The sequence below is a fragment of the Cibotium barometz genome, chromosome 10, assembly GCF_041138505.1.
Source record: "Cibotium barometz isolate CiBa-2024 chromosome 10, ASM4113850v1, whole genome shotgun sequence".
Classification (NCBI taxonomy): Eukaryota; Viridiplantae; Streptophyta; class Polypodiopsida; order Cyatheales; family Cibotiaceae; genus Cibotium; species Cibotium barometz.
In genome coordinates this window covers 27352250-27424338 of record NC_141055.1, presented here as the reverse complement: position 1 = coordinate 27424338, position 72089 = coordinate 27352250, and the positions used below count along the sequence as shown (strand labels likewise).

General features: G+C 40.9%; 2 protein-coding genes across 3 annotated transcripts; both read right to left on the bottom strand.

Annotated features, from left to right (window-relative positions):
* Window positions 1–16217: 16217 nt before the first annotated feature.
* LOC147634734 (pentatricopeptide repeat-containing protein At3g09040, mitochondrial-like) lies at window positions 16218–19250 on the bottom strand. Its single transcript, XM_086803287.1, has one exon. It carries the CDS (start codon window positions 19248–19250, stop codon window positions 16218–16220), a length of 3033 nt encoding a protein of 1010 aa, XP_086659413.1.
* Window positions 19251–39487: 20237 nt separating this feature from the next.
* LOC147634733 (uncharacterized) lies at window positions 39488–57783 on the bottom strand. 2 transcript variants are annotated; one of them, XM_086803904.1, is made up of 4 exons: window positions 57584–57783; window positions 40900–41005; window positions 40253–40369; window positions 39488–40138 (listed from the first exon to the last, which is right to left on the bottom strand). In XM_086803904.1, the coding sequence occupies exons 1-4, from the start codon at window positions 57725–57727 to the stop codon at window positions 40101–40103; spliced, it is 405 nt and encodes a 134-aa protein (XP_086660030.1). In that variant the 5' UTR covers window positions 57728–57783; the 3' UTR covers window positions 39488–40100. The 2 variants fall into 2 exon arrangements, with proteins under 2 accessions (XP_086660030.1, XP_086660029.1); XM_086803903.1 differs by having other exon boundaries at window positions 40221–40369; window positions 57584–57781.
* Between the last annotated feature and the right edge of the window lie 14306 nt (window positions 57784–72089).

Sequence of the window (72089 nt, the reverse complement as noted above, 5' to 3'; positions counted from 1 at the left end):
CACTTAGAGGTGGAGTCCGAGGAGCATTATGTATGCTCATGCACAATATATTATGAGATCAAGGGGAGATACCTTTGCCTCTTCAGAGAGGGTTTTAGCCCCCTCAACAACATGGGTGATTGACTACCTCGATAAAAGATGCTTGGGTTTGTTTCTCATGGAGTTACAGAGACACAAAGAGAGTCTACTCTACAAGCACAGACTACAAGCACAGACCCTAGGACCTAGCTTAGCTTAGACTAGGATCATCACATATGTTGCATCTCATGGTTATACTCCATACAGCTTTAGATCCACCTCCTCATATTTTGCAGTTCTAACAATAGCTCCCTTGTATAAGTTGTTTTATCTTTTCATTTTCCATGATGCTTATATTTCATGGACACATTGTATTTATAACTTTTGTCTCATAAGCCCATTGGGCATCTCACACTCATTAATACATCTCTCTCTCTCTCTCTCTCTCTCTCTCTCTCTCTCTCTCTCTCTCCCCCCCCCTTTACTTTTTTCAAAAAAAGTATTTCTATTGCTGCAAAACCTCAAGCACGCTGTAAGATTCCTCCCTCTAGCTTTTGAGGTTTGCAGGTGTAAGAACCTCCTCTTTTGATCTTATAATTATTCCCCTCTCTGAAATAAAAGAGAGATCCTGTTTTGGCCTAGAGAGAGAAAATGTCTAGAGGGAGGTAATTTAAAATTGAGATATTTTTGGATATAAAAATCCTCCTAGTGCTTAAAATGATTTCCCCTGAAACAAAAATTCAAAAAGAACTTTCCAATGTGCAATTGGAATTAATTGAAAATAGGTAAAAAGGACCTTATCCTCCTGAGGGTCCAGATTTTTTGAAAATTTTGGATTAAGTTTCCTATGGACCAATAAGATTAATCCAAATGTAGGGAGGAGATAAATTGAAGAATAAAAAGAAAATCCCCCAAAAATGAGTAAATACTCACATAAGATGAAGAGTTGACTAGACAAGGTTATTAGTTAAAAAAGAAGAGATATTTAGAGGAAATGATGCATTTTTGACACCTCACTGTGGGGAATCTCCCTCATGAAGGAGGTGCCTATTTCACATGTGTGGCAGAGTTTTAAACTCTCAAATAATGAGATATTTCATCTCACCTGTCTCCTAATTCAAGTCTAGTTCCAAAAAGTAAGCTAAATTGACCTAAAAATGGTCAAAAAGTGACCAAACTGATCTGGAAAATTCTAGAATTAGTTTGCTTGGTTAGAGGCTCACTTTTTCCTATAAATAGAAGCCTCCTCCTTTGTAAAAGCTTAATGATGTTTATGCACTATTACTCTACTTCTGCTGCTTCTGTGTCCTGAGCCATTTAACATTGAATTTCTTGATAATTCAATTGTTTTTTGGCCTAATCCTCTCCAAGTGAATTTGGTGGCCACTCTTGCTGCAAAACAAGAGTAGAACCCTCAATCCCTCAAGCCAAAGGAAAGCTTACAAGCTCTATGTAAGCTTATCTATGGTTTTCTCAAATTTTATGCTTTGTAAATATTGATGCTATGCCTTGATGGAAAGGCCAGCCCCTTCTCTTCTTTACAATTCAGCCCTTCTCAATACTAGAAAGCTTAATTAAAAGATTGATTAAACTCTTTTCATTGTTTACTCTCTTGATTTTTGAAAAATGGAGTAGATTAGAGATCTTAGAATTCAAATTGGATTAATTCAAATCATAAATTGAATGTAAAAAATTGAAAAATGGTCAGCCATACAAAGGAGGTTATGGTGGCGAAATTTTCTTAAATTTTGTGGAAATAAGTTTTATCTTTATGTTATTCAAAAAGAGTAATCCCCTGCGTTTGTGTATTCTAAAAGTGTTATTTTCATTTTATGCATAGAAAGATGTATAAAGGAATTTATTTTTATTTCAAAAGAGTTATTCTCATTAATTTTAATTTTATGCATAAAAAGATGCATAAAGAAAATTATTTTTGTTTCAAAAGAGTTATTCTCATTAATTTTGATTTTATGCATAGAAAGATGCATAAAGGAATTTATTTTTATTTCAAAAGAGTTATTCTCATTAATTTTGATTTTAGGCATAGAAAGATGCATAATGGAATTTATTTTTGTTTCAAAAGAGTTATTCTCATTAATTTTGATTTTATGCATAAAAAGATGCATAAAGGAATTTATTTTTGTTTCAAAAGAGTTATTCTCATTAATTTTGATTTTATGCATAGAAAGATGCATAAAGAAATTTATTTTTGTTTCAAAAGAGTTATTCTCATTAAAATTGAATTTATGCATAGAAAGATGCATAAAGGAATTTATTTTTGTTTCAAAAGAGTTATTCTCATTAAAATTAAATTTATGTGTAGGAAGGATGCAAAAAAGATTTATTTTTATTTCAAAAGTGTTATTCTCATTAAAATTGAATTTATGCATAGAAAGATGCATAAAGGATTTAATATTATTTCAAAAGTGTTATTTTCCTAAAATTTGAATTATGCATAAATAGATGTGTAGAGAATCTTTGTATCAAAAATTAGATTTCTCTTAAATTCTATGTTTAAATTCTATGAATTAGATAGATGTGAATGAATGGATGGATGGATATGATGTGAATTAGATAGATGAAAATGAATGGATGCATGGATGTGATGTGAATAGAAGTGATGAGAATATGAGGTGAATAGATGTGATGAGATAAGATGTGAATCAGATAGATGATTGGATAGATGTGATTGAATAGAAGTGATGAGAATATGAGGTGAATAGATGTCATGAGATAAGATGTGAATCTGATAGATGATTGGATAAATGTGATGTGAATAGAGATGATGAGAATGTGAGGTGAATAGATGTGATGAGATAAGATGTGAATCAGATAGATGATGATTGGATGGATGGATGTGATGTGAATTAGATAGATGTGAATGGATGGATGGATGTGATGTGAATAGAGGTGATGAGATGTGAGGTGAATAGATGTGAGATGTGATGTGAAACAGATAGATGGGAATGAATGAATGGATGGAAGTGATGTGAATAGAGGTGATGAGATGTGAGATGTGATGTGAATTAGATAGATGGGAATGATTGAATGGATGGATGTGATGTGAATAGAGATGATGAGGATGTGAGGTGAGTAGATGTGATGAGATAAGATGTGAATTAGATAGATGATGATTGGATGAATAGATGTGATGTGAATTAGATAAATGCGAATTGATGGATAGATGTGATGTGAATAGAGGTGAATAGATGTGATGAGATAAGATGTGAATAGAGGTGAATAGATGTGATGAGATAAGATGTGAATCAGATAGATGATGAATGAATAGATGAGATGTGATGTCATGTGAATCAGAATGTAAATGAATGATATGGGATGTGAGTGAATGTATGTGAATGTGTATGTGAGGAATGGATGTGAATGAGTATGTGAAAGAATGGATAAGGATGTGTATGAGAAGAATGGATGTGAATGTGTATGTAAAGAATAGATATAGATGTGTATGTGAAAGAATGTGATGTGATGTAAAGAGATGAGATGTGACATGAATATATGTGGATGTGAAGTGATAGATATGAATGTATGGATAGATGCGAGTAGTCGTACGTGTGGATGGATGTGGATGAATGACATGAGATGTGTATGAATGAGATATGATGTGGATAGAAGTGATGTGATTTAATGGTGATGAGAATGAATGTGATGGATATGAATGAAAGTGAATGTGATGGATATGAATGAATGTGATGTGATGGGATGACAATCGGGATATATGTGAATGAATGAGATGTGAGGTGAAATGAATGAGATGTGGTGCGAGTGAATGTGATGTGGTCTGAATGGATGAGATGTGTGATGTGGTCTGAATGGATGAAATGTGAATGAATGTGATGTGATGAGATGTGAATATGGGTAGATGCGAGTGGATGAGATATCTGATGAGGATAAATTGAGGAAAGATGTAATGAGATGAAAATGATGTGATTGGATGAGAATAGGAATACTTATGAAATGGTTGTTGAATTAATTAATGTGGGTTGATGTGGAGCAATGTGGAAAGACGAGAGTTCGTTATAGAAACTGTATTTTTGAACTGTTTTTAAATGATTGTTTTATGTCAAGAATGCTGGAGAAGCATTTTGACCGTCTTGTGAATGAGGTCGTGGAGACCTAATCTGATAAAGTTGCAACAGCTGAACGGAGAGTCATTGGAGGACGTCTCGCGTAACAAGGTCGGCCGAGGTCTTGACCAGTCTCGGTTCGATTAAAATGGTGAGCTTCTGGTACGGTGGATGAGGGACCAAGGAAGTGGCCTATGAGTGAAGCACTAGGTCACCTGCGAAGGATCCTAGAGGGTCCTGACCATACGATGCTCGGGCTCTAGGTCGCCGACGATACCCACACGTGCATCGTGGAAGATATTGGAACAAGGAGTAAGAGTTGTTTTCTGAATTCGGGCATGGATCTCGTTGATTGACCTTGCTGGTCCTCAACGAATGAGTCCATGGCTCTTTTATATGGATCCATTGGTTGATCTTGCTGATCTTCAACAGAGATTCCATTTTGATATGTGAATATATTGCCGGTTACTATGAGCTAAGAACTATCAAAAAGGCCCCTGAGTGGACAGGTGGTGAGCGTTCTAGTTGCCAATGATGCCATAGGTACACCGACGATGAAGGAATGATTAGAAATAAAGATTCAACGAGAGATTTTGAGGATTATGATCAGTGACACAATTGGTTTCATTAAAAGATTATTTTTTTTAAAGATAGTTGATTCTGTGAAAAAGGCAATTTCATATTGGGTGTGTAAGTGGTGTGACTAGTTTTAAGTTTGCATGAATATCCGGCTAGGGGGTCTGGGAACTCTTTTCCTCCCTGGTACCTGGGACAAAACCTAACCAAATTCTTAATTGGATCCCTTCACTACAGTGGTGGGTGGTTGGCTAACCCACGGGACTGGATGGGGTTAGGCTGGACTGATGGATCCCTAAATTGAGACACAACTCTGTTATGGTACGATAGATGAAGTAAATCCGGGACAAAAATTGTTCTATGGAAAAGAATCAACAGCTGTGCCTCTCAATGAGGAAAGAAGCGTTGGTCTCTATGATCCAAGTGTAATCTTTTTCCTGATCTGACTATGGGACTTACGGGTTCAGTCAGATCAGTTCAATTAGTTAAGGCTTTTGACTACGTTAGAGAAAAATTTATCCTGGAGAAATCGCCCATGCTTTTCAAGCAAGGGAAGTTTTTCTGGATTCGATTTTGGAAGAACCGATGGATTAGTCTCTTGTCCGGATATCCGTGGGCGAGGCCTCGAGTGTGGGACCTTGCCCTGTGGAAGAAGTGCTGCTTCCACTGCTAGCACCCCCGATTTCATTGCGCGGTGGGGGACAGGGATCTTACAGCTGGTATCAGAGCGAATTGGCTGATGAGGTTCAACCAAGAAGCCAAAAATGTCAAAAAAAATTTATGAAGAAGCAGTAAAAGATTGTAATTGCGTGATAAAATTCATACAAATTGTTATTCATACAGAAATTTGTAAATTAGTAATTGGGTCTTCAAATGGAAGTACCGCAATTGCATGGAATCCCTGACTTGCTTGAGGCCTAGACATGATGGTATTTACCTTATAATTCCAAGGACCGTGACTACCCGTATATACCGAGGGTATAGCTGCAGCTCTTTACTAGCAGTATCTACCGAGGGTATAACTGCAGCTCTTTATTGGCAATATATACGAGTAAATCTAAGACTTGAAATTATAAGCATAAATGCTATCTAGATGATGAATTCGATTGTGGTTGATATTATGATTTTTAAATTCTGGTTGAGAACTCATGAGTTGATTTGGATTCTGATTGAAAAAAATAATGATTCCTGAATTTTGATTGAAATGTAATAAGCTGAGCAAAACCACAATGAGGATGAATGGGACGAGTCTCTGTGTTGATATTCATGTAGCTGGAATGACGTTAATAACTTCAACAAATCACTATGAGATTAGTGGATTGTGCTGACAGATTGCTGCTGTTAACACTTGACCCAGTGGATCAAGTTAAGGGATGTCAAATTAAAAATTTGTATAATTGAAAATTCCCATGGAGGACTGTTCAGATAGAAAGTTCGGTCTAATGGACCATTATTGTGATGATAATGATTTGAATGTTATGATCTGAGTGAATTGTTATGATCTAATGATAAGTTCTATATAAGGGATCTTTATCCCAAGATTCTGTTGGGTTCACCAGACTATAAGGAACCCCAGAATCAATTGGATCTTAAGGAAAAGAGTTATTCTCTAATTTTGCGAGATGAGGACATCTCGCGTTTTTTAAGTGGGATAGGATGTAAGATTTCTCCCTCCAGCTTTTGAGGTGTGCAGGTGTAAGAATCTCCCCTTTTGATCTTATAATTATTCCCCTCTCGAAAATAAAAGAAAGATCCTGTTTTACCCTGTTTTGGCCTAGAGAGAGAGAGAGAGAGAGAGAGAGAGAGAGAGAGAAAATGTCTAGAGGGAGGTAATTCAAAATTAAGATATTTTTGGATATAAAAATTCTCCTAGTGTTTAAAATGATTTCCCCTGAAACAAAAATTCAAAAAGAACTTTCCAATGTGCAATTGGAATTAATTGAAAATATTACTTATTGTGAATTTTTAAATCTATGGTTTTCTCAAATTTTATGCTTTGTAAATGTTGAATTAAAATCTGATGCTATGCCTTGATGGAAAGTCCACCCCCCTTCTCTTCTTTACAATTCAGCCCTTCTCAATCCTAGAAAGTTTAATTAAAAGATTGATTAAACTCTTTTCATTTACTCTCTTAATTTTTGGAAAATGGAGTAGATTAGAGATCTTAGAATTCAAATTGGATTAATTCAAATCATAAATTGAATGTAAAAAATTAAAAAATGGTCAGCCATACAAAGGAGGTTATGGCGAAATTTGCTTAAATTTTGTGGAAATAAATTTTATCTTTATGTTATTCAAAAAGAGTAATCCCCTCCGTTTGTGTATTCTAAAAGTGTTATTTTCATTTTATGCATAGAAAGATGTATAAAGGAATTTATTTTTATTCCAAAAGAGTTGTTCTCATTAATTTTGATTTTATGCATAGAAAGATGCATAAAGGAAATTATTTTTGTTTCAAAAGAGTTATTCTCATTAATTTTGATTTCATGCATAGAAAGATGCATAAAGGAATTTATTTTTGTTTCTCATTACTTTTGATTTTATGCATAGAAAGATGCATAAAGGAATTTATTTTTGTTTCAAAAGAGTTATTCTTATTACTTTTGATTTTATGCATAGAAAGATGCATAAAGGAATTTATTTTTTTTTCAAAAGGGTTATTCTCATTAATTTTGATTTTATGCATAGAAGGATGCATAAAGGAATTTATTTTTGTTTCAAAAGAGTTATTCTCATTAATTTTGATTTTATGCATAGAAGGATGCATAAAGGAATTTATTTTTGTTTCAAAAGATTTATTCTCATTAAAATTGAATTTATGCATAGAAAGATGCATAAAAGATTTATTTTTATTTCAAAAGTGTTATTCTCATTAAAATTGAATTTATGCATAGGAAGGATGCATAAAAGATTTATTTTTATTTTAAAAGTGTTATTCCTATTAAAATTAAATTTATGCATAGGAAGATGCATAAAAGATTTATTTTTATTTCAAAAGTGTTATTCTCATTAAAATTGAATTTATGCATAGAAAGATGCATACAGGATTTAATTTTATTTCAAAAGTGTTATGTTCCTAAAATTTGAATTATGCATAAATAGATACGTAGAGAATCTTTGTATCAAAAATTAGATTTCTCTTAAATTCTATGTTTAAATTCTATGTGAATCAGATAGACGGTTGGATAGATGTGAATCCAATAGATGGTTGGATAGATGTGATGAGATAAGATGTGAATTAGATAGATGATTGGATAGATGTGATGTGAATAGAGATGATGAGAATGTGAGGTGAATAAATGTGATGAGATAAGAGATGATGATTGGATGGATGGATGTGATGTGAATTGGATAGATGCGAATGGATGGATGTGATGTGAATTGGATAGATACGAATGGATGGATGGATGTGATGGTGAATAGAGGTGATGAGATGTGAGGTAAATATATGTGAGATGTGATGTGAATCAGATAGATGGGAATGTATGAATGGATGGAAGTGATGTGAATAGAGGTAATGAGATGTGATGTGAATCAGATAGATGGGAATGATTGAATGGATGGATGTGATGTGAATAGAGATGATGAGAATGTGAGGTGAATAGATGTGATGAGATAAGATGTGAATTAGATAAATGATGATTGGATGAATAGATGTGATGTGAATTAGATAAATGATGATTGGATGAATAGATGTGATGTGAATTAGATAGATGCGAATGGATGGATGGGGATGTGATGTGAATAGAGGTGAATAGATGTGATGGGATAAGATGTGAATCAGATAGATGATGAATGAATAGATGAGATGTGATGTCATGTGAATCAGAATGTAAATGAATGATATGGGATGTGAGTGAATGTATGTGATGATAATGAATGTGAATGTGTATGTGAGGAATGGATGTGAGAATGGATGTGAATGAGTATGTGAAAGAATGGATAAGGATGTGTATGAGAAGAATGGATGTGAATGTGTATGTGAGGAATAGATGTGAATGAGTATGTGAAAGAATGGATAAGGATGTGTATGAGAAGAATGGATGTGAATGTGTATGTAAAGAATGGATATAGATGTGTATGTGAAAGAATGTGATGTGATGTAAAGAGATGAGATGTGACATGAATATATGTGGATGTGAAGATCAATGATAGATATGAATGTATGGAGAGATGCGAGTAGTCGTACATGTGAACGATTGCATGGATGTGGATGAATGAGATGAGATATGTATGAATGAGATATGATGTAGATAGAAGTGATGTGATTTAATGGTGATGAGAGAATGAATGTGATGGATATGAATGAAAGTGAATGTGATGGATATGAATGAATGTGATGTGATGGGATGAGAATTGGGATAGATGTGAATGAGATGTGAGGTAAAATGAATGAGATGTGATGTGAGTGAATGTGATGTGGTCTGAATGGATAAGATGTGAGTGAATGTGATGTGGTCTGAATGGATGAGATGTGAATGAATGTGATGTGATGAGATGTGGATATGGGTAGATGCGAGTGGATGAGATCTGATGAGGATAAATTGAGGAAAGATGTGATGAGATGAAAATGATGTGATTGGATGAGATGAAAATGATGTGATTAGATGAGAATAGGAATAATGGTTGTGGAATCAATTAATGTGGGTTGATGTGGAGCAATGTGAAAAGACGAGAGTTCGTTATAGAAACTGTATTTTTGAATTGTTTTTAAATGACTGTTTTATGTCAAGAATGCTGGAGAAGCATTTTGACTGTCTTGTGAATGAGGTCATGGAGACCTAATCTGATAAAGTTGCAAGAGCTGACAGAGAGTCATTGGAGGACATCTCACGTAGCAAGGTCGGCCGAGGTCTTGACTAGCCTCGGTTCGATTAAAATGGTGAGCTTCCGGTACGATGGATGAGGGACCAAGGAAGCGGCCTATGAGTGAAGCGCTAGGTCACCTACGCGCGAAAGGATCCTAGCTGGTGCTGACCATACGGTGCTCGGTCTCTGGGTCGCCAACGATACCCACACGTGCATCATGAAAGATATTGAAACAAGGAGTAAGAGTTGTTTTTTGAATTCGGGCATGGATCTGGTTGGATTCCTTCACTACAGTGGTGGGCGGTTGGCTAACCCACGGGACTGGATGGGGTTAGGCTGGACTTATGGATCCCTAAATTGAGACTCAATTCTGTTATGGTACGATAGATGAAGTAAATCCCGGACAAAAATTGTTCTATAGAAAAGAATCAATGGCATGAGGAAAGAAGCGTTGGTCTCTATGATCCAAGTGCAATCTTTTTCCTGATCTGACTATGGGACTTACGGGTTCAGTCAGATCAGTTCAATTAGTTAAGACTTTTGACTACGTTAGAGAAAAATTTATCCTGGAGGAATCGCTCGTGCTTTCCGAGCAAGGGAAGTTTTTCTGGATTCGATTTTGGAAGAACCGATGGTTAGTCTCTTGTCTGGATATCCGTGTGGATGCGAGGCCCCGAGTGTGGGACCCTGCCTCGTGGAAGAAGTGCTACTTTCGCTGCTAGCACCCCCAAATTCGTTGCGCGGTGGGGACAGGGATCTTACACACGCTCACTTTTTTGCTACCCTACTGCCCCCCCTCTTTCTCTAACCTTCCCCCTCCCTACCTTAAAAAAAAACCTACCGGCTCCTATCTACCCAGCCTCCCACCCTCTTTACCCGCCCCGCCCCCTGCCCCCCTCACCCCTTACCCCCCCTACACACCCTGGCTCACTCATGCACTCCCCCCCACATTGCAAAAAAAAAAAAAACACACACACACACACACAAGCGATGCAATACTAACTTTATCTTGTGGTTGTTACGTGTATGCGGGCTTTCGGTGTGCGGTCATCATGTAGCTTAGGGCATGTAATAAAAGACATGTACAAAGTTTCATAAAAACAGATAAGGCTAGCTAGGCATGTGCTTGATCTGCATAATGTTTACTCATTCATTTTTTAGTGTTTTAGTGAAACTATAAATGAGGACCCAAATTGGTTGGTTATAAAATGGCTTAAGGCGGTCCTTACTTTCTTTGATCAATTTTGAATTCTTTTTTAGTTATTAATTAATAATTATTATTTTTTACATTTTCTTTAAAGAAAATCCTCCTATTTTTTTAATTAAAAAACACATAAAAACTTCCCTTCTCGAATCTTAACTTCTTTTCTCCCTCTTATTTTTTATCTTCATGTTTTTTTGTATTTTCTTTTCTTTTTAGCTAGTTATTTATTTTTATATTTTTTATTATGTTTATATTAATTATTTTTATAATTAACGATAGTTCTCTTCTCCCTCTTTTTCCTTTATTTGTGTTTTTAATTAGTTTATCTTATTCCTAATATGTATATAGTGTATTATATGTAGATATAAACAAAAAAAATGAAAAAACACTTAAAAAACAAAAAAAAAGAATAGACACAAAACCAAAAGAAGAAAAGAGAAAAAAAGCCTAAACCAAAAAAAAGTAAAAGAAAAATCAGAAAACAAGACAAAACAAAAGGGTCATGCATTGGTAACACTCACCCACCCTTATCTTAAGGGTCAAGATTGGGAATATAATATTGAGACGAAGTTGCTTGTGGACCTAGTGACCATGAAATTGCACTATACCAGTTGGCAAGAATTGCTAAGTATGGTGACAAGGGAACCTAACCAAGAACCAAGTCTTCATGGGCTTATGCTTGCCTTTGATCACATGATGGTAAAAGGGAGACAAGAGAAAAATACTATAGCTCCTACCCAACAAACACTAGGGACATCAAATCTAGGAGCACCTCAAGACATAGAGAAGGGACAACAACCATCTAGCCCAGGCTTAAAAAGAGCTGCAAAAAGAGACTTTACTGAGTGAATCCCTTATTCCCCTAGGTAGTGGGGATGCAAAACCATTGCTATATCTTCACAATGCGATCACACTATAGAGAGTCTACCAAAAGCCATTACGGTGATATCTTGTAAACGTGCCAACCTAGGACCACAAAAGGGCAACTCTTGTGCATACCAAACTAGCTTAAATTATTTAAGTTCCCTATCATCTATGGTAAATCTTGCATTTGAGGTATCATAAAGCAATTCTCAATGTTTGAGGTCCCCATCCTTGAGTTTACAGGATGTAGCCCAAGAGGCTAAGGGCTAGCCCACCTAAAGATCTTCTCCAAGCTAACAGTGGACCTTTGTGCACATGGAAAGTTAGTATTATCAAGGGAAAAGATTGGGATTATAGCATTGAAACAAGCACATTTAGAGATCTAATCTCTACAAAATCATATCCTTTCGCTTGAACTTGTACACGTACTTAGAGAGGATCTCAATCTCCGAGAGCTAAACATTCAGATGTTGTTTCTAGATATGGATCAATTAATAAATGCCACCAGAGAAGAACAAGGTATTGTAGCTTCTGCCAAGCAATGTTTAGATTCTATAAAGGTAAATACACTTGAACTAATCAAAGTCTCATTGCAGGTGTTGGCTAATTCACCAAAAGATACTCGTGGGCCACCCCTAGGATTGGCTAATTCACCAAAAGATACTTGTTGGCTAATTCACCAAAAGATACTTGTGGGCCACCCCTAGGATTTCCTCCTAGGCAATCAAGTGCTATTTGGATACTAACTATCACCTTAAAGATCCAAAATGATTACTAATGTCTCCTAATTAGCACCACATAGGTCAAACCCATAATATTTCTTGTTGCATATGGATGCTAATGGCGTCGCCAATAATAGCCCAAAAATCCAATATAATTACTACATACTAGTGGCAACTACCAACTAGCATCATAAAGGTTAAAAATGAATGCTACTACTTTTGCTTGTGGTAGAGCTAACTTACATGGTAGCTAACTCACACCACAATGTCCCGTATAACTATTATTGATTGATAGTGCTTTCATAAAGTCAAGAACGATTGTTTATGACTTGTTACTACCTCCTAACTAGTAGTTATAAAAAGCATTCTTCATGTGTGTTTATGTTAATTACTACTTGTTATTGACTCCTAAAATAAGTGGTAGTTATAAAAAACATTCTTCATGCATGTTCATGTTAATTATAGCATCAATTTTGTTGTTTTGTATTTTAACAATGGGTTGTTGACATCCTTGGTATGCTGAATTTCTAGAATAAATAAATTCTACGAGGCTGGTGTAGAATTGAATGACGAGCATAGAGTCTCCTTTTTATAGGGTTTAATCCTTGATACCTCACTTGTGAGGATGATGCTGAGGAATGTGATTTTTGATGTTTGAAGAGTGATGACCTTAAGTTATGATAAGGCTAAATGCAAGTGGATTAGGGAGAAACACTACCATGGCATGTATAAGTTGCACCACAGAGAGAGCTATTGCACGACTCTTTGATGGTGGTTGGTTGATTGATTGATGTGTTTTTAAACTTCACCAAGTACAATGCATTTATAGCCTTAGAGGCTCATTGAATGTCATAACTGCTTATGTCAAATAGCTATAATATCTAGATATTATCCTAACCACTCTAAAGTGGGTTCACACACATATACACACACACAAATAAGGGTTTATACATATGAGAGGACACACACACACATGACACTCCGAATCCCAAAAAACCCTCCTTTAGAGCAAAGGTGGAGATGCTTGAGAATACCTTCAATAGCCATGGTGATTTGGGCTCTAAACCGCAACACGTGAAAAAAAAGAACACAATGTACCAATGCCCTAACTCTCATGTAGAGCCTAATATAAGAGCTTGACCACACATGACTCTGCCTACACGAGTTTACCCGAAGATTTTCGTTGATGCACTGGCTCTAATTTGATGCAGGAGGAATTTTGAGGCTGCAAGAGCTTCAAAATTGGATGCTTTTCATCATATTTAACAGAGGGCTGTTTTTTTTTTTTTTGCAAAAGCGCCAAAAATATATGTATGCATGAGCTCTAGTTTGATAAATTTTCCAATTTTTTTTAGAAAATTCCAAATTTTTATGAATGCATTGACTTCAATTTTTCCCTCAAATCCCCAAAGTTATAAGAGCACTACTTAGATGATTTTCACTTTATTTTTGAAAACCCCTAATTTTTGTTGACGCGGTAGCTTGCAGGTACAATTTTGTGTGGATGTAGTTATAAGAGCTAGATGGGTGCTAATGATGAGCTGTGAAACCTTAAAATCTTAACATAGTAGAAACCTTAAAATGGCTAACCCTAGCTTTGATACCAAATGTAGTTTAGAGCTAGGGTTTACAAAGGTGCACCTAATCTAAGATGGATGGAAGATATCCATAGTGTGCGTGTGTGAGGAGAGAGAGAGAGAGAGAGTGTACTGTACAACTCTACGATGGTTGATTGATTGATGTTTTTTTAAGCTTCACTAAGTACAATGCTTTTATAGCCTTAAGAGGCTCATCTGAATGACATCAGTGCTTATGTCAAATAGGTGTAATATCTAGATATTATCCTAACCACTCTAAGAGTGGGTTCACATACGCACACATATACACACACACAAATAGGTATAATATCTAGATATTATCCTAACCACTCTAAGAGTGGGTTCACATACGCACACATATACACACACACAAACAGGGGTTCACACACCGATCCCAATAAGAACAATCTGGTTATGTCCAAGCATGAGCAACCTAGCCTTACATAGTGTACCTGAAGAAAAGTATGCTCTTCATAATAGTCATTCCTACTCACTAAGGTTCCAATGTAGATATCTAATAGGGCATCCACCACATAGCCATAGACACCACGCCATCACTGGGGAAGAGTCACTATACTAATGTTTCCCATAGTGACCCACTACTCTCATCAGGAACAGATCACAGAGCCAGCTGTGATCACTTGTACATAACATCTCTCCATCTGCTATCTTGAGTCAATGGAATAGAAGGCAACAATCTCTTTCTATTTCGGAATCAAAAATCTCATCACCTCAAGAGGCATGCATGTCCTAGAAAAAACTCTCAACCACATGGTGGTACTCATCTAGGAATGTACCAGTGATCCAGTGGTTAGGTATAGCTACATCAATCTGTGCATAGATGGCTGACTCCCTCTGAAATGTACCAGTGATCCAGTGGTTAGGTATAGCTACATCAATCTGTGCATCCATCGGTGACTCCCTCTGAAATGATGGGTAGATACCTCTCTCTGATCATTTGGAAGAATTTTAAAGTTCTTCTAGTCAAGTACTATCGTAGCACATCTCTCCTAGCCTGGAATTGCATATATCCTGCTGCACCCAAGGGTCTACCAAGATAATTTCTAATAAGGTCATTCCACATAATGGGCTGCTTGTCAGACTCATCTACAGAGCTTAGGAGCCTCTGACCTAAAAATATTCGCATAAACCAGTGGGGAGGACAGGGGTGGTAATCTACCCGAGAGAATGAAATGTGTGTTGTGTTCTCAGGGACACATCCAAGAACATGGTACATGAAGAAATCCTTCCCGGCTCACCATCTGTAATTGTCTAATGCATCCATGGTTATAGCACCAACAAGAGTGACATACCAAGCTGTGGCAAGCACCACCTGGTTTACCACCAGGACTCTAGACACCAGATCCAGCTTCCTGGACCTCCAATTAAGGAGCTTTTTCTTTATGCTCATGGGCACATGAGCAAACTACTAGGCAGATGTAATGTCTATCCCAATCTGGCATCTAAGATATTTGGCAGCGTGTCCTCTCTCAGTCCATGTGAATCCAACATTTGTGCCCCAATCAATCCGCTCGGAGTCACTGACCCAAAATCTGACAGACTTATTCCAACTTATAAAAGTCCCTACTCCTTCCAATGCAGTGCAAAATGAGCAAAGACACGAGTAGGATGCCTCAAGAAACATCATTGTATCGTAAGCTGACTAAGCTCCTCCGTGTGCAATGGCAATCTCAAGCTAGATACTCCGGCACTGGAGTGAAGAAAATGCTCAAAGTTTTCGCAATAATGAGATACAGCAGGGGAGTGCTAAGGGGCAGCCCTACCATACGGAGCAGGAGATCTGGAAGCGCTCACCTTGACCTCCACAAGCAAGCACAGTGCTGTGAGCATAAGCATGTGTTTGAAGGCAAGTAGTAGAAGAGTTGGCCAACGTTTGGGAAAAAGCATCTGCACTCTCATCAACTCTGGTGTTTTCTCCATTGGTCACCTAATGTTGGGGCTTGAAGTAATAGTTGAGAAAATTTGGGGTGTTTGCTCACATATTAACATGGAGATGAGCATTAACTTAGCTCTGGTTTGTTTTCAGTCTTTTGCTGTTCTTTTCTCTGTTGTTTGCTCCCAAATGGGACGCTGAATAGGGAGGTTATTTTTGTCTCCGATAGTCTCAAAGGACTCTTTATACTATAAAGATATAATTTCTTCAGCAGCTCCCAGGCTGAAGACAGTTTTTGCAGCAACATATACAATTTACCTTTTCCTTAGGAGCTTTTCAACCAACATCCCACACAACACTTTATCTTGTTGCTTTATTTCCAACCTTGACACTAAGTTTAATTCTGGCGTGTGCATTTTTTATAGAACGGATGTAGGTGTTTCATTCCTCTCACATGTAAACACATGCATAGATGTTGGACATCAAAATAAACGGTGCAGCTTGGTTCCCTTTTAAGCTTACTGCACATTCAAAAGCTTGTCTACCAAGATGTGCATTATTCCACTTTTGGCAGGCACCCATCACAGTATTCAACGTCACAAGATTAGGTTGCAAAGACGATGTCTCCAACAATGCCGCAGCCTCATCCAGCTGGCCTGCACGACCAAGAAGATCAATCATGCAATTGTGGTGTTCAATAATCAATTCGACACCATAATCTTTTCCGCTAGCCTCAAAGTACTTTTGGCCTCTATCCACTAGACCCATGTGACTGCATACAGTTAGGACACTCAGAAATGTGATCCCATCTGGCTGTACTCCTGCCTCTCTCATCCTCCTAAACAAATCAAATACAAGTTCACTCTCTCCTTGGCATGCATAACCTGCAATCAAGGCATTCCATGAGACAACATTTTGGACTGGCAGAGTTTCAAACACTTCAGTGGCTTCTGCAAGTGATCCACATTTTGCATACATGTCCACTAAAGTGTTTCCAATCATAGGATCGTTCTCGAATTCATTTTTGGCAACATCTGTGTGGATACTTCGGCCGCTACATATAGCTCCTATGCTGCCACATGCTTTTAGGCTGCAAACAAATGTGACCGCATCTGGAGACAACCCCTGTAGTTGCATATTCTCCAAACAGATCAGAGCTTCCTCACCTTGACCATGATCTGCATACCCTGCAATCATTGCATTCCATGTCACAGTATTTGGTGAGATGCCATCTGCTTGCATTTGTTCCAAACAATTCCGTACTCTCTCAAAGAACCCATGTTCAGCATATACTGTGATCAATGCATTCCAGGAGACCACACTTCGAACTGACAAATCATCAAACATTTCTTGTGCTTCCACAAGTGAGCTACATTTCCCATACATATCCACCAATGTATTACCAATAGATGGATCTTTCTCAAAACCTTCCTTGGCGATTTCAGCATGTAGGTCTCGGCCCCTAGCTATGGCTCCTATGCTTCCACAGGCTTTTAAGAGGCAAACAAATGTGACACTATCCGGAGAGAGACCTTCAAATTGCATGTGTTCCAGACAAGCTAGTGCTTCCTTGTAAAGATGACGTTCGACATACCCAGCAATCAAAGCATTCCATGATACCACGTTACGAACAAGCAATTCATCAAGCACTTCTCGTGCTTCTGCAATTGAGCCACACTTTGCATACATGTCCACCAATGTATTGCCAACAGAAGGATCTCTTTTCAATTCTTCTTTAGCAATGGCATGGATTTCTCGACCCCTGCCTATGGCTCCTATGCTGCCACAAGCTTTCAAGCTGCAGACAAGTGAGACAGCATCTAAAGGCACCCCCTCCAATTGCATCTGTTCCAAACAGTTGAGTGCTCCTTCACCAAACCCTTGTTCAGCAAACCCTGCCATTAATGCATTCCAGGAAAGCACATTTCGAACTGATAAGTCTCTGAATACTTCCTGAGCTTCTGCAAGTAAGCCACACTTTGCATACATATCCACCAAAGTACTACCAACTAAAGGATCTCTATCAAAACCCTCCCTCACAATGTCTGTGTGTATTTTTTGGCCCTTTCCTATGGTTCCTATACTGCTACAAGCTTTCAAGGTAAGGACAAACGTCACAGCATTTGGGAAAACTCCCTCAAGTTGCATCTGCCTCAAACAATCAATGGCATCTTCACTAGAACCATGTTCAGCGTAACCTGATATCAGTGCAGTCCAGGAAATTACATCCCGGTTTGGCAGTTTTCTAAAGACTTCCAGTGCTTCAACAAGAGCACCACACTTTGAATACATGTCTACCAAAGCATTCCCGACAAAAGAATCATCTTCAAATCCCTCTTTGACAGTGGCAAGATGTATTTCTTTCCCCCTGCCTACAGCTCCTATGCCGGCACAAGCGTTCAAACTGGATATATAGGTTACAGTATCTGCAGACAAACCCTCTAATTGCATTTTCTCCAAACAACTCAATGCCTCCTCCCCGAGGCCGTGTTCAACATAACCAGTGATTAAAGTATTCCAAGTCACTAGATCTGGAGCCACCCCTTCTAGTTGCATCTCTTCTAAGCAATTCAGGGCCTCCTGAACCAAGCCCTGTTCAGCATATCCTGCTATTAAAGCATTCCACGAGACCACATCTCGAAACAAAAGCTCATTGACAACTTCTTTTGCTTCTGCGAGTTGGCCACATCTTGCATACATATGTACCAAAGTATTTCCGACAAAGAGATCCTTCTCCAATCCTTCGACTGCAATCTCAGCATGTACTTTGCAGCCCATTTCTATGGCTCCTAGGCTGTCGCATGCACTCAAAATACAAACAAATGAGAAAGTATCCGGAGACACACCCTCCGACTGCATCTGTTCCAGGTAATTAAAAGCCTCCTTGCCAAGTCCATGTTTGGCATACCCTGCAATTAGTACAGTCCATGAGACTACATCTCTAACTGGCAGCTCATCAAACACTCCCTGTGCTTCTGCAAGGAAGCCACATTTAGCATACATATCCACCAATGTGTTTCCAACAAAACAATCAGTTTCAAAGCCCTCTTTGACAATCTCCATGTGCAAGTCTTGACCCTTGTCAATGCATTTCAACCTCCCACAAGCTTTCAGTAGTGCTTGAAGTGTATACCTAGACGGGTGTACGCATTGCTCATGCATTTTCTCGAAGAGGTCAAGGGCATACTGGAGCTGCCCAAGTTCAATAGAGCCATGTATAAGAGATGTCCAAGAATACTCATTCGGGGAAACCAATCTGAGGAAAACTTGTTGGCCCTCAGACATGTTACCACAGTCAAGAAACATGGGGACGAGGTGGTTTCCGATTTCCCTGTGAGAATCCAGGCCATAGCTGCAGACCTGCAAGTGCAAGCATCTAGAGAATGCTACGTCCTTCTCCTTTCTGCAACGCTGCAAGATGCACACGACATCCTCCACGAAAGGCACCCCAGCAGTACTGCATGCCTGCTCTAGGCTCGCCATGCTTAGGTGTCACTGGACGGAACGGCATGCCTGCGCTAAGCCCACCATGCTCAGGTGTTACTACTGGACTCAAACAGAGAACTATGGTATGTGTTCCCCGAGATCGTGCCACCATCAATATCAGCCATCCCTGACGCAGGAGAATTTGCTTCACTTCCATCAAGTCGAGAAGAAAAACCTCCCGTTGTTGAGCGTTACGGAGGAAGCTCCTTGGAGGAGCTTTCAATATCCACCATTCGGCGCCACAAGCAAGGAAGATGTCGCGTACGCTGCTCATGTCATCTCATCCGCCGGGGCTGGCGACAAGGATGCTCTGTTGCCGGTTCACAAAAGGCGGACGGACAACCCGGTTGACACATCATGAATCAAGAGGGATCTATGGTTGGAAAGAGGCAAAGGGATCTATGGTTGGAAAGAGGCTTGCTCAGCGTTTTCGGATTCACGGTCGAGCCATGTCAACGAACAGTTGCTTGACCGCATTTCGCAAAAAGATAGCCACAAGCCTTGCATATATAGATAGAGATAGGAATTACGCACCCACTCAAGTTGGGCCATCGAGCAATGCCCTTCTGTATATAGACAACTTTTGTTAATGTAAATGAGGGAAATTCTATCAATTTTTTTAGGACAATAATAATTATATATATTAACTGAAACTATTCAAAAACTGCAATACAACCAAATTAGAGCTACAATATCCCCATTTACTACTCCTTCTCAACTTTATTCCAGAGTTTTACACAAAAATTCCCATCTCTCTTCTTCCATCAAAAAGCACGATTGTTCCCAAGATATCTGATATCCCAAAAGTATGCTAGCTCCATCATAGCTTCTATAGTGCATCCATGAGGGGACTGTTTTTCCAACATTCCCCCTTTCTTGGACTAAATTTTAACAGTGGGTCTGGTTCCCACATGGTTTACTATAAAGGCAACAAATGTATGATCAACGCACGTTAGAGTTTTTGGTCCAAACTTGGGGAGCCTTTTCTTCCCTTCCCAACATCTCACCACCTGCACCATACAAACTAGTGTTAGGGGTTTATTCCTAGTACGTTTGAAGCTCACTAATGTGGGGCAGAATTCAAATCATATTCCTTTGCAAATTCTGAATCAACATATCCAGCTTAAAACATCTTATTTTATTCACATTACACATAGACCAGCACATGTAAACACACTTATGTATCAAGTCCTGACTCTTGCAAGCATGTACATACTGCCTTCATAAATACAATTGCATTCCTGCTGGACCAGATTTCCAACAAAATGCAAGCTTTGATGATATTAAAAACCAGACCAATATGTTCATTACTGACTGACCATTTACCCAAGATCCAGTCCCCCCCAGCATGTTTGTAAACCCAAGCTCTTCTCTATCCATTTAGATATTTTGGACCAAGTACCCTTGATTGCTGGGCAGTCCCAAAACACATGTTTACCATCTTCAAGTGATGACTTGCACCTGGGACAAATGCCACTAGAAATATTTCTCCTTTGGAGTTTGGAGCCAATAGGTAATGCCCACATTCATACCTTCCATAAAAAAACATGAAATTTCTTAGGAATCTGGTAATCCCAAAGAAGATTCCATCTCTTTTTCCAACTAGTAGGGCTCCAATTTACATTCCAAATTTTATTGCAATACAATACATTGGCATCCCCGTTTCTCACTAATGAGTATAAATCTTTGGTTTTGCCATCCTTTAGTTTGACACCATTAACCCAAGCCCGATCTTTAATCCAAACTGAGGTATCAGTAGCAGTAGAGCATAACTCCCTTTGAAGCAAATCCAATACCTGAACCATCAGATCTCTTTCCTTCCTAGCTAACTGATATTCTAAAGATAACTGATCCATATCTTTCCACCCTACCATATCCCTATCCCAACAGTCAACCAAATGCATAATGCCTTTGTTGTTTTAAGACTCTTGCAGAGCAGAGATATCAAGTAGGGCCAAAGGGCGATTAAATTTATGAGTCCACCAGATACCCAAACTGAGCATAGAGTTGCCTGTTACTCTGCCACCTCCATCCCGGAACATGATACCCAAACTGTCCTTCCAACATTTGCATAGCATTTTGCAAAGTGCTGAGTTGGTGATCTTAAGAGAAGCACATGAAAAGAGTTTATCCTTCCAATTTAGATTCCCCCATTTACCTTTAGCCCATAACATCAGAGAGCTCAACCAGTACCCTTATCTCATTAGTGCCCAAATGATGTTCTAAGATAAACATCTAGGGAGCATCAGAGCATTTCTTGCAATACAGTGAGTAGGCATATGAGTAATACTAATGCCCCCTTCTCTTTTAGGAACTGATAGTTTGTCTCATGCAAGCCAAGCAAAGGCTTTTTTTTTCCATTACCATTTCTCCAAAGAAAGTCTCTAATAGGTCCTATGATTTTCTTCTAATGACACTTCCCAATATCCAGCACATGGCATAAAAACATAAAATAGGCATTCAGTACTGTATTGCAAATATCAAGCCTTCTATGGAAGGGGACTCTGATACGCTCCCATTTTTTCAATTTCTCCAAAAACCTATTTATAGCCCACACTACCAATTGTTTATTAGTAACCCCAACACCAAATGGTATACCAAGCAGTCTGACAATTTGGCCCTTTTGCACCACATCACAGCCCCACCTTTGCATATCAAAATCATTATCCTCATCCAAAATGATGATTCTGGATTTTAGAATGTTATATTTAGAGCCAAAAGCATTGGCAAACTCCTGCACTATCTCTAAAGCCAATCTCACATTATTGTTCTTAGCCCTTAGAAATAATAAAGAATCATCAGCAAAGCATTGTATAACTAGTTATTCACTATACTTGAGCTTTAGCCCAGTAATATTCCCTTCAATGCATGCTGATTCTAGAAAGATTATTAAAGGATGAGAGGCAATAGCAAATAGCAAGGGTACTAATGGACAGCCTTGTCTGACTGATCTATTTATCTCAAACCCCCCTACCACTCTTCCATTTAGCAACACTTTAGAATATCCTCCCCAAGATAGAGTTTAAATGCATGTTGCCATTTTTGTCCCAAACCCCAGTTTTTCCATCACTCTTGCTTACAAATGACCAATGAATCCTATCATATGCTTTCTCTAAATCCAATTATAACATGGTGCATTTCTGCTGAGTTTTAATAGCCACATCTCTTCCCAACAAAGCATCAAAAATGTTATCATATATTGACCTTCCTTTGATAAAACCATGTTGTTTTTTGGAAACAACATGTTGCAGCACTGGAGTGATTCTAAGAGCAATCACTTTAGCCAGAATTTTGTACATCACTGTTAACAAAGTAATGGGTTGCAAACAATTTGTTTTGGGATGAGCTTTACAAGCCCTTCTTTAAAAACCTTATCCCAAAGCCCTGAGTTGAAGGCTTTATTACAAATATCACCCATAATCTCTTTCAAGGAAGGCCAAAAGGCTATGAAGAACTCTGTGGACAAGCTATCCCAACCTGGGGTTTTCTCCCTCCCTAGCTTAAGCAAGGCACACCAACATTCATCCACCTTAATGTCTCTTTCTAACCATCTAGCTTTATCTGAGCCCACCATTTGTCTCAGTAGACCCAACAACCTGTCTTCAACTTGAAAGCTCCTCAAAGAATAATCCTCCTTCAAACTAAGAGAAGATCCCAGAAAATTTAACCCATTTCAAAGCAAGAGTGTTCATATTATTCAAAGGGGTCCCATCTTCATCTAGAATGCTTCCCACAATCTCACTATCACTCTTCTTCTTTGGGAGTTTAAATAGCCTATTATTTGGTTTTCTTTTGTTATTAAACAAATTCCATTTAGCCCAATTCTCATGTTCTCTATAACATCGATCCTCCTCCTCCTCCTTAATACTAGCCTGACACTTAAAATACAAAGCTGTATAACAGCATCCAAACCTCTGGTTTGCCTCTTCACACCAGAAGTTCCTCTAACAAGGTAGCCCACTTCCTTCTCTCTCCTCTCCTTTCCTCAGCCCTCAATTTACACATAGCTCTGATAATCCCCTGCATTTCATTGGTAAACTGCCTCCAGGAACCATCTGCCCCCTTTCTCCTTTTAAGTTTTCTAATTGCTTCTTCTGTATACTCCACAAAGAGTGGGTCCTTCAGGAGCAAATTACTCACTCTCAATTTCCCTATTGGGAAATGAGAAATATCTATGTCAACCCCATCATTAATAGTCTAGCTCCACTTTAAAGGAAGGTGATCAGAAAGTGTGGAACTACAATCAACCAAGACTCTCATAGTGTGGGGCACCCACAAGGCCTACTGGCTAAACAAGACTCTATTAATTCTGGGGGAGGATGAAAGATATTGGAGACTGAAATAGGTATGCCCCGGCTTGTCTCTCTAGTCACCTAGATACTAACTATCCTTGAGTCCTAAACCCCTTCTAAGCTCTTCTCATTTCCTTTTTCCTTCCCTATAAGTATAGTGCTACCACCACATCTATCAACCACCTTTTCAACCATGTTGAAATCCCCAAGAACAATACAAGGAACTTGTGTATTTAAATTGGCAATCCATTCTTCTCTTGAGCTCTTACCTTCGTGCTTGCTTGATTGTAGGGTGCATCCTTGTGTGTGTGGATGGAGTGTGTTGAGTGTGCATGCTTGCTTGCTTTCTTGAGTGTGAGAGTGTGATTGAGCATGATTGGGAGAAAAAGGTGATCTAAGCTCTCTAGCTTAACCTTTGTCTTTTGGAGGATAATTCAGTTGATTAGAGAGTAGAGGGAAGGCTTAAACAAGAGAGATTGACACACCTCTTGGCCTCTTTAGCCTCTCCAAATAGGGATTTCCATGATCCAAGACAACTAGTCTAACCATTAGTACTATGGTTCTTTGCTAAAGAGCAAGAAGGTTCTTAACATGAACAAATGGCGTCGCTATCGGGGATTGTCAATCCCATTTTGGATTAACAAGTATGCTTCTCCAATTGAGGACATTAATAAGTGTCATGCAAAGGCACTATACAAGTTGTACATTATGAGATATTGGCCACCCAAGGCCTTAGTTAATTAAGTTTTGGACGCCCAAGTGTGAATATAAGGGCCAATTGTATATAAGGCATTTGCTCATAAAATGAAAGGATACAATCTCCCTTTATGCTATTGAGAGCTCTTGTTTGTGTCTTGAGAGAGATTAAGAGAGAGAATTCTAGCACTTGTGCCTCTTCTATGCTTGTATGTTGCATGCTTGTGTTGAAGAGTGAGAGAGAGCGATTGCCTTATGTTATGGTGTGAGCGACTCTACAATGTGACAGTGTGGAGGTGGAGCTTAACAAGTGAGCTTGGAGACCTTAAGGGACTCAAGTTCAAAGCATTGGTGAGTTCCCTACGAGAGTTGTGTTCTATTGCTCTTCCCTTAGGTGAATTCATTGAGTTACCTCTTGAAGGTGTGGTAGCCCATAGCATTTTTGGCACCGTTGTGTCGGGGGAAAACACCTTTGTTTCTTCCATCCTCTTGGAGTTTCAGCTCCCATTACATAAGATTTATGATTGCCTTTGCATTCTGGTATACATTGTGTAGAAAATGAATGGATAAGAATTGTGTGGAAGTGAAAAATCGTGAGAAATTTGTTGTGTATTTGTGTGGTGGAGTGGTCTTGGAAGAGAGCTTCACTGTTTTTTTAGTTAATTTTGATGTTTGCATCACCGGAATCATCAACGTAAACGAGCATGTTGGTGTTCTATTTTTCTTTCTTTTTAAAAATTTGTAAAAATTGAAAAAATAAGGAGCCATTGATTGTGCCTTGATCTTGTATCACACTCCTTGGGTGTGGGGGGGGGGGATGAAACTAATAGTTGTAGTGGTAAAACTCATAGGCCCTACAACAAACTTATATGATTATATTGAGGTGCTTCAGAAATAAAGATTACAACAAACATATGAGAAACCATAGGATATGTGGTTGAGGCATAAATTTAAATTCTATTTGTGCAAATGAACTACACATATGTACACTTTGATAACTCATCAAGTCATTTCTGCTAAAATCGTATGGAAAAGTCAATAATGTAGATTCTTCTACCAGCAAATGCATCAAAACAAACGAGCTAATGTAATGCTAAAACAATTCATTCCAAATTTCAATAAGTTATGATAATTTATCCCAACTTGGTTATGGAATGGTAATCAAAACATATTAGAAAACTAAATAGATCTAGATTTAAAGTGCATATTTTTTTCTTTGATAAACTAGGTTTGCAGATCATGGTACACTATACAAAGTAATAAAAACCCCCTTTGCATTGTCAAAACATAAAAAGAGATACTAAATTTTCAAATATGCAAGAGACAAGGAAATAGAAATACTTATCTAAAAAGGGATACTTGAAAGTAGTGGCATTGTTTTTTCCTTGAAACAATTTCCCTACCAAATGGAAGTCTAAAGTTTGCATTTTTGTATAAACAAAGTACGAAAGAAATAAAGTAATTTTGGCGGATTGAAAAAGAAAATTTCTTGAGAACTAAGCACACATAATCTCTTATGATTAACTAAAATTAATCATAATCTCTTATGATTAACTAAAATTAATTTATCGGTTGGATCACATCTATTTATTTATTTAATCATTATTCTATGCGCATTTCTATTGGGATTTTTATGTGTTTATCTATTTATTTGGGGCAACATGGCAAAGTCTACAAATATCTAGCTATCAAAACTAGGAAAGCCAAAGGATTTCATTAGTTGGAAGAAAATTCTAATAAAAGAGTGTGAGACTTTTAGTTTACGCATATTTGTAGACCATAAAAATTTGGCTCTTCATGTATTGTAGTATCTCCACGACTTCATCCTGAACGACACATGTAATAACTTTTGTGTGTTAGTATCACAGTCAAAAAATATCTATGTCAAATAACTTTTTAAATACTTTGCTAGTAAGAAGAGAACCTATGATCATAGAAATTGCATGACATTGTGGCCCATCCATTCACATGATGAGTATGATCAAAATGCACCCATGCATGGTGTGTTGCATGTAATTCACTAGGTCCACCCTAGGACCGGGTCCCTTAGTTGACATCTTGAAAACATAACATTTGTCCTTCGAACCACCTTGGCCATGAGAGTAGCTCCCATGAAAAAATGGGAACATGCATCTCTTTTTCAGTTGTAGAATATTGTCAAAGCTATCAGTTGAGCAAAAGTTACCCTTTTCTTTTTCACTAGCAACACTAGTTTTGAGCCTTTTTCAGTTGTAGAATATTGTCAAAGCTATCAGTTGAGCAAAAGTTACCCTTTTCTTTTTCACTAGCAACACTAGTTTTGAGCCTTTTGCAAAAGGACAAAACCATTTGTTAGTATAAAGGAAAAGACATAGTTCAATCATCATGTACATGATAAAAGTTTAAAGTTTACCTTTGATTTTCCTCAAGAGAAATTTTAAGCTCTAACTCTCCTAGACACTTGTCATCTGTGTCCTCACTTCAAAAGATCAAGGAATCCATGACCAATTAATTAATGTGCAACAATTATTTTTCCTTTTGTGGACAATAATTCCTATCCAATTGTTTGCAGTACATTCTTCACAAGGTACCTGGTTTGCCCATGATGTTCTCGGTTGCAAACCATGACGATCATGACCAACTATTGTAATTGGTATATGGATTGAGATTGTTGATATATGATGTTGTCTGATTCATTAAGATGGATGATATATGCATGGTGGCTAATGATTTTTATTATGATTAAGATTATTTGATGCTCATGAGATGAGTGCAGATCTTGGACAAGGTGACGACAACTTGAAGGCATGGTATGGGCGATTATGTATGGTTGGACTCTCTAAGAGAATCTCAAAATATTTAGGACAAGTGGTGTCCGCTTTTTTAACATTTTCATCTTTTTCAAATCATGGGCCTAGTTTTTCTCTAACAGGTAATAGATGTTATCAGCTTTTTGATGTGGGGCCTTTTTCTCAAAAATGGGTTGGTGCCTTACATGTTAGGGGTGGATTCTAGTCAAGTGCCCATACCCATTTTGAGGGTGCCCTTTGGTTGGGTATTTGTTAGTCGAGCATCCTCCAATGTGTATCCATAACCTTAGAAATACTAATGTTTCTTTGATTTCTCTTGGTCAACTACAATCACATCATATCTTCAAATTTAACTGCCTCTTCAAAGTTCAAGCCCTCGCAAAGTCCAAAAGATCTTGTTGGCTCATTGTATGGTCGCTTAGGATGAACAAAACACTCCATCTAATGTCTGGAAAGGGGATTTCACATAGAATTTTATTGCACAAAATAAATTGGTTGAGAAAACATAAAAATGATGATCAATCAACCGTGTGTGTAAACAATACAGACCTTAGTATTGCACCAAGATCTCCTTGTTTATGAGCACAATTAGTCTTGCATTGGTGTGGTGGATCAAAACACATTGTTTGAGAAGATCATCGGCCATGCTTTACTTTGCTAGATTTTGATCTTCCCTTTGATGTTCATATCAATGCTTTAGATCATGTGACATAATCGAAAGAGCTTCGCCTTGCATGCACTTCTTCATAGCTCTTATTGGCATAGGCGATGATAGGAAGTCTTTGATTCCTTTAAACACAGTAAGAATATCACTTGTAGATTGCAAAAGCTTGGCATGCTATAATCATTTTGTTGCGTACTCTTGAATAATATAAGGACCAAGAAAGTAGATTGAAAACAAAATTCCCAAAGTAATGGGATTTTCCCAAATTCCCTAATATGATCTTCTTACCCTTTTGTTTGACTTTGTTTTAATGGATCACCATGTGTTATTCCCTAGTCCATGCCAGTCTACCACTGCTGATATTCATGAGATGAAACTTCAAGAAATTCCCCTTGTAATATAATTTTTATCTTGCCTATATCTACAAGCAAGGTAATTTAAAATTATGGATTCCATTAAATAGCTTAGTTCAATTTTAATATCAACAACTCCTTCAAGAATGCCCAAATTAGCTGGTAATAACTCTGTGAATAGTAATTCAATCAATTAAGCCCAATGCTTTTAGGTTTATTGACTTTGCTACACTGGCAAAGGGGTGTGTGTGTGTGTGAAGTCCATGCCTTTAATAGTAGTTGTTCGGCCAGAGAAAAGTGCTATCATAGTGTCTGTGCACTTTTGGGCCCATAAATAACGTTTGTTTTGATATTACAGGCTCTCTTTTGCTTGAGCATCTAGAAAAAATGCTTGGAGGAGTCCAAGTTAGAAAATTTCTTTAGGTGAGTCCAATACCATGTATTTTCCCATTCACACATCTTACATTCTTTTATATTAGCATATGCATTCCTGTAAGGTTTCCCCTTCCAAAATAGGGGAAACACTTAAGATGACTTACTAAGTCTTAGCTTGGAGAAAATTTCCTACTCGTCAACACCTTGACCATGTAAAGATTCAAGGATACAATTTGTAGGTAAGACCTAGTTCTATCCCGCAGGGGGAGCGTGGTCTTCTAAAAGTCAAATTACCCATAGGGTAATTGATCATAATTTGGGCAACTACTAATCTTGATTCCTAGAGACAACGCTTTTTTTCTCATAAGGCACAACTGCTGGCCTAATCTCCTAGAATAGAGTTGCTCGAGAATCTATTTATCTAGCGTAGGGCTTTCACTTAATCTATTGGAAAGCTACCCGACTAATCGGGTCTACCCATCCGTACGATGGTGCCGTCGGGGCATTCCATCCTCCCACTTTCCACCCTACTCACGCATCAATTTGTTTTCTAATTAATCCTACCACACTATTTGACATAAATAAACATGTTCCTTAATTAAGGCCCTTTCACAAGGTTAGTTAAAACAACCTCTTTCCACAATACAATAATGCCAAAGACAAGATTTATTAAAAAAAAATTATACAAGAATCAATTCCATACAAGCCAAACCGGCTCTCTTATTCTTTTCCTTTATACTATCGATGATCTAGAATTCGGCCTTCCAGCCTCTACATGCCTCTACATGCTGTGCAAAACCCTACGGGACCATACACCTCATCGTCGGCCACTAGTAAGGACTCAAGCGGCCTGTCGCCCCCTCAAGCTCTGTCGCTCGATCCTCCCGTCCCTCAGAGGGATGTCTACGCACTAGGGTGGGCTAATTCACCACACTAGCATGGGCCCTCAGAACTAGGCAGCATCACAATTACTTGCCTCAATCGGTGAACCTCATTCTCCCAATGGTATGAGGGATACCATGGGCGGACTCCGGGCCTTACTAACGTCTCTGCCGTCCCCACCGACTATAGAAGCATAAGAATGGGGCAGCATCAAGATAGGGAGAAGTTGTACCTGTACCTTAATTTAACCAAGATAACAATCCATTTACTTAACTAAACCATAGGACTAGAATCCATGTTACCTTCTTAAGAAAACAATCCTTTTCACAAAGATTTTAGCATTTCAACTTGAGATTGCGATAAGACATTCTTTATTAAGGCATATGTTGTTATTTCAAAGAATACAAACTTCAATAGTAAATCAATCAAATAGATCACTATTAACAATTAATAGAGAAGCCGGGGCCATACCTCAACCCCTAAGAATGATATATAATTGAAAAATAAAATATGTATATACCTTATAGAAATTTATCGTTTATCGTTTACCGTTGCTCGTTAATAAGAGTTTCAAAACTTGATATATGAGAATAGAGAGTCTTCTAATATCTTCTCTTACGATTGAAATCATCCGATCATCCCCAAGCTTTATCTCCTCTTACTCATACTCTGACTTTTCTCTCTTTCGAAGGTCTATGGCAAAGTAGCCTTCTCTTGCAGGGCTAGGGCATACTATTCTTTCTTTAAAAGAAAAGTTATGGAGTAGTAGTCTCTTCCTCATAAAGGTCATAGCAATCTAGCTTTCTTTTCCAAGATATTAGATAAGAATGAAGGGATATATGCGTCTCAAGGTCTAGAATCACCTTGTGGCTACTAGCTGCATTCTTACAGTTTCTCTGTGTAGAGACGCCAGAGTATTCCTCAAGGAGATTTTCAGGTTGCATGGCTTACTCAGAAGAATAGTGAGCAACAGAGATTCTAAGTTCACGTCAAGGTTCTGGACTGCATTCTTTGAAGCAGTGGGAACTTCCTAAGATCTCAGTATAGCTTATCATCCCAAGACAGATGGCCAGACTGAAAGAGTAAACCAAGTAATTGAAGATATTCTTCGGTCATGCTGTGGCAAAGAACCCAGAAAGTGGTTAAGCTACTTACATCTAGTTGAGTTTGCTTACAATGCCTCTTATCACCGAAGTATCGGGATGAGCCCATTCAAAGCTCTGTACGGACAAGATTGCCTCACACAATTAACTTGGTCCGACCCATTGATCAGGGTAGTCCCTAAGACAGATGCTTGATGATATGGAGCAGCAAATGCAGGCAATCAGCAAAGATATTAAGGCTGCCCAGGATAGACAAAAGTAGTATGCTGATAAGAAAAGAACGGAGAGAGTGTTTGAAGAATCAGATATGGTCTTCATTCGTGTATGACCCAAGAGAAGTTCTTTATCTCTAGGGAAGTACAAAAAGCTGTCTCCAAGATACTGCGGGCCGTACACCATTACTAAGAAAGTAGGAGATCTAGCTTATGAACTTCTTCTACCACCCCATCTCAAGGTACATAATGTATTCCATGTTAGTTTACTTAAAAAGTATGTACCCAGCCCGAGTTATGTGCTGGATGATGAACAATTGACTTCTCAGACTCAAGGCTAGATGGAACTCCAACCCGAAGAAATCCTTGATGTTTTGGAGAAGGCTCTCAGGAACAAAGCCCTTAGAGAGTTTTTGGTCAAGTGGAAGTTCTGTCGAAATTTGAGCAAAATGATGAGCTATGGTGGATCAAACACTAGAATCAACATCATTAAAAAAGTGATTAGCAAATAATTAAGACGTAATTAGTGGGTAATTAGCAAATAGATTAATGTAGGCATGGATACTCAAAAACCAACAAATTCTCATTAGGGCTATGCCTCAATTTATAGAGTTTACATCAAGCATCAAATCCCATTGATTTCTCCATGATTTACTCCCAGAATATCTCCACCTTTTGCCTGATTCTCTCCACCTCTTCTCTTTTCCCTGAATATCTCCCAGAATATCTCCACACTCCTAAATTCTCTCATGCTACCCTTTATTCTCTCCCAGTAGATTCTTCTCACCTTTTCATAGGTTCTTTCACAATTACATCTCCTCTTTTACAGCCTCTATCCAAGAGCTTGTTCCCACACACACCCTATTCACTTGTATATTTCAACACCTCCCCTCAAGTGAATAATCCTAGCACACCTAGGCCCTATACCAAGTTTGCCTCCCCTTACTTGATAGTCCGCGACCAGTGTCTACTCCTCCCCTCAAGTTATCTTAGCACACCTGGACCCTGTATCAAGTTTCTCTCTTACTTGACAGTCCGCGACTAGTGCCTCAAGTCCCTAAACTCCATAGTCCTTGACACTCTCTCTCTTTATGTGTCCAAGGCTACTATAAGTGCCCGCGACCTTGACTAAAGTGCTCACACATACATCTATCACGTGGCCTACATCATCGGTGGCTCAGAGGTGGTTTTACTTTGTTGGGGCAGGTTACATTGGGTTGTGGGGTCTCTCTCTCTCTCTCTCTCTCAGAGATTTTCACATGGCTGCTCACTCTTTATAGCCTCACATCTTCTCTTTTCTTCAGTCTTCTTGCCGTGGCAGCATCTCTCCACGCGTCCGTCTCTTCTTTCAGTCTTCTTGGGGCAGCTTCTCTTCTTGTGGCAGCTTCTCTTCTCGTGTCCATGTCTTCCTTCAGATCTTCTTCTCGGTGTGGATCCTCTTCTTGGAAAGAGATATTCTTCTTCTTTCATGGCTGGGGCCATGAGCTCGTCCGTCAGGTCATTTTGCTCCATGTGAGCAACATGTTTCAATGTTTTGCTGACAGTTCCTTTTGGTTTTTGATGTTTATCTTGTTTCATTATGCAATGCAAACCCAAATTTATGCAGGAGGTCTTACCTCTTGCCTTATTCTGGACAAGGACAGTGTCTGTTCCCATTTTTAAACTGATGCAATGTGCCCAATACATAATGCGTATAGCATTCATTCTCATGCACATTCCAAATGCAACTCTAGCTGTGAATAATCCTGAATTTGAGTGAGATTTATAGGCATTAACCAAGGGTTAAATGCAAAATGATGATTATCACAAATTTATCAGCACAATTTTCCCAGAAATTACATTAAATCAAGGGTAACCAATTTGTACGGGATGGTTGGAGTATCAAACCAACTCCGAATTGCAATCTGAAGTTATAGGGATCTGTATCAGATACCTAATGGTTAATTTGAACCCTCAATTACACCAAAATACAGTGATTAGTATTGATTAATCACTGATTAGCAAATTAATGCTCTATTTTGTGTGCAAAAAACAGAGTATGCGGGGAGCCCAGAGCTGGTGCCTTCCACTTCAAATGAGCTCAAATGCTTTCAAAGGCAAAAGTTTCTCAGAAAAACGGCACCCAGCAATCAGTGAAAATCTACGTAGATACGTGGCGGTTTGCTGTGTGGAGTAGATGGGCTTGAAGAGCCTTGAGATGGCTAGCTATGGCTAGAAGCTTTTGCCCTAATTTGATGTGTGCATGGTGAATGGAGTCCTCCACTGGCTGGGGGTGAAGGGGAGAAGTGAAAACTCACTAAAAATTTGATTTTTTGCTAATCATCTACTAATCCTAATTAATTAACGAATGGGCTCATAAATCTGATTGATTCTAGGCATGGCTCTGATACCATGTTGAAATTTGAGCAAAATGATGAGCTATGGTGGATCAAACACTAGAATCAACATCATTTAAAAAAAAGTGATTAGTAAATAATTAAGACGTAATTAGTGGGTAATTAGCAAATAGATTAATGTAGGCATGGATACTCAAAAACCAGCAAATTCTCATTAGGGCTATGCCTCAATTTATAGAGTTTACATCAAGCATCAAATCCCATTGATTTCTCCATGATTCACTCCCAGAATATCTCCACCTTTTGCCTGATTCTCTCCACCTCTTCTCTTTTCCCTGAATATCTCCCAGAATATCTCCACACTCCTAAATTCTCTCATGCTACCCTTTATTCTCTCCCAGTAGATTCTTCTCACCTTTTCATAGGTTCTTTCATAATTACATCTCCTCTTTTACAGCCTCTATCCAAGAGCTTATTCCCACACACACCCTGTTCACTTGTATATTTCAACAAGTTCTACCCTTTAGAGGACGCCACTTGGGAGAAAGAAGAAGAACTGGTAAAGGACTACCCCCGCTTTTTTACGAGATGAGGACATCTCGCTCTTTTCAATTGGTTGAGCATGTAAGGTTCCTCCTCAGCCCCTAAAAGATGTATAAGTTCTCCTCTCAGTCCCTTGTAATCATCCCCTATTTCAGAATGCAAGAAAACATTGTTTTCCTTTGTTTTTGATCTAGAGAGAGAGAATACAATTTTGAGACATTTTTGGATATAAAGTTATCCCTCTTATTTAAGATGAATTCCCCTGAAACAGAAGTTCAAAAAGAGTTTTCTAATATGCATTAGAAATTAAATGAATATGTGCATTAGACACCTTAGCCTAAGGGTCCACATTTTCAAAAAATTATGGATTAAGGTCCAAAGAGTGTTCTAAAGGGCCAATGGGGTTAATCCAAGTGTTGAAAGGAGAAAAATACAAGAATAAAAGAAAAAGAGTAAATTCTCACATAAGATGAAGAATTGACTTAGTACAGGTACTTAATAGTAAAAAAAATGAGAGTTTATTAGTAAAAAATTAGAATTTTGACACTTCAGGAGCTCATGAAGGAGAAACCTAGAATCTCGTCATTGCTCCCAATTTTTAATTCAAAAAAATGAGATATTTCATCTCTCCTCTCCTCTCTTTCAAACTCGATCAAAAAAGTGGACCTAACTAGTCCAAAACTTGTCCAAATTGGATCAAATTAGAATTTTGACACTTCAGGAGCTCATGAAGGAGAAACCTAGAATCTCGTCATTACTCCCAATTTTTAATTCAAAAAAATGAGATATTTCATCTCTCCTCTCCTCTCTTTCAAACTCGATCAAAAAAGTGGACCTAACTAGTCCAAAACTTGTCCAAATTGGATCAAACTGAAGCTAGAAGCCTCTAGATCCCAGTTGGACTTGGTTGGTGGCCTCCCTCTCCTATAAATAGAGCCCCATTCCTTTGTATTTTCATATTGGAGTAACTCTATGCTAGTATAATTTTCAGTATTAGTGTATTTCCATTCTCTCTACCTTGCCTCTCCTTTGTGAAGCTTTGGAGCTTCACTAATCCTCATCTTCTCTTGGAGATTACCCTCTTCTTCTTAGTGGCCAAGCTTCCTCTTGTGGGCTTCACTTCTCTCTAAAGAATCAAGCCAAAAACCAAGGGTAAGCCTAAAACAATGGTGTTTTACTCTTTTCTTCAATGGTTATCTTCTTCCCAACCTCTCTAATGCTTGGGAAGCATTTCAATCCATGGCTTCTTCTTAAAACCATGCTTTTATTGATTTTATATTGTTTAAATGGATTAATGCTAATCTTTTATGCTTAAATGTAATGTTTTTGATTTGTAAATCTCTCTTTTTGTAAGAATACTCACCTTTATGGATTAATCCTTCTTGGAAGGATAGATCTCAGTCCTAATCTCCTTTTCTTAACCAAAAATCTAGGCTAACAAGCTAGAGATAGAGATTAAGCATTTTTAGGATTTTTAATCTAGTTGAAATGAAGATTAATTCATTTATGCTTTTTTTATGTTTAAAAAATCATATTTATTCATTCTAAAGTAAAAGAGAGATTGTGCTAACATTCTTATAATTATTTTCATATGAAAATCATATTTGGTTATTTTTTTCTTAAATAAACAAGGTGCTTAAATGTAATTATGTTTATGTTTAAGCTTAGGTTTATGCATAAACTAATTTTTATGTTAAACGTGTAAATTTGAACATTCTCAATTCATAGAAAATACGAAAAAGTTATGGTAAAATTTTATTATTAGAAAATAAAGGTTTATGCATAATAAATTTTATTATAAAAGTGTAATTTTAAGCATTCTCGTTTCATAGAAATGTGGAAAAACTATGGGAAAATTTTTATCATTAGAAAAATAAATTTTATGCATAATTAAATTTTTACTGCTAAAAGTAAAATTTTAAGCATTCTTATTTCATAGAAAATATGAAAAAGTTATGGTAAAATCTTTATTATTAGAAAATCTAATTCATGCATAAAACTCTAGATGCAAAAAGAGAAATTTTCACCATATTCTATGCACAAACATTTTAAATATTTAAAAGATGAATTTTTGTCATATTTTAAAATAGGTATATTCATGGTATGTATATACATGGGGATATTTAATTATTTATCAAAAGAGAAATTTTCATCGTATTTTTAATTAGAAAAATGCATAAATTAATTTTGGTATCAAAAGAGGAAGCTTCATCATATTTTGATATAGATAAATTATGACATGTTGATGCCTAGTTCCAATTGAAGAAAAGAATATTTTAGTATAATTCTATGCGAATATTTTAAATAAATGATGTATGCATATTCATTAAAAGGATATAAAAACCATGAGCTCTCCCATGTTTGGCCACATCATTTTTTACATCTTTTCATGGCTATACGACATTATTCATAGCCTTTCACAAGCAAGCTTTCACCATAGCTTGACCTTACAACTAGTTTGTCAAATTGGTCTTGCCTTCCATGCTAATCCTTCATCAAACCTCACATATCGGCTTATATAAAGCTTCTTTTATACATCAAATTATATATCAAAAATTCTTTTCTGTGATATCACCAAAGATTTACAACCTTAAGCAATGCTAGCGTAGGCTTCCTTGCATCCGTGTGGAGAGCAGCCCACCCCAAATTCACTTGATTTCATTAGGTAGTGGATTTCAAAGAAAAAAAAGGTCACTTATGCTATAGCATCAATTTGCTTCAAAAGACCTACCCTCACCCTAATCCCTGACTACAATTGATAATAGTTGCAACATCCTTGCTCTAACAAATGGAGGGTCAATGCTTTGCCAATATAGATAGGGATATAGCCGCTAGCCAACCAATTGATCTCATCGGCATAGTATTGTATAAACATAATAACTTGAAAGGTGTCACCATAGGAGGAGTATGGGTGGAGCTCTCCTTCAATAGCGGGCATGAAGAGCGAGCCAACCTGGCCTTGAAGCACATATCGAAGCACCATAAAAAGATGCAACCTTAAGGGTGCACTCTTTGTAACTCCAAAGCTTTCCCAAAGCCTATGTTCTTTATTTTCAAGCAAAAAGCTTTGAAAAAACTACTTCATATTGAATAAACAAAAGGATGTGCATCGTTCACAAGGCTGTGGAAGATGAGCTCAAACATTTTTTCCATCTTCAAATTGGGTTGTATTTTCTTTCACAAGTTCTTACTCAAGAAAGAGCCCATTAATTTCCATCTTCAAATTGGGTTGTATTTTCTTTCACAAGTTCTTACTCAAGAAAGAGCCCATTAATGGTACACCCTACATCCACATAAAACATCTGAGTTTTAAACACATGATGGTGCCCTTACACAATTTAATGATCAAGTTGGTCCTTGCCATCTAGATTCTCCATATCGTTCCAAACTCCCATGTGAGGAGAGTGTAGAAACCTATTTCACTTAACACAAATACATCCTTAAATGTTTTTAGCATTGAAGTACTTATGAACCACTTCTCTCCACAAGAGTTGATTAAGAAAATGTTGCTCTTGAAACCATAGCTCCAAAGATGCTAAATATCATATGGAAAAAAAATCACCTCCCTTTTATTTATGTCAAAGCCTTTTTCTACCCATTCATGAGAAAAAAGTTCCAAAGTTCCGTTCACGAGGGATTGGATAAGGTTTATTCTCTTTAAAAAGCAAATAACTGTCAAAGAAAATAACCATCAATCCAAGGTCTAACTAGTCTTTACTTTACAATGTGCTAACCAAAAACAAGAAGACAAATTTTACAAAGACAAGGAGCCATTTAGGGGCTTAAACATACATCTAGCTTCTTTTCCATGTGCACACCTTTGGCTACTACTCTTTGGCCTCTACATCGAGATTTCAATCGTCATTAATAGAGGAGGGGAAGGCGGCGTATCACTAGCAAGCATCCTTGTTTCCATACTACTTTATGGTGATGATATTGTGCTTATTGTAGATTCTGCAGAGGCATCTTAACACATTACATGACTTTTGTGCACAACGGGATCTCACGGTAAACCTTGGGAAAACCAAGATTATGGTCTTCGACACATTCCCTCTTTTCACATTTCAACTGAGCTTCACCTACATGGGCAACCCAATGGAGATTGCACACTTACGTGTACTTGGGAGTCACTTTTACCGAACCGGTCTTCTCAATGAGCCATGCTACAGAGGCTAGACTGATGAGAGGGTATACTTCTCTCACTCTCATGGAGAGACAATGCTTCCAAGCCCATTTCTAAGAGCCAAGAACCAAGATGTGGCTATTTGACACCTTGGTCACTCCGGCATTGATATATGGAGCTCCCTTTTGGGCACCCAATCTCACAGCGACCAAATTGCCGAAGATAGAGAGGCCTCAAGTGATGATGCCCTCACATATGATACACAGCAAACTATCGATCCCATATGATACTATCTTGGCAAAGTTTGTTGCAACACCCATGGTAGAAGAGACACTCTTCCATACAGTAACATACATTCACCACATCAGTGCCATGGCCCCCTACAAACTCCCGAGGCTCGCCCTACAATCCTCCCAGTAGTTAAGCAACAGATGGACACGAGTCATGGTATAGCCGAGTATGCACCTGGTTCACAAGGGAGGGAGTTGAGATGGATCACCGCTCGCCACTCCAAGCCAAAGGGAGGTCGAGTCAAAGGAGCACTTCATATCCAAGTGCACCGAATATTATGAGATCCGAGGGAGGTTCCAATGTCTCTTCAGAGAGGGGTTCAGACTCTTATTCATGCTCATGGATTATCCGACCAAGTGGTGCCTAGGCCCCTTCCTACTAAAGCTTCATCACCACAAAGACTCACTGATTAGGGAGTCGGGACCTCATGGGAGACCAACCTTGGCCCCAATCAACAATCACTCAATTCTTCCAACTACGAGAGAATGCCACACCAACCATGGATGATATACCCATAGCCTCATTAAGCCGCACATTTTTTTGTGCCCAACCTCCTGCCAAACCCCCCTCTAGTGTGACTCTAGATTGCGCCACGACGCTACAACACAACCGACTTCTCAGACTCCCTGGACCTCACCAACAACACAGAAATCAGCCCCAGCTTGAGGAGATCTTGGAGAGGCACATAGCCACCTTCCCACACCCAACGGATCTACGGAGCTTTCAACAAGCTCCCCCTATGCTTGATATCCTTGATGGGATATCCTCCTACCAAGAGGTTAGCTCCATAGGTTGTATGATGATGATTATCTCATTATGTATCATATGGCTTGGATTTAACATTGCCAGCTCATAGCTCTCGTCTTTGTTTTCTTTTGTACTATAATGAGATTACATGGACACTATTGTATCAGTTTTGACCTCATAGACCAATTGGGTCTTTTGAAGACGTTTAATCTCTCTCTCTCTCTCTCTCTCTCTCTCTCTCTCTCTCTCATAGTTTAATTATTCAAAGTCATGGTATGAGTCAACCCCTAATGAGATACGGACAAACCGAAACCGAAACGGTTGAGATCTTGAATAATCCAATATGATTGGCTTCATTGCAAAAATCAACCCTGCACTGTTGCAATACTAATGCATCTTGAAGCCCTTCACTTTTGAGAGATCTAAACAATACATGAACATATGGCTACTTGACAGACAAAAGGAAGCTTCATGATACCCCTAAAGTGGTTAAGACTTTGAACCTCAATAGTTGTAGCAGCTCGTTCTTTTCGTTTGGAAGCTACCGATTTTTCTTATAATGGATGGCTTTAACAAGCTTACAGATCACATATGTAATCCCTTTTTAAAAGGGGTTAGGGTAAAACTGTTGAAAAGTACAATTTGATAGTCTGCTCCGCTAGATCTTGATTATGGTCATCAAAACCAACCACACCACACAACATTCCATTCATCTAATACATAACACATCCCAAACTATGTTGATCCATGCATTCTTCTAGGCACTACAACTTAGCATGCCATCGTGTTGCTGCAAACCCACCAACCTAAAGCCAAACACCACAAACATTTTTCTTTTTTTGCGCCATGCAATGCACATAATTACTTAAATGTAATTACACTAATGATTCATCCCAGACCTTTTTCATACTTAACTGAAATAGACTCTCTTGCTGTGAGACAGTATACTTAATGCAGACACTTAACGCAGATAAGACTATCTCCACACACACAAAATCTATAATGTAGCGTCTACTAAACACGTGATAAATGGCCACTACTAAAATTAAACAACCAAAGAAAAGCATCATGTTGATGCCAACTTCCCTCTCTCACTAGTCTTGCTTGACCAAACCAACAAAAGTTCACACCCACAGGTGGGTGGTGCTATTCCTCAGCAATGACAATCGTGCAATCAAAAAGCCTCCGCTCCTCGACAACTTTCCCCTTTACCACGAAGATAACATGCCAGTGGACACGAATTTCTACGGCGACCACAACAAGGTTGGCTAAAAGAAGAAATATTGTTAATAACCTTCCTTTGCATAGCCATGTATACCCAAAATTCCACAGGGGTTTCCTTTCTTGCCATTGTAGGGTTCCCCCAATCACAAATCATTCCACTTTATGCTCTTTAAGGCTCACCATGCGAGCTCTATGCCTTAGCTCTGCTCTTTTCCACTTAATGATTAGCGTTGACAAGGACAACAAGCCATTCACCTGCAAAAACGATGGACTCTTATAGTTATTGTTGATTTGTGTGACTGACTTTGACATTGTCCTACAAAAGCTTGCTGCTTACCAAGATGACACATGATATGAGTAATAGGGGACCTGACCAAACTGTTGACATGAAAACCCCATGGTGATCAAAATAGGGTTGACGAGCAAATGCAGTCCACTTACGTGAAAGCCACGTATTCAATCTCTCTGCCATGTAAACACACAATACTGCACACAAATTTGTTCTTCTACATGTTATTGAAATTATTATAAGATTATTTTGAAAGGAAAAAAAAAAAAGAGGAGTAATTTGAAATAGTACAGCACGATGGTCTGATGTCCAAACAACTATAGCAAGCTCCCTACCATCATGCTTTTCTGCTACATGTTTTCACTTCATCTCCCCACAATGCATTTGGGATTTCTCACCACCACGTGTGGCAGTCTCTCACGATGAAGAGACTTGTTCCATGTGTGGAGAAAATTACATATGTAAGGAATATATCTTATTGAAAAAAAAACATTAAATAATAATAGAAAAAGGAGAGAAAAAAAGCTTGGTGGGTGCAAGAAAAAATAAACTCACAAACTCACTTTTTTTTAAAAATGGTAAAATAAGAAAGTCCCTTTTTTATTTTCGACTGTGTCGGCATCCAAATCAAACAGTCATACTTTTTAAAAAAATGGTCAAATAAGAAAGTCCCTTTTTCATTTTCGATTGTGTTGACATCCAAATCAAACAAAGTCAGGATGCTTACATGATGTGAAAAAAAGTCCTGTCTGGATGTTGTTGTTCTTCCTTGTTTTGATGGCAGTAAAGAGAACAGTCGCATGAAAAGTGAGCAGTAATATCAACCATGGCTCCTGTGTTCAAATGAAATTAGTCCAGCCAAGCAAGCTGACTGTGGAAAGCAGAAAGTTAGAATAAGAGCTCCTGGAAGTACATGCACTGGAGTCTGGGTTCAGAGTTTAGGGTTTACGGTTTAGGGCCATCTGTCTATGTACAAGTGATAACAGACAAAACTTGAACTTACAAGCACACAGCACACCTACTATAGTTGTATTAATTCATTGAGCAAAAGCTCTACTGCTTATAACCACCTGCTTATAACACAGGCCTTTAAGAACCTATGTCTTCAGAAGAACACTGGCAGCTGAAGAGCGAAGAGGAACTTGCTGCTAGTTTGCTATTGACTGTGCAATATCCAACCTGCCTGCCTGGCCTGCCCACAATGCATGCAAGGTGCCTCAAACCTCGCCTGCCCACATCCATATGTGGACACTAGTTGGGCAGCCCATCCCTAGCCGAGACTGCCCATCAGCTCAGAAACAAATGCCTACAAAACACTTGAACTGCACCAACTTAGAAAGGTGTCCCCCTCCCCCCAAAAAAAAACACAAAAAATGAAACTAGAGGAAGACTATACTCAAGAGAGAGTGTTTTAGCACAACTCAATAATACTTGATTAATGTGTTGTTTGCTTCAAGGAGTATAGTGCCTTCTAAAGGCTTAGAAGCCTTATCTTTAACACATCAAATACACTAGAGCAATGACACAAGGCTAAACATGACATCATTGCTTATCACACTCACACATAAAACGGCTATATAAGAGGTTGTTCACACACATAAACACACTAAGCTATCTAAGGGCTGGTTCACACACACGTGGACACATAAACACATACAAGGGCCTATTCACACACACATGAGGCTCCAAATACCCAACAAACCCCCCTTCGGAGCAAAGGTGGTGAGACTCAACATGCAAAAGAAGTAGGCATCTTGTAACTTCATCACATGCTGCAAGGGAGCGATCTACCCATGCGCACTCAATAAGTGACCGATATATCAGGGCCAGCTCTTTCTCACCCCCCAGCTCCTAACAAGGACAAAAGATAACACGGAGCCTTTTAAAGTTTAGGGTTTCTGAAATTTTTTTCAGTTTCTGAAATTCTCAGTCCGTACAGCTCTATACATGTCTGTACAATTCCGTATGGCTGTACGGATCTGTACAGTCGTAAAGACAAGTCATGACATGGCACAGCAATTGATGGAGGCACTCTGAATCAGTGGGCAACGATGAAAAATTCCATGATTTGGTTCATGATCAAGTAGATGATGATGGGGAAGATGAGCTCCACGCTTCAACAAAGATGGCAACGCGATGAAAAGGTTCTTCTTCAAGTTGATGCTCAACAGAGAGGCTCATGCTTCTTTTATACTTGGGAAAGCCTTGCTTTTTGCCAAAAAGTGATGCTTTTGCTTTGCGTTTGCCTTTTACTTTGCTTTTGGTCTTTTTAATAGTAAAATATTACTCAACTTTAGTCAAATGTTCTTGTTTTGCTTTTCTAGCTTCAGGGCCTTGCTTTTTGGCCTTCAAGCTGGTTTTTGAAAAAGCGGCTTTTAGCTTTTTGATCCAGCTCAGTCTCCTCTTTCTAACGGTGCCCTTGGCTAGCGGTCCACCCTGTTTGACTTTTTGCTTTTTCTTGCTTTTTGACCAAGAATGGTGCTTTTTCTTAATCAAACCTTATGGAGCCTATCCCCATGTCTTCTTTCACTTGTTTGGTGTCCAGGCATGGGTTTCATCATGTGAAATAGAGCTAGGAGGACCAAATAGTTACATTCCCTCCCTATTATATCGTAGTTGTGCTCAAGTGCGGACTCCAAGTGTTCCAAGCACATCCATATATTCCATGTATATATCCATATATTCCAAGTACATCATGTACCTCCATATGTTTTAAGATACTAGCCCAATCTGGTGAGCTTGTGCATCTAATCTTTCCCCATATTTATGGTGTCATCTACTCATCTGGCAACACCTCAATGCCTTTTCTTTGACCAATAGCTTTATTCTTGATGGTACTTCTTCATGGTCTGTCACATGTATTAGATGTAATAAATGCATACTTACCTTTTGCAAAAACTAGACAGAAGCTAGTCAACAAACAAGTATGCATCATTCGCGTCTACTGAGTACTCCAAGTACTAGCCAAGTAGTCTGGAGCCCAGTGGACTATCACATGCCATAAATCCAAGCATTGTTCACACATCAAAAACAGCACACAAAGTCAAAGAAATTCAAGCATACATGGGTATGCAATGCACAAGTAATGATCCTCCTATTCATAGATTGTCCTATCTCGTTTCATCGAAAACCGTACTAAGCGATCTCGCTCCTGGGAGAAACCACTCAAACTATCACTCAAGGCCATCTGGTCACTAGGACCACCCGAGAATTCATCAATAGTCATCTGAGCCATCTGGTCGCATTGAACACCCGACTACGAAATCCAATACAATCATCTGGGCCACCTGGTCGCAATGACTGCCCGATTGCGAAGTCCAATACAGTCATTATGTGTCCTCCAATGATTTGAACGGTCCAACCAATCATGGTTGATCTTCTTGGTATCCTGAGAAAGGTCCATATACCATCATTCCCTGACTTTGGCAATCCAAAGATAAAATCCATAGCAATACTCTCCCATATAACATTCAATGGGTGCAATAATCTTGCTAGCTTTGTCGATCAAACTTGTTTTTCTGACAAACCAAACATTCTCGAACATACAACTCAATGTTCTTTCTCATACAAGGACAATAAAAGCAGATTTCCAAAGCTTGAGTTGTAGTCAATATGATTCTTTGCCCTGCATAATGTGGAGCATGGCTTTTCTTTGTTCACTTTTGGCCTCAAATCCTTTGTGTCACATAAACGGATTTGCATCATAAGAAAAACCCTTTTTGATGACATAAGAAGTCACCAAATCTTGATTCTGTAATCTGTTCCGAAACATCCTTGAAGTCCTCTATGGTAGCATAAAGATCCTTCATCAAAGTGAAATCCATAGGATAACCCATAGAAATGGACAACTTAGAGCCATATGTCTCTCCTTTCCACAATAAGCATCGATCTCGACGCTCTTCTCTCCAAGCTTCAAGCCCACTTTGCTGGATGATGAAGGCTCCTTTACCTTCCTTTCTCTTGCTTGTCCTGAAGAGACAGCATCTGAGATAGCGGACCTAGGAATGGCCTCCTTGTTTCCTTCACGAGAAATGGAACAGGTAGCTGTAGATCCTTCTACGATGGTGACTCTTTTGGCATGAAGAGAAGCTTTAACAGCTTCTAACTCATTCGGCTTTGGTGGCTCGATCCTTGATGAAATCTTCAGACATTCGAGTTCTTCTTTGGTCCTATTCCCTATTGGTTCTCCAAGCAAGGACTTCTTCGTCTCTGAGAAATCGCCTGAACTGCTGAAAGTCATGATACTCTTCTGATGACCCTGGTTCCCCTTTTGAAGCCTTGTATTGGCCTCATAGTTTTTCCCTTCATTAGGCCCTTGGTCTCCCTCTACTCTCGACATGACTCTGTCACCCCAAGAAAGTTTCTTCAAGAGAAGCCCTACTCTAATATCCTTGTAAGCCCAGCGAGACGTGTAGCGATAGACTCAACCACGTGTCCAAGAGATAAAGATATAGAGAGAAAGGGGAGAGAGAGAGAAGGAAATAGGGATCTTGCACAATACACCACACTGAGAAGGGAACAAGCCCTGCCCCCTTTCAGGAATTTATTTGGGAACAATCCACGAGCACGTTGGCCAGGATCAATACAATCAATGAATACGAAACAAATAGATATGCCGATGTAGGATATCCAAGTCGATGTCGATGTCTAGGCACAAGATCTCTGATGTTGAGCACACCACGGAGATGACCCACAAGTATCTCTCACGGGGCTAGTACCGGATCCAATATATATACCTAAACGAATCCAGGAACATGCCCAAATTCACCTTCTAGGAACGTGCATGTTATATACTCATGGTAGTCAACCCTCAAGACTATATAACTATTAACTCCAACTCAGCCATAATGAAGCCTAGCACTAAGGGAAGTGGCAAACAAAAAGAATTAGTACAACAAATAAGTAGTTGATGCAGTCCTGTAAGCCAGGAAAGGCTTCCGGGCAACGGTTCCAAGGGAGGATGATCCTCCAAGGGGTGGAGTGAGAGTGCCAGACTCATTTCTCAGGAATGAAGACCAAGACGGTGTTCAGAGACAGGGCATGAACGGATTGGGGACTGGATGGAACAGATGCATAGATCTTATTCAGAGTCAGAGTGGATTTGGAGACCAGGTCGGGTTTTCACTGAAAAGGGTTGCCAAAGATGGATGGGATGATAGAGGGACTTCGGGAACAGAATGGGATGATGACAGTCATCCAAGAACAGGTTGGAATCCTGTCATCGAGTTTAACAGAGGAGGATGTCATGTGCAAGATTTGCCATGGACATTCTCTGAGGCTAGTCCTGAAGAGCAACAAATAAAGAAGGACTTAAGAATCAGTTAGAACCAGATTTTGGAGCAAAGGAGCGCAAAGCATGGAAAGTGTTGGACTAGGAATGGACCAGATGACCTGTCAGCTGCATGGAATGCAAGAGGAGCATGTCGGTGGCATAATGTGCTGTCGGCTGCAAGAGAGGGCAGGTTGTGAACAGCTTTTGCAAGTTTGTGTCTAGTCAGCTGGCCGACCAGCACTCGGCCAGCTCTCTAGTATGTCCAAAGGCCTATATAAGGCACTCATGGCTCATTGTGTTTTTCATTCACTCCCCCTTTGGGTGTGGGTCTTATGAATATACTGAATTTCCAACCCTCTCTCTCTCTCTCTCTCTCTCTCTCTCTCTCTCTCTCTGCGTTTTTGCATCAGCATGTTCTAAGTGGTGTTTAGGGCTGAAAGAAGACTCTCAGAGCTTTCGCATTGTTCTAAGTGGTGTTTAGGGCTGAAAGAAGACTCTCAGAGCTTTCGCATGTAACAAGCAGATTGTGTATCACAAGGAATGCAAGCTTGCTGCTAAGGGCAAAGTTGTCAGGCGTTACCTCGTGAAGTTTCAAGGTGCGGACAACTGTTTAGAAGTCAGAGGGATGTCACCATTTGGTCACCCAATTGGTCCACCCGTGTTTTCTCATTATATATGTACATTAGACCGACGTCCATGATAGTTGCATATGCCGGGGATTGATACCACTCATGTGATGCTGTGGACTTGGCTTTCCACTGGGACATGTGCCTATGTGTACATGCCCGGAAATGCCTGGAGGATTGGTGTTCCATTGAGTCTGGTACCTCATGTACTTGCCTGGAGTACGTCTATTTTGGTATAGTCTCATGAACGGGGATTGTCCATACCAATGTTGCATTGCATAGCATCTTTATGTACTTTCAATTGAAATTGCATGAGGTTTTCATGCTTGCCCAATGTGTAGTTCTGGGTAAGGGGACGGCCTCCAGTGACCCGTGCGAGTGAAACTGTCTAGTGACTTTTTGCTGAAAACCCTAATTTCAGCCTTCCTTTCTTGAGTTGAACCATAGGGGAAGCTTTCCCAAGGTTCCCTTCATCCTCTTGAAGACTTTTGTCACGAAGGATCGCGATAAATCAAAGATTATAACACTCCGAACGCTTCCATCGTGAAGACTTCCGCTGTCATCGACTCTAGTTGCAATTGGTAAGCTTTGATGCTTAAATATGGAAGCAAGTAGCGGGAGGGAGGAACGAGACTCCATGATTACATACCCTATGTAGCGTTCTCTTGTCCTACATGCTCTCTTGCAGATTGTTGCTACCATGTGTTGGTGGAACAATAGAGAGCAGATGGTAGGGAACATGGACACTTGAGAGGGTAGTGTGAGCTGCAAGTCTACACCGACAACACATTGTTTGCAATGCTGTATTCATATACATTGGTATGGAAATCTGGTCAGAAATGCCCATGACACTATGTACTCGATTCTCCCAAGATCAGTATACATTATTTGAGAAAGGGACCGGCCGTTCCGGCTCATGGTGCATCTCTTGTCAATTCAACAAATTACTTCTTGTATTGAGCATGTTGTGCATTAAATCTTGGTGTATTTAATTATATACCTAGATGAATCCAGGAACATGCCCAAATTCACCTTTTAGGAACGTGCATGTTATATACTACAAGACTATATAACTATCAACTCCATTATGCATAGTATGGACTAGATACTACGACATCCCCACTAACGTCATCAGTGCAAAGCCCTTCGTTGTAATATGCGGAAGCTTCGGAGAAGGATCGGTACTTCAAAACTCAGAAAACAGCACTCTTTTCGCGACGGAATTAACGCACAAATCTGAAAGACGATGTGCAGAAAATAGAGAGAGAAGGGGGAGATGGAGAAGGACACAGTATTGGGTCCCAATTACCCTCTGTAGGGCCCCCACCACGGATGGTGTATTTGCTTTATTAGAATGATGTAAATCTGGAAACAAATACAAAATACTTGACCTTTTCTTGGCTGGAAAACCTGCCCTTGACCTTCAGTCCTTCACCCCTTAGCTTTAGCAAACCCTTGGCTGTCCTGGCCCTTGAATGCTTGAGGCTCTTGGTGAATTGTGAGATCAATTCAATGAATTCTTGGCTGTCCTTTTATATCCCCTTCAGCATCCAGTCGGCTGCCTTTAGGAAGTCCCACGACTGAATTAAATCTAATAAAGTGTTTGCACACTCTAATAAATGCTGATTTCACACTAGGCCATACTGTCCAGCCTGCGCATGCCTCTAGGACAGCAGCCTGGCTGCTGGGCACTCAACGCATGGACCAGGAGAAGTCCCCCTGACTGCTGGACAGTCTGTGTGGGCTGTCCCACACTTGGTTGACAGCCATTGTAGGCCTTGTTGCCCAGCCGGCTGGCTGTCCCAAGGCCCTAAGGCTGGCCGACAGCTCCTCCAGCCCATGCCTTGGCTGGTGGGCACAGCCTTGGGCCTCCTGCCCCCTTTGGGGGTGGTTGGACACCTCCCCCATGCCCATACTACCAATGCAAGTACAAGGACCTCACTTGGGGAGGCCTGGCATCCAGTTGCAAACCAGATACACAGAACATCTGACATCATTCCAGAGGGAGACTCACAGCGCGGACTGGCACTGCTTCATGTGCAGGACAATGCACACCTGACCTTGGACTCATGTGCAGGACAATGCACACCTGACCTCGGACGACTGAGATGGATCCCTGGCTGACTCGTCCCGGACTGGGCTCACATGGGACCAGTTCACCATCCCAGGTCCTGCACCTTCTGTACAGAATGTCTACGTGGCATCCAAGTGCGGGATGCACGTGACATCCCCTTCTGCTTAACTTGACGGAAGCTGCATAGCCTCCAAATAATCCGTCAATAAAGCCGGATAGTCTTCGAAAAATTCTTTGTCGAGCCATACCGCTTCATGAGTTCCTCGGTCCTGAAACTTCGTGAGGAACTGTCGTAGTCTTCGGCCTGAGCCATGCTTGAAACGGTGCAGAAGGATCTGTTCTGGAACCATTACTTCGGCTTCATCAATGATGTCTGGTTCCGCTTCGTCTTTGACCTCTGAAGGGGGTGGACCTGCATATGGCTTTAACCAACTGACATGAAATACATCGTGCATAGTCCAACTCGGAGGTTACTTTAACTGCATAGACACCTCATTAATCTTTTTCCGGATGGGGAATGGTCCGAAGCTCCTGAAAGACAACTTTGGGCATCGCTTGCCCACTTGCTTTAATCTTTGCTTCATAATCCGAAGATATACCCAATCTCCTTCCGAAAACTTCATGTCCCTTCGGTCTTTATTGGCCTGTCGAGTGTAGGCCTCTTGCGCTTTAGCCAACCTGTCTTTGACGGACTCTAGGATCTCCTGGTAAGACTCCGTCACTCTGTTCGCCTCCGGTACTGAAGACGAGGTCCTGGTTAACAACGACTGGAAAGGCCTTCCAAACGCTGCCTCATATGGAGTCCTGCCAATAGCTGAAGAAAAAGAGTCATTCAGAACAGCTTGAACTAAAGGCAAAAACGATTCCCACTTACCTTGCTGATCGTGGACATAACACTTCAGCACATCAAAGGCCAACTGGTTGTATATCTCTGTCTGGCCATCTGTCTGTGGGTGGAATGCACTGGAAAAATTCAACTTAGTACCAAAATTATCAAACAATGCCCTCCAAAAATGACTGGTAAACTTGGCATCTCGGTCTGACACTATGGTCCTAGGAATCCCACCAATCGGGTACCAATGCCGAATGAAAAGCTGGGCAACATCCTCGGCGGTCACATTGGCCCTGCAAGGAATAAGCATCACAAATTTGCTGAACCTGTCAACAATAGTCAAACACTGTGTATTACGCTTACTCGGACTGGGAGGCAGATTTGTGACAAAGTCCATCGAAATGTCTTGGAAAGGACCCTCAGGAATTGGCAAAGGCTGTAACAACCCTATCTTCTTTCCACGAGGAGCTTTCACCTTTTGACAAATGTCACAGCGTTGTACATAGGTAAACACATCACGCCTCATCTTTGGCCAATAGTATTGCCGTTCTAACTTCTCCAGAGTCGAATTCATGCCCCTATGACCACCTGTAATGGCGTCATGGGCATCATGGAGAAGAGCTGCCCGGAATGATTTCATGACACAAAGTCGGCCTTTGTAGTAAAGCCAACCATCGTGTATCAGAAAATGGCATGGTCCTGTGGCATCCAATGCCTGTTCCCACTGCGTACCGAATTCCTCGGAATCCGCGTACGTGTGCTTCATGTCTTCTAGTCCTGTACCAACAAGGTCCAGTCTAGTGGTCTGAATCGCGGATACTTGTCCCTTCCTGCTCAAAGCATCGGCCACTGGATTGGCCTTTCCTGGAAGGTACTCAATCATGCCACCAAACTGCTGGAATATCTGACTCCAGCGGTGCTGTCGATCACTCCACTGTGCACTGGGCATCGTCTGAATCCAGCGCAATGCCTGATGGTCAGTGCGAACCTCGAAGTCACGGCCATACAGAAAATGTTTCCAATGTTTCAAGGCCTGAATGACTGCTAGGAGTTCACGATCGTAGACTGAGTAATTCTTTTCGGCGGGCAGTAACTTACGAGACATGTAAGCTACTGGATGACCATTCTGTTGCAATACACCGCCAATTGCGATGTTACTCGCATCGGTGATCACCTGAAATGGTTCGTCCCACGAGGCAAGGGCTAGACAAGGCGCTTCTGACAAAGCCACCTTGAGGTTCTGGAATGCCTCCAACGCTCGTGGAGTCATTCGAATCTTTTGCCTCCTTGTTTTCACGCCCTTTAGCAGATCGGTGAGGTCTGCCGAGAGATCAGAAAACCTGTCAATGTGGGTGGAATATGCCTGGCATATACCCACAAATGATCTAATGTCATAAGCAGTCTGAGGTACTTCCCAGTTAACAATCTCGGCCACTTTAGCCGGATCAAGTCGAATGCCTTCGGCACTGATTATATATCCCAAGTAATGTACCTGGAACAGATAAAATTCTGACTTCTTTTCATTGATATAGAGCTCGTTGCTTTCCAGCAACTTAAGGACTTTCTCCACATCAATGTCATGCTGCTCAACTGTAGCTGAAAATATGAGTATGTCGTCCAAAAAGATGAACACACACACTCCAATCAACTCCCGGAAAATACGCATCATCATGCGGTTAAATGTAGCTGGGGCGTTCGTCAAACCAAATGGCATGACCACAAATTCATAGTGGGCCCGTTCTGTACGGAAAGCTGTCTTGGGGATGTCCCCCTCAACAATCCGAACCTGGTGGTACCCACTCTTTAAATCCAATTTAGAGAACACCTTAGCTCCATTCAGCCTCTCGAGAATATAGTCAATTCGAGGCATCGGGAATCTGCTTTTAATAGTCAGCTTGTTGAGTGCACGATAATCGACACACAACCGAGAAGACCCATCTGTCTTCTTGACAAACAAGATCGGTGCTGCAAACGGCGACACGCTGGAGCGGATGAAGCCAGCTTGCAACAATTCTTGGAGTTGGCGGTCCAACTCCGATTCCATTGCCTTAGAAAGGCGATACGGAAACTTGCTCGGGGGTTCCGAGCCTGGGAGGAGGTCAATCTTGTGATCCTCCGGTCTGGACGGGGGAAGCTGGGGAGGGAGACTGTCCCGAAGAAAAATCTTCTGGAACTTTTCATGGAGAGCCGAGTACTTCTCGGAAGCACTGGCCACCGTCTGGGCGGTCTGGATGTAAATCATCGCACACTGTGCGCCTTTCCTGACTGCTCGCTTAGCCTGCAAGTGGCTTATGAGCGGAAAGTTTGGAATACCTGGCTCACACTTAATGGTCACAGGGGTGTTTGACACATTCCGATCAATCTGGAACGTGTGCTTGTCCCACTTGACATCAGGGAGAAACTTGTGAAACCACTGGATCCCCAAAATTATGTCTGCTCCTACAAGAGGGGCAACCATAAAATCACGCACAAACTCTATGCCCTGAATGACTAATTTAGCACCTAGAGCTTCATACTTGACGCTCGTAGTCATACCTGTGCTAAATCCCTCAACTTGTTTGTCCACCGGAGTGAGCTCGAAGCGGGCACGCCTAGCGGCCTCTTCCGTGATCACATCCTCCGTGCTGCCGCTGTCAAACAAGACAACGACTCTCTGGCCACCTATGTAGCCAAAGGACTTGAGCAATTCGTTGCGCTCATACTCCTGGTCATGGGCGCCCTTCTGCTTATCTTCGAGCTCCCGGCTAATAATTGCTCCAACTGAAGCACCGGGGTTTGAAGAACTAGGGGTCGCCGCTGGGGTCTGTGTGGGAGCTGTGCTCACCACGGAAGCTGTGGAGGCGGCGGCGGGCTTTGGAGGCTTCTTCGGACAATCCCGAGAAGTATGTCCTTTTGTGTGACAAAAGTAACATCTACCCTCCTTCCTGTACTGAGCAAGCTCCTCAGCACTCAACTTGCCACCTGTCTTGCCTGCCTCCGCTTTCTGGTCTGGAGTAAGCTTAGACGCATTGTTCGAGTTCTTGGAGCCAGAGGCTCCCGGGCTCTGTCCTGGGGAAGACCCCGTCTGGTTCTGGCTTTTGCCCCCCGAGGCGTTAGCCTTAGGAGAAGCCGGCTGGGAAGTCTTGGGCTTGCCACCATTGTGTTTCATTTCTGCACTCTGCGCAAGCGAGAGTGCGTCCTCAAAGGTGGCTGGTCTAAACATACGCACCTCCCATTGGATTTGCGTGTCCAGGCCATACAAAAACTGCCCTTTCTTGTCCGCATCAGATAAGCCTAATTGTAGACACAAGGTCGAAATTCTATTGGCAAACTGAAGGACTGGTTGCGCGTTCTGACGCGCTCCCCTGAACTCGTCTTCGAGTCGCTCAAGGTAGTGGGGCGGTAAAAACCGCTGCTTAAGGTCACGGACGAACTCGTCCCACCCATAAGCTGCCATACCTGATCTGGTGTGGGCATGAGCCCACTGAGTCCACCAAGGAATGGCCTCACCTTCCAAATACCAACTGGCTAAGATCACTTTGTCAATATCTGTTTTCCTAACTGCGGCAAAGTAAGCTTCAAATTGATGTAACCATGAATACAGAGTAGTGGGATCGAGTTTACCATTATACTTACTGAAGTTCATTTTCTCGGGAAAATGATTCGAGGGCGCCGCCGGTGTCAATCTGGCGTCCAAAGCTCGGAGGTAACGCTCGTGTTCCACTCGTCGCATGGCTTCGTCTTCGCGTTGTCGAATCTCCAATGCCCGTATCTGCATCTCAAGCAAGGAGCTTGACTGCGGCTGTGACCCCTCGAGAGGGTCCCTGTGACGAGGATCTGGTATCTGGGGTACGGAAGGAGAGGGAGGAGGAGATGGAAACCGCGACGCTGGAGAGCGAGAACGCTCCTCCAGAGCCAAAATCCGCGCCTTCTGCTCGTCCAACTTGGTTGTCTGGTCTGCGATTGCTCGCATCATCTGCTGGAACATGTCTTGTACACTCAAGCCGGGTGCCCTAGCTGGGCTGCCTGGTGCACTCTGGTCCCATGGTTCTGGTTCTCTCTCGTCGCCGAAGTTCGCCATAGCGGGAATATTCAGTTCCTTTCCGAAACGCAATCTGACCATCCACTATCTGTGTGGGAGACTTCCGGAGGCTTCCGGAGGCTAAAAACCAACCGTCCTTCGAGGGACAGGAGTCACTCCGAAAGGGGTAGTCCACCGGCGTCTAAACACCAACCACACGAGCGAAAAAATTTTCTGGTTTTCTTTGCTGAATCTTCGTCCTTGAAGTAGGCTCTGATACCACTGTAATATGCGGAAGCTTCGGAGAAGGATCGGTACTTCAAAACTCAGAAAACAGCACTCTTTTCGCGACGGAATTAACGCACAAATCTGAAAGACGATGTGCAGAAAATAGAGAGAGAAGGGGGAGATGGAGAAGGACACAGTATTGGGTCCCAATTACCCTCTGTAGGGCCCCCACCACGGATGGTGTATTTGCTTTATTAGAATGATGTAAATCTGGAAACAAATACAAAATACTTGACCTTTTCTTGGCTGGAAAACCTGCCCTTGACCTTCAGTCCTTCACCCCTTAGCTTTAGCAAACCCTTGGCTGTCCTGGCCCTTGAATGCTTGAGGCTCTTGGTGAATTGTGAGATCAATTCAATGAATTCTTGGCTGTCCTTTTATATCCCCTTCAGCATCCAGTCGGCTGCCTTTAGGAAGTCCCACGACTGAATTAAATCTAATAAAGTGTTTGCACACTCTAATAAATGCTGATTTCACACTAGGCCATACTGTCCAGCCTGCGCATGCCTCTAGGACAGCAGCCTGGCTGCTGGGCACTCAACGCATGGACCAGGAGAAGTCCCCCTGACTGCTGGACAGTCTGTGTGGGCTGTCCCACACTTGGTTGACAGCCATTGTAGGCCTTGTTGCCCAGCCGGCTGGCTGTCCCAAGGCCCTAAGGCTGGCCGACAGCTCCTCCAGCCCATGCCTTGGCTGGTGGGCACAGCCTTGGGCCTCCTGCCCCCTTTGGGGGTGGTTGGACACCTCCCCCATGCCCATACTACCAATGCAAGTACAAGGACCTCACTTGGGGAGGCCTGGCATCCAGTTGCAAACCAGATACACAGAACATCTGACATCATTCCAGAGGGAGACTCACAGCGCGGACTGGCACTGCTTCATGTGCAGGACAATGCACACCTGACCTTGGACTCATGTGCAGGACAATGCACACCTGACCTCGGACGACTGAGATGGATCCCTGGCTGACTCGTCCCGGACTGGGCTCACATGGGACCAGTTCACCATCCCAGGTCCTGCACCTTCTGTACAGAATGTCTACGTGGCATCCAAGTGCGGGATGCACGTGACATTCGTATTGAGTTTCTGTCAAACCTCCAGAGATGTATTGAGTAGCATTGTGTTCAACCAAGTCACAAGAGGCATGGCTACAGTTTCTGGCTCAACCAAGTCACAAGAGGCATGGCTACAGTTTCTGGCTCAGCGTACTCTGCTTGGGAGGAGTTGATCCTAGCTCTTATGGGGCAAGAACCTTGGCACTTATGCAGTCCTAGGAGTCGAGATCTGACAAGAGGAGCACCTGCCTGCATCTTTCTAGACTTGATAGATTCTATGTGGATGAGTGGGCTTGTGATCATGGGGCATAATCGGTATTTTGGCAAGCACTACTTTCTCCAATCATGCTTCAGTTATTGTCTCTGGAAGCTCCCTAGAGGTAGGACAAACACTTGGCACTCAGGTCCTAAACAGTCTCATCCAAAACTCCGATATATGCAGCAAGATGGAGCAGATATAGGAGGGGCTGGATTTTCTCTCAGGATCTACCGCAAGCTTTTTCGATTCGACTTCATGGTAGATTAGTGAGATCAGAGCCTCCCTTGGAGGACTTCAGGAGATGCACATTACAGACGGTGAGGGTGATCGGATTGCATGCACATGAGTGACACATTGACCCACCATCGGCCAAGGGACCAACAGCATATCCGAGGTGTGGCCATCCTCAAGAGTCTCAGCGACATTGTCTTTGGGATTGCCCGAAGGCTCGGCAAGTTTGATAGCAGATTCTCCATCTTCACTATGGACACGGCCCCTTCCCGTACTATTACATGGGGCACAATCGCTTGGGCCACTGAGGCCAAGATTGTCATGGCTTATGAGGAGGAAGGCGGAGGGCTAGCCCTTCAGGTCTCTCACCTTCGCATCTTGACACTGCCAGTCCCAGCCCCATCTACTGGCCACTAAACTCCCTATTGGAGCAAGAGATGGGAGATTTGTAGCAACATTGCCGCATGGCACATCTGGAGAGCTCGATGCAGCGAACCCATCAAAGGCACCCACACTCTGCCTGTGGAGTCCATCAGGAGCATCTAGCTCGACATCATTCATACCCTCTGCAGCTAGTGGGGGAAGTTTGAGGGTGGTTCTGACCGTATGAGGAAGCGTCAAGAAGCCTTCTTGAGGCTCCAGCGACGTGGTCCTTTTCTCACAAATAGCGGTGGTGAGCCCACTTGGCACCACAAACCACCTTTGTGGTTATCACCCCCCCCCCCCCCCCCCCCCCAACCCTTATATGAGATAGCCTTCTCCTCATAGAGCGGCCAGCCGGAGGAGAAGTGCATCCTTCCCCCCTTTTTTGTTCTTTGATCCTCCCTCCGTACATGGAGGCGAGTTTGTATCTAGCCTTTTGAGGCTGTTTTTTGTTAACTAATAGAAGGATCTTGTTTCCGGAAAAAAAAGAACTTGTTGATGTTGAGGACTTGTCCTTTGTTCCATGTGAGCCAAAGTTCATTGTTGATTCAGGGAGAGAAAGCTTAGAAATAAGTTGATTCATGAATATAAGATTAAAAGATAGGACCAAGGAGGACTCACCTTGGGAGACCATTGCTAGTTTGAAGCATAGATTCCCCTGACTTCATTTCCTAGGACGTAAATGTCTAAAGAGGGAAAGTATGTTATACACCTCATGCTAACCATAGGGTTAGCAGACCTAATATGGGGATTAGAGGGCCCGTGGATTAGGAAAGACGGCTCATTACGACTATAAATAAGTAAAGCTTTTATTGGAAAAAGCTATATACGTGAGGGTTACAAGTAGAGTGGGTTATCCTGTTGTTGTAGACTTGTGTTGTGTGATGTGGTCAGTATCTGGGCCATGAGAGTGCTAACCCACTCCTACTAGTCCATAGTGATGTAAACAGTCTGCCATCTCCCCCTCAGGGTGGGTCCTGGTGGTATGGGACACTTAGGTATGGTCTGTATGGACAGGAGTGTTGATCCCTAAGCTCAAGGGTGATCCAAGTTTACTAGATCTATGGTTGGGTGGTGAGCCTAAGCCCATCACTTCCAATTTTGATTAACATGTGTTTAACTTGTGTTTTGGGGATTTTGGAGAGGGTTTGATTGCGACAAACCCTGATAGTTGGGAACGGACTATGTAAAACACGTCTATCTATGAGCATCATTTCTGTAACAAAATCAATTATTATGTCTGTTCTCAATGGAAAGGCGGATGTACCCTTTACTCTGTCTAATTTTGTAGAGATCAAAAGGGAGTCAAGAATGGCACTCAAGGCTAATTAGAACAAATGATCCTATGGTATTTTTTAGAGAGTTTTTTCGGGTAGCATGGGTTGCTTTGGCATTTGGTCAAGGGCATTTGTAAGTAGATTGGAGATGCAAATGAATATTTGATACAATGCTTGGGAGTTCTTTAGCCTATTCTTGTTATTTTGCCATGTTTTGGGACCAGTAATACATCAAATTTCTCTTTGCCTACAATCTCATTGTTCTTTTGAACACTTGCAAAAGTGTTGATTGTTGTTAAATTTAATTAAAAAGCATGTGTAAATGAAGATAGAAACTGGTCATGGGATGCAAAAAGATTATGCATGAAGTGGGGAAAGAGATCTGTTTTTTTTTTCTTGTGGGGGGGTTTGTGTAAAAAGCCCAAGAGGAGAACAACATGGTTATGCCCCTCAATATCTTCAATGAATTATGATTTTTTGTGCTTCTCAATTTAACCTAGAAGAACACGGCATATGCAATCCTTTTGCCTCTTCCTGATATTCTCTAGTGGCTTCTCAGTCCATGAAATGTCCTATTCTTCTCTTGTCTTCTTGTTCCCTTGTGACCCTCTTAAATCTTGGGGTGGGGGGGAGGGGGGGTTCACACACGTCAGTGCCTAATTTTCGTACCAATTCCAAGCTTAAATTGGTCATCATGATTAATGCTTATCGTTGTGATTATAAGGTGGAGACCGTGATCAGAAAAAATCCATACAGAAATCATCACACCACACATAAAGATAAAGATGCGCATAGTCACAAGCAAATAGGCTCTACACAGCGGCCCCATCATGGCCATCTGTAGATGGGCAGGAGATTGCTCGCCCAAGTCTCTGCCCGTCTAATCTAACGGGCAGCGCCCGTTGGGGATGGACGGGCAATCTACAACACCTTGCGCGCCCGTGGCCCGCCCACGGGCGCAGAATTGTCCGTAGCCTGCTACTGGATAGGGTTAGCTTGCAGCTAGCAGATTGAAACATGCAGAAAAAACAATCTTGATCCAAAGTTTTGAAAACGTATAAAATGGAAAAGTACCGTCCAATCGACAGCATGGAAGAATGCAAGCACGGAGTCTTTCAAGCTCCCTTGAGTGGTGGTGGTGGTGCCGGGCGAGCTTTGCAGCCACTGCCTGCGAATCTCTGCGGACACCTCTTCGATCAGGGATGCAATCTGCTCCATCTCTCGATTCTGAAAAGGCGAGTAGAACTTCAAGAACTAAGTAGCTATATTACATATAATTGCAGCCCTTTTATATAAAGCTGAAATTTGGGACTTTAAAATTGGAGGTCTACAAAGTATATTGGACTTCTTTTGAAACCCAAATTGAAGGCCAAAGTCCAGCCCTTTTATATAAAGCTGAAATTTGGGACTTTAAAATTGGAGGTCTACAAAGTATATTGGACTTCTTTTGAAACCCAAATTGAAGGCCAAAGTCCCACTTTAAGCACAAATTTAATTTAGTCTCACATTCTACATGCACTCCCCTTTCAAGTTGCTCCACTTTTCTTCTTTACACACTAGGCAGACAAGCGGAGGATAGGCCCACCAGAGCAATCCATTCAAGGCCAATATTTATGAAAATCTTGAGGGACATGAAAACACTTGTCACTTTGAGGACATGCAAAAAAGTGGGCTTGGCCCAATAATATGTGGTAATAGGTAAAATAAACATAGAAAATACAATGTGTGTCTTCCACACACACTTGTGAATAGGAGGATAAACGTCCCACTTGTCCATAATAGACAAGGTCTTTGGGTGCTTCACTTGTGTGCAAAGGAGGATTAGTAGTTTTAATGTCATCACCAGCAACAACAAGTGGACCGTATATGATCCATATAGTAGCATCAAAGTGCGGGGATGGGACTTGAACATGGGATCTCTCGATTGGGAGGATTAGTAGTTTTAATGTCATCACCAGCAACAACAAGTGGACCGTATATGATCCATATAGTAGCATCAAAGTGCGGGGATGGGACTTGAACATGGGATCTCTCGATTGGGAGGATGCGCAAATGGCTATGCCAACACTCTTGAGAGAGAGAGAGAGAGAGAGCTATTAAGCATCTCTCCTAAAGGCCCAATGGGTCTATGAGACCAAAGTGATATAATGTTATCCATGGTATGTCTCATCATGGAAAAAAACAAAACAAAACAAGTACAAATAACATAGCTCTCTCAAAGAAGAGGCTGATACAATGATCATCATGGGGAAGTACATGGGGTACAAGCACTTATATAAGAGGCTCTCATCATGGATTCCATGAGAATATGAAGTATGTGGGGCACATCGTCCACCAAGAGAGGGTACACCTCTCTCAAGTATGTCAAGCATGAGGTTACTAAGTATGGCCGAGAGGCCCCCTTTTCTCACGGTACGTGGGAAGGTGGTGCGATGGTGGTGGAGCATGTGTTGGATCTAGAGCTGCTGGGAGGATTGTAGTTGGTGTCCCATGGGCTAGGGACACCAGGTAGTTGAAGCGCACAAGCCCATTCCAAAGTGACTCCTTGTGGGAACGGGGCAAAGTTCATGTATCCTGTAGTGGACCCGCGGGGTCCACTATGCCAATATCCTCTCCTTGGTTCGGAAAGAAATTGGTGATGGTCAGTTGGCGAGAAAGGAGGGATGGTGATTATGGCCAACACTCTCTTAAGTGTGTATCTATGGGTCTACAAAGCTCCAGTAGTAGAAAGGGTTCGATGGTCCGAAATTCCATGATCTTGGATAATGGGCCAAAACCCTCACGGAAGAGACAATGGTACCTCCCACCGATATCATAGTACATTGGGCAATGATAGGTATAGTCCTACTTTGTCTTGGCCCCTTGTGGCATAATATGCAGATCCTCTCCTCCTAAGGTCTCCGTATGAGCTCTCCATCTCTGAATATATGCTCTGCCTGCCATCTCTCCACCCATATAGGCGATGGAAGGATACTCGTAGCTGGCCAATTTCGACCCGTAGCTGGCCAATTTCGATCCGTATGTCATGTGACATGTGAATACCCAGGTAGCCTGGCTGTTGTGGATGAAGCCATCCTCTGTAAACCTAAGGAAATGATCTATGTAGAACTGCATTCTTGGTGGGAGCTCCAAAAGTGCAACCCATGTGCTATGTTTGTGGAGGCTAAGGAGATCGAACCAAATAGTCTCCAATTGTCATGGGAGAGCTGGAGAAAAGGGGATCCTACATAATACAAAGAGGTGGGAGATGGTCCATCTGGAGCCCATGTCCTGAGAACCGAGTGGAAACTTAGGTGTATCGTGCTCTATTTTCACCCTCAAGTGTGAGCTGTCGTGAGGACTCTAGGGCAAGCCTTGTGTATCTACGGAGGCTCATGATGTTGATGTAGTGGAGGTAGATGACTATCTGAAAAGTTGTGTCCACCACCATCGGGGTTACAAACGAGCTCTACCTAAATGATTGCATGTAGGATCGATGGTTTGCTATGAAGCATGCGAGAGAACATCATGACCTGAGGCCTCTCCACATGCTGCCGATTTTGTTTTGATAGATTTGGTCCTTAGAAAGGTGCTCCACGCATCAAGGCTGGTGTGATTAGGGTCTTAAAGAGCTAACCCTTTGTCTTGGCTCCTAGAAATGGGCATTGAAGCACCGACACTCAAGTAAAGCCATAGCTGCATATCCCCATCTCACACTTTGGTGTGTACTGTTGTCGTCATGATAAAGCGGGGGGCACTAAAGTAAGGCCATTGCTACATATCCCCATGTCACTCTAGTGTGTGTTGTTGTGGGTCATGGTAAAGCTTGGGCCATTAAAGTAGCTCTGGGGTACACATATGATGGGACAATCTCCACTGAGGCTTCCCTATACGTGAAGCTCAATCTGGATGTGTAGGGGCAAGAGGTGTTGAAAAACCATAACCCTGGTTTTACTAAGGTTAACAATGAGACCTTGCTATGTACAAAAAACATGTAGAGCATCTAGGTGTCTCTAAAACCCCGTGGTGTGGCTAAATAAAATATGCACATAATGTCATCTACATAGAGTAGGAGGGGAATGGCAAATGGAGCGTCTAGCCCACCTAATCTATCATAATGAAGCTCGAGATAACATCAATGTAAAGGCCAAAGAGAGTGAGTGGTAAAGAGCGGCCCTATTTCACCCCAAAAGTACTAGAGATCTCCTATGACATCCCTCTTGGGGCTCTCACACATCCTGTGTTGTCCTGTGATTCACTCGTAAAGAGCGATCATCAAATCATGTTGGATGGAGCCCCGATGTCCTATAGGTGTGCTAAACTAGTCGAGCGACTAAGGTGCACTGTTGTGGACGAAGATGGCAATTGTCGATGGTCTACACTAATGGACATTAATGGCAGATGACAAAATTCAGCATCAATTGCAACTCTTGAAATCGCAACACTCTATGTATTGCTATGTAGAAGATCCCTTTGCTCTAAATACAAGAGTGAAAAACTATGCATGGCCCTCAACGTAGAAGAAAAAGCTGAATTGATGAGCTTGCATGAAGATGGGTTCCTCTTTCCTAGCAAACTACATGATTTCTCTCCCAAGAATATGACTATCACTACAATAAAAAACTAATCCAAGACCAAGCAATTTCTCTTCCTCATCCTCAAAATCAAAATCGAAGTCTCTGATAGTAGCAAATGTAAGCTCCAATCTAGCAAAAACACCCTGACCCTAACCCTGGAAGGCACATACAAGTAGTGGAAGAAGTTGAAGAGACAAAGAGATGAAACCCTAGCATGGCATACTTTGTTTAACCACCTAACTATTATATATACCAGTGACCTCGAGCTCCAATGTGTACCTTACTGGCCACACACCATAATCACGCACCCCCTATGTCTTGGTTGGTATCCCGGGCTACACATCATTGAGTCTTCGCATGCAACTATTACCCAACACGAATGTCATTACATGTTCACATTTAATCAAATAAGAGGTGATGTACCATTAGGTCCCACCATGCTTTTTGTCGTCCTTGTTAGGGTCATAACACATCCCTCATAGGGATGTGTCCTCATCAGGGTCGTAAGACATCCCTTGCAGGGATGTGTCCTCATTAGGGTCGTAACACATCTGTTAAGAAAACGTGGTGCTCATGCTAGATCAAGTGTGTGGAGGAAAAGAACTCACAAAATACAAGAAAGATATCTTGCTTATTAAGTTGTTTATGAATACAACTTGGCCTTGCTCAATACAAAATGCCTCCTAGCTCCACCTTTAAATAGGTGAGCTAGTGGACCTTAAGTCCATTTACACTCACACCCTTCTCATCCCCTTCTACATAACCTTAGTCTCTTAATACCCCCCCTCAATACCAACTATGAAAGTATTGGAATAGATGGTATTGGACATAGGTTCCCTTTATAACATTAGGCATACAAGGATGTCATGGTGGTGTGGTTATCTAGGATTTACAAATATGTTCCTAGAGCCTTAGAGGCTAATACAATGATGCCATCTAAGTCTTTATGTGATGTCGATGAAGATGTACACCTCAATGATGGTGCACCCTACTCTTTGTGCTTGCTTGACTTCTTGTAGTTGACATGCTTTAGACATACATGCCATTGCTTCCACATGCTTTCCACCTTGACCATTCTCACACAATGATCAAAACAAGGCTGCCACCCTTGCTTAAGTGGTTTGCTTATAGATGTTCCTTCAACCTTGATGCTTCCTTGAATACCATACCTCCTCCATGGGCAATGAGGTAGATTTATATGGGAAAGGGAAAGGGAGGGTCTTACCACTTGCCTTATGAATTGGTCAAGGGCAGTGTCTACTCCACAATTACAACAATTTTTGTGCATGTTGGTTACATGATACCCATTAGGGTTTGAAGAAACAAGCTTAATGGGGATTAGTTGCATTAGTGTTAAGGAACACTTTGGTTGGTGATTAAGATCACCATTAGTGTGTAGAAAACACAATTAGTGCTTAAGAGCACATTTTTAGTATCTAATAACACTTATTTTGGTGATTAGTTCACCATTAGTGTTTAATAATACTATTAGTGTTTAAAAACACTTTATAATATCTTCCCTTTGCTGGATTAATAGCTTAATTAATGTTAAATAATATAATTAGTGCTTAAAAGCACACTTTGAACACTTTGAAAGCTTGAAAGTTGATGTTGATGATGGAGCTTGATAGGAATGAGGTCTATGGATACCTCATGTGGTTGGCACCGCTTCAAACTCAAGAGAAAGCTCAGCAAAACAAACATTCACATCATCACTTGAGTGATTAGAGCAAGGGAGGAGATGATTTGAGCAAGAAAAAAAACACCTTGAAGCTTTAATGGAAAGCTTGAAGGAGAAGAAAGAGAGGCGCCTGGTTTTTTCTCTGTAGCCGGCGTGTCGCTGCATGAAATGAGCTGATATTAGAGCTGTGGAGTCCTCATAGAGTGGGCTACCAAAGCCCTAAAGCTTCTTGCTTAATGATGGCCTACAGCCGGCGTATGGGTGTACGGCCAGCGCTGCTACAGGAAACTGGCGCCGGGCTGCTACAAATGAAATGCCGCGATGGTGGAGAGTGAAGATATTCAGCAATTAGCCGTACGATCTGAAGTGCCTAGGTCTCCTCTACATCTCCCATGAAGAAATTTCTGAGAGATATGCCCTCTACAAGCTGCTGGAAGTCCTCCAATGGCTAGGGGTTGAGCTCCACACAAGAAGAGATGAGGTTTTTAACCTATTCTACACCACAAAAGTGACCTACTCAACCTAAGCTCTAGATACCATGTTAAGAAAAAGTGGTGCTCATGCTAGATCAAGTGTGTGGAGGAAAAGAACTCACAAAATACAAGAAAGATATCTTGCTGATTAAGTTGTTTATGAATAAAACTTGGCCTTGCTCAATACAAAATGCCTCCTAGCTCCACCTTTAAAAAGGTGAGCTAGTGGACCTTAAGTCCATTCACACTCACACCCTTCTCATCCCCTTCTACATAACCTTAGTCTCTTAATAACATCCCCCTGATAGAGGAATTGAAACCTAAGGAAGGCCTAAACCTTGAGCTCTAGCCACACACCTTCGAGGAGTGGGCTACATGTTATGGGATGCCATGGCGAGGAGCGAGGTCAAGGTGTGGGTCTAGCCTCATAGCTTGAGGGTGCTCCATGAGAGCTATAGTTGGGAGTTAAGCTACTAGCATCATCTAAGTGTATATTCATGTGCTTGTACACAGGGGATGCTCAAGAGATTAATTGGCAACTTTATTTGGGATCAGAGCCACTCAGGCACTTATGTCTCAAGGTACACGTGGCATGATTAGCCTATATGTTTTTCTTGCTTTTATTTAGTATGTGAAGAAGATGCTATTCTTTGAGTTGTGCATATGCATGGTGTAAGAGGAGGCTAAGAAGCGACTTTTTTCTATGATGCTATTTTTATCGGTGGTGTTTTTTTATTGTTCTTATCGTGAGCTTAGATGGGTAAAGCATTTATGGGCTAGTATCGGTTGTCATGGAAGAGAGCTAGCACAATTGGCAAACCATGGTGCACATGGTTGCTACCTAATTTGTGAGAGTACATTGTGGGTTGGATAAAACCTTCATGTGCAGAGCTTAGCTTGTGTGCAAACACTATGTGGTATGCGGGCTAGTATTCGGGAAAAGGTATGCTACATGATCTGTGAGTACATTGTGGGTTGGATGAAACCTTCATGTGCACAAAACTTAGTGTGTGGTGTGTGTAGGCTAGGGTTCAAGAAAAGGTACGCTCGACTTAGCCTATAACTTGTTAAAATCTTTGCAAATTGATGAGAGAAGGAAAATACATCCTCCAAAATTATAAAATTTAGTTATATAGATATAAAATTATGAAGAAAAGTCTTTTCCAAATTATATTTTCCTCTTTAACACAGTGAAAATAAGGCTCAATAACATAGTTTCCCAAACATTGGTGCTGGTTGTTACACACGACTATTTTTTGGGCCTCACACAAGGTGTTACGTGTCTTAGACTTTAGTCATAGCTAGCCTATGCATTATAGGCTTTTGGTCATGAGCTTGAATGGGTTGCTTAGGATGCCATGTGCAACCTTGTTCCTTTCTCACACCCCATAATACTTTGCTATGCACCTTTGTTTACCTATTTTGTGACACACCTCATTGTTTACTTGGCATTTGAATGAACGTATTATCCTTAGTTCTAAAGTGGCTTAATGGATCTAATATGTCATATTACGATCGCATAATTATACACATATGGGAGATTACAAAGAGTGGATTAGTAGCAGTTAGGAAACCGAAATGTCTCTTTGTGGATATTTAAAATGCAGGTAAGGGGCCACCAAAGAGTGGAGTAGTAGTAGTTAGGAAACCGAAATGTCTCTTTGTGGATATTTAAAATGCGGGTAAGGTGATACGCCATGCATTGAGCATCTTTTTCATTATCTTTTCGTTGATATGGAATGAGATAGAATGTCTTGCACTTGTTCCATTATGTCCATGTGCCTTGTTGTTTTTAGTCCATCGATGGAAGCATCCCATTAACACTCTAGTGATGCTTATAGGAACACAGTCATCTACTATAATTTCTTACTTAGCTCCCTAACACCATAGAAAACTCCCTCGGTAAAGGTGGAATCAATGGCATGATACACAAATAGTAATTTGTATTTATCATATCAAATAATTAAAAACCATCGTAAATACATGTTGAGTTCTATATCCTTACCATGCACATCCTCCTCCTCCATCATAATCTAAAAGAAAACACAATAGCGGAAGCAGGATAAACACAATACAAAGCATTGAATTGAAGAAAGAACTAGATAGTAAGCAATATTACTGCCTGCGAACTTATGGTTGTCTGCCCACCCATATACAGAGCTTTGATAGTGATCTAGATAGACTCTAGATGCAAGATGTCTTACTTTACAAGAGCGCTTGAACACAATGAACTTGGTGATTAACCAAAGCTGCCAAACTCTCTATATATATAGGACTTTGAGTTAGCAAGACATAGATTGGCCATGTCGACCAACCCATGACGGTCCAAAATGACCAACCAACCATATCATTTGACTAGGACCATATTAGGCTACAAAAAAATCCCATAGAGACCTCGCACAACTCCCATGTCCATCTGAGACCGTCTAGATCCTCAAACAGAGCCTGCAACATGAGGATAGTGTCCTTAGTTTGGTGTCCAGCACTCACTAATGTGGTCACACAACTCGTGTAAGCATGCATCCTACTTAGCAGAGTGCCAAGTCTACACAAGCCATCTGCTAACCATTTGGCCACCATCCAGTGTCTAAACTGACAATTGTCGGGTGCGTGGGTGCTCACCAACAATAGCTCCTAATATAGGCAAAAATAGAGCACATTTGTCACTCACACTAATAACACAAGGGTGGAGCTTTGAGCAAATGCTTTTCTAACACCCCCCTCAATATCCACTTGTAGGTGAACTACCTCTTCAGTTTAATGCTTTGAGCAAATGCTTTTCTAACACCCCCCTCAATATCCACTCATAGGTGAACTACCTCTTCAGTTTAATGGTTTGAGCAAATGCTTTTCTAACACCCCCCTCAATATCCACTCGTAGGTGAACTACCTCTTTAGTTTAACGCCGAGTCGCGAACGAAGATGGTGCTCTAGCAAATCTCTTCCCAGAGCCTTTGTGAAAATATATGCACAGTACAATATCGTTGTGGGCCAGTAGACAAGCCTCACCTCTCCATCCATGATAAGCTCATGCACATAATGGTATTTTACGTCGAGTCGCGAACGAAGATGGTGCTCTAGCAAATCTCTTCCCAGAGCCTTTGTGAAAATATATGCACAGTACAATATCGTTGTGGGCCAATAGACAAGCCTCACCTCTCCATCCATGATAAGCTCATGCACATAATGGTATTTTATCTCGATGTGCTTCGTGCAAGCATGAAACACCAGGTTCTTAGCAATCACCATGCAACTTTGATTGTCGCACAAAAACACTATCACTCCCTTTTGAGCAACATGCATGTCTCCTGAGATCCCTCTCAACTAGACTACTTCACATGAAGCAAAGCATGCTACTTTGTACAATAAAGTGCCATTGTAGGCTACTTCTCGCTGATCTAGGATGTAATTCTAGACCCAATAAGTAAACAATAACCAGAAATAGATTTTCTACTATCACAACCAATCTAAGTCACAAAATCTAGTCGTGTGTAAATGATGGCATACCTAATGGTACCTTTGATGTATTTCAACACATGAATCCTTGCCTTCCAATGGTTCTCTTGGGGCTGATTTGAGAACCTGCTAATCATACCAATGAAAAGGTGATGTTATTGCATAGAAAGATCAAACTCCTAACCCTATGGATAGATATAAAAGAATGGGTAAAAGGCAGACTAAAGCCATCCGATACTATAGATGAGGCTCTACCACCTCTAGCAGAAAGAACCTTGAGACACACAAGGAAAACCCGAGTCGTTAAGATACTAGTTAATCAACTGGAGCATTATTACGAAAGCAACGACACAAATGCTACAATCCTGATTCATCATAATGGGTACTATAGGCACTGGCTATCCTGGATGGTGGGGCAGGGGTTAGCATCATCACAAAATGTTGCTAGGAAAACTAGGGGGAAACCTGATCTAAAAAAGCAGATGTAATCATTAAAATGGTTGACAGAACATCTTTGAAGCCTATTGGACTTCTAGAAAATGTGAAATTCAAACTCTTTACGTTTTGCTACCATCATACATTTGTGGTCATGGACTTCCTGTGCCAACCCAATTCATATGACATAATATTGGTGAGCCCCTTCATGAGGGAATCCAAATTAGATCACGTGTATGTACGTAGGGATTCGTAAATTTTAAAGATAGATCTGAGAACATGGAAAGCACACCCCATGGAAGGGAAATGATTTGGTAATGATTCGGTCACAACGGAACGGACCACCTTTGTACAAATATGCTAGCCCTCGGTGGGAAATCCCAAGGAAGAAGAGGAAACAAAAATGTATGCATCACTTCCTCCTCTGGACTTCAGTGAAAACTGGATGCATGTGTTGGCTACCATAGATGTGATGCAACCCAGGGGGACCCAGTATGTGGAATCTAGAACTATCCCCATGACCTCTATTTGTATGTGGTTAATTGATAGATCATTGATGAAGCATCAGAAGAGGAGACATCGAGTATAGAAGGGAACATAGCACAAGGCCGTACCAATCCTCAATGCCTCAGAAGGTGGCAAAAACAGAAAAGATATATTGCTCGACGAAGTGCCCTATTACGAAGTGTTGAAATGAGTGCTGCTAGAGTGCCAAGTCACCTAGCCAATTTATCCTACATGAGATATCATAGCTTTGTAGTACTTTCCTTATATAAAAGAAGGACATTTGAAGCATTGGAATACAAGCACAACATCTCAAGTCTTTTTATGAGTACAAGTTTCCATCTTGTAACCTAACTGAACTTAAGTCTAAACTTAATTTGCACACACTCATCACCCCACGAGTATTGTTCATTTTTATCCACCTTAGATTAGTGTTGTCATCATAAGTGTAGGATTAGATCAAGATTAGGATCTAATTAGATCATTACAGAGCTTGATCCATGAATTTCAACATGGTATCAAAGCTTGGTTTAAGCTCTCCTTTAGCTTAGCTCTAGCATTATTCTTCACTAATCGCATCATCTTATCCTTCCTTCCTCTTTTTGGCCCAAATTTCACAAGCTTGCCATTGACCATTCTCTTCACCATTTTCAAAACCCTTCTAGCCAAGTGTTGGCCTCACATAGCTATTCACTCCAACTAGAGGAATTAGACAAATTCGTACGTTGCTGCCCGAAAAATTGACAAAAATCACCGACTGATCTTTTGAATCATTCACGCCGTGTACGTCAAATTAGGGCAAGCCCTTTTAGTCGTGTGTTCTACTTAACTAAAGGCCTCCACAGCTCAAATCTTGTGGCTAAAGGCTTAGTCTACGCACCGGGAGCATCTGTCTTAGCAGGCAGCAAAAAGGCAAAATTCAATCTTTTTGGGCATCTTTGAGCTGATTTTTTTACATGAGCCTTTGACCCTCATCAAGGGCAAGAAGTTCATCAAGAAAGCCCCATCCAAAAGCTTTCTCATTTTCTCAAATTTTCCCTCCAAAGTCTGTTGTTGTTAATCACTGTGATTAGCACTTAATCACTAGTATTAGCAAGCAATTAGCAAAAATTGAGCTGAACCAAAATCAAAATTGGAAAATTAGAGTGATATTCCATTGTGGAAAACTCTCTGTTGTATCAAAATCCATCTTAACCACTTGCATTGCTCAACTTAAGTGATTTTTTCACCGCATTGAGTTTATCTCTAGCATATGATTTGCAATCACTTGTAAAAGGGTTAGGCACTGCCTGAGCACTAAAATCAAGGCTCAAGGTAAGACCCCCATTCCAATCATGGAGCATGTAGAAGTCATCTCAAGATTTAATGGTGATGGTTTTTTCACATGGCAAAGCAAGACCATGTACTTGCTTATGCGTAAGGGGCTTTGGCACCTTATTGAGGATGAAGAAGTGGAGGTTGGGCCACTTCAAAACAACAAAGTATTGGGCCTCATCGCTAAAAATCTTGGTGATGATGTGATTAGTCACATTGCTGGCATCAAGGATGCCAAGTTGGCATGGCAAGAACTCAACAAGATTTTCGGCACAGACTCAAAGAGCTCAAAGATCAACCTTCTCATGCAGTTTTACAAGCTCGACAAATAGGAGACCGAAACCATGGCACAACACATCAATAAATTCAACGGTATCAAACAACAACTTAGTGCATTAAAGAAAGTCATTGAGGAAGATGAATCTATTCGTGTATTCCTAGTTGACAAAGAACCTTATGAATCAATTGTTGCTACACTTAAAAATGTGCCCAACACTAAACTTCAGGATGTAGAATCATCTCTACTTGAACAAGAATCCAAATTCAAACATAAAGAATCATTCAAATCACATTCAAGTGAGCAAGCACTGTATACAAAGGGTGGGAGATTTTAAAGGACAAATCAATCAACATCTCAACTTCCAAGATGCTATCACTGTGGAAAACTTGGTCATACCAAGAATGAATGTCGCAATAAAGATAAACCAAAGCTTGTTTGTGACTATTGTGGAAAAATTGGTCATCTAGAAGAAGATTGCTATCAAAAAAAGAAGCAGGCAAACTACATCGAGGTCAAAGCTGTCCCAGTTTTGTGAAGACGTGCTCTTCTAGAGAAAGAACCATTGTACTTTTCACCCCTCTTGTCTCTGCAAAAAGTGTAATGTAATCAGCCTCTGAGGCCATATGATGCACTTAAGCTGAAATTCATAGCCAAAGTAGCTATAATGCCAAAGTAGCATAAAGGCCAAAGTAGCCTAGCACAAGGAGAGAGAGAGGAAGAGTGAAAGCCTAAAAATTATACCCAATCTGGCATCAAGGGGGGGTGTTGAAATGAGTGATGATACACTGCCAAGTCACCTAGCCAATTTATCCCACATGAGCTATCATAGCTTTGTTGTACTTTCCTCATATAAAAGGAGGACATTTGAAGCATTGGAATACAAGCACAACATCTCAAGTCTTTTTATGAGTACAAGTTTCCATCTTGTAACCTAACTGAACTTGAGTCTAAACTTAATTAGCACACACTCATCACCATGAGTATTGTTCATTTTTATTCACCTTAGATTAGTGTTGTCATTAAAGTAGGATTAGATCAATATTAGAATCTAATTAGATAGTTGATTGTCATTAGGGAGCTTGATCCATGAATTTCAACATGAAGAAAATCCATGGACCAGTGGCTGAGATACCTTGAGGCCACTAAGGTACATGATGAGTTCTCTAAGGATTGGAGTGAGGAGTTGAGTAAGATATCGCTGGAGGGAAGACACAAGGAGAAAGCCACCCCCTTCAAGAGCTAGAAACACCTAAGCTTACAAAAGCTGGGCACCGAAAACACAATAAAGCCTTGGCAGAAGCAGAACGTGAGGCTAGAAAGATCATGACTAAAACCAAAAGTGAAAATGAGGACAAACCAGACTTGCTCTCAGTACCCGACCACTTCAAAACCTATACTGTTGAGATGAACGGAAAGTGGTCCAACTGATGGCAATAAGGGTTAAGGAGGATAGGCTGTCCACATCATATGATGGCCCGACAGAAGTCAAGGAAGTGGATATTGTGGGACTAGGGGAGGAAGCTCGACCCATATACATTGCTAAGAACTGGTGGACTTCGGTTGAAGAAGATGAGCTTGTCGCTCTCCTTAAGGAATTTAAGGACTGTTTTGCCTGGAATTACAAGGAGGTGAAGGGGGTACCACCTGAGGTAGTACAACATACAATTCCAATCATGGAAGGGTCGAGACCAACCAGGCAAAAACCATACCAGATGAATCCTATGTATGCAACAATTTTGTAAAGGAGGAAATAGACAAGCTCATTGTGCTACGGATTTCATCTATGAGATCGAACATACGGATTGGTTGTCACCAATCGTAATAGTGCCAAAAAAGAATGGAAAACTTAGGGTATGTGTGTTGATCTTAAAAAGGTCAATGCAGCTACTAGGAAAGACCATTATCCACTGCCCTATACAGAACATGTTTTGGAAAGAGTGGCTAGGGAAGAAGCTTACAACTTCTTGGATGGATTCTCCGGTTACAATAGCACCAGAGGACCAACATAAGGCAGCTTTCAATACAATGTGGGGGACATTTTCATACAAGGTTATGCCCTTCGGCCTCACCAATACCCTAGCAACATTTCAACGGTTGATGTGCACAACCTTCAAGGATTATTTATAGAAGTGGTTGGAGGTATTCATTGATGATCTGTGTGCCATCTAGCCTGCTTAAAGAAAGTGTTCAAGTGATGTTGATTATATCGCATATCCCTAAACCCTTTAAAGTGTCAGTTTTGGGTCAAACATGGTGTGATATTGGGACACATTGTCTCAAAGAATGGTATATCCATGGATGATAGCAAGGTCAAGCTGATATTGGAGCTGCCACACCGCCCACCAATTACAAAGGTGTGCAAAGATTTATGGGCCATGTGGGGTATTATCGCCGCTTCATAATTTTCTATGTTGAAACAGCCAGACCATTGTACAAGCTCCTCATTATCTTTGAATGGACTGAGTTATACTAGGAAGCATATGATCGACTGAAGCAAGCATTGGCTAGCGTGCCAATTCTACGACCCCCCCCCAATTTGGATCTCATATTTCACGTGCATATTGATACATCAAATTTTGCTATTGGTTGCATACTAGCCCACCAGCCTAGTGAGTTCAAATTGGACTATCTAGTCTGCTTCGCTAGTCGTCACCAGCAGTTAAATGATGCAGAGGTGAACTACACCACCACAGAGAGGGAAGGATTGGCCATGTTTTACGCTGTCAAAAAATATCGACATTATCTCTTGACCAACAAATTCGTATTCTTCGTGGACCATCAAGCCTTATTATATCTAGTAAATAAGCCTTGCACCATGGGGAGAATCACACGATGGTTGCTATTATTATTGGAATTCAACTTTACAGACATTGTAAGAAAA

Excerpts from the sequence above, each read along its gene's own strand:
- LOC147634734 (XM_086803287.1), bottom strand. The coding sequence starts at position 19,250 with ATGGCGAGCCTAGAGCAGGCATGCAGTACTGCTGGGGTGCCTTTCGTG.
- LOC147634733 (XM_086803903.1), bottom strand. The coding sequence starts at position 57,727 with ATGGAGCAGATTGCATCCCTGATCGAAGAGGTGTCCGCAGAGATTCGC. Across the intron at positions 40,370-40,899 it reads AGGACTTTTTTTCACATCAT|TATTGTGTGTTTACATGGCA; the intron begins GTAAGCATCCTG and ends ATTTGTGTGCAG. Across the intron at positions 40,139-40,220 it reads TCATATCATGTGTCATCTTG|GTGAATGGCTTGTTGTCCTT; the intron begins GTAAGCAGCAAG and ends TCGTTTTTGCAG.